Genomic DNA, 60,780 nt, shown 5'->3' on the forward strand with positions numbered 1-60,780 from the left:
GAACCCACAATCATAGGTTTCTGGCGTACCCAAGGGCTGCAACCCTGCACAGCGAATCGCGGCGCCTTAGACGACTGGGCCACCCGTGCCCCATCATCGAAGGAGACGCTGCAATTCACTTTGCAGAGTTGTTTCCCTTGGGCGTACAGAAACGGGATCACGTGGGGTTCAACCCCGGTTGGCCCAGATTATGTTTCTAGATTTGTCAGTACCAATCCCATGTTGTTGTTTTCAGTAAAGTGGTAAACGTCTGAGACCTGCATCTCTTTATGCTTTCCTCCCTCATCAAGCTGACACGCCATGATATAACTGGAGTACACGCCATGATATAACTGGAGTACATGCCATGATATAACTGGAGTACTGTTCAAAGCCGCGTTAAACCCAAATTATTTCACTCTCTATTCACCTCCTTTTACCCATATAACTGGGGACTGGGTTTGGGACGAGTCCAAATCTACTACCAGAGTATCCGACCCCTACTATTACCCGACCCTACCCGGGTACCCACTGCTTGTCTCAAGAGTTGGGAACAAGATGTCTGATTGGGAATTGTTTCACCGCAGCCCAGGCAGTAACTATTTAGATTCACGTATCAAACGATCTGATCATGCGTACACGGAAATTGACTGAAGCGTTATCTTTACTCAAACATAAACAAGTCAAAGGAATGGAGTGAGTTAGGTTTAACGCCGCTTTTAACAATATTGCAGTTATAACACGGCGTATTAGCTTAATGTGGGAGGAAAGCCCCAAGTGATGCAGGTCTCAGACGTTTACCACTTCGGTGAAACCCACTAGCACGGGTTTGGTGCTGACAAACCTAGAAACATAATCGGGGCGAACCGGGATTCGAACGCACAATCATAGGTTTCTGGCGTGCCGAAGATGTTAACAGCAGGGACTGCGGATGAGTTTTAATCCTATCAACCGCAAATCACATGAACATTTCCCCCCATCGTAACATGACTGTAGCGACAGTGGCCCAGTGGGATCAAACCGCATCCGTGGTCGGGGGGGTAGAGTGTCCGCTCTGAGCGGCGAAGGTCGGGGTTCGATCCCAGGGCGCGTCATAGCAAACGACGTTGCTATATAAGTGCAATAATATTGGACGCGACGTTAAACCATTCACCTCACCTCCAGTGAGATCAGACGAGTTGGTCATCGTGAAGGTCAAAGGTTACATCACCAGCTAATAATGATATGACACTAGTTCTCAAAAGTTAACTTTGGTGGATTTTTATCAATTTGTTTTTTAGTGACTATCTCTCCTGAAATAAATTACACTCATTAGACGCATCATTATTAAGCACAGTTAATATCCTTTAGCCATCTAAGGTCAGGCTTTTTTTTATGGGAGGGATAACAGGTCGGTAGGTAAGTCAAAATATTTTATTTAATTTCAAATTATCAAATTAATGGCGACGATCATAGGGTCCCGAGTGAGTGTGAGAGCATGTCGGCATAATGTGGAGGAACGACCAACATAATCTTTGTTTCATGTGTGTGAAAACCAAGAATAATGATGAGGGCAGATCTGGGATTCGATAAAAGGATCCTGACACACTCAAGGGATGCAACTCTGACACCCTGCTCAGACTAAGAGGGAAACAGAATACTAATGATGCTACAATAAACAATAGTCCATCTATGTCATGGCATCAGTCGGCCATTATTAAATGCATGGAATACTGGATCCTATAGTCTTCCGAATTCCAAATGTTGATCTGTGAGAGGTCTTTTACAGCAATATATATGATAGCTACGCGATAAATCGCAAAGAACAATGAAGAACGAAACATGGTTTATTTCACGATGAAACATTGTTCTATCATGACGACATTTCTGAAGATTAAAAAATGCGCTCGCAACTTAATGACGTCGTACATTGGACAACGTCACTTTGAGAGGGAATTGTCAGGTTAGTTGCCTCATAGATGTTGGTTGGTTGGTTTGTTGTTTTACGCCGCACTCAGCAATATTCCAGCTATATGACGGCGGTATGTAAATAATCGAGTCTGGACCAGACAATCCAGCGATTAATATCATATGAGCATCGATCAACGCAATTGGGACCAATGACATGCATCAACCAAGTCAGCGAGCCTGACCACCCGTTCCCGTTAGTCGCCTTTTACAACAAGCATAGTCGCCTTTTACAGCAAGCATGGGTTGCTGAAGACCTATTCTAACCCGGATCTTCACGGGTCTCCTCATAGATGTAGCTGGCCAATGCAGATAAACGCAAAGGTCAAACGATCGCTTCCAAAACTGAGAGAGATATGACAATCGGTATTGGGAGAAAAGGTACAGATTATCGACGTGAAAATTGTAAGAATATGCGGGAAAGGCGAAACCCTGTTCATAAAATGGACTTCTATTCAGGGAGTCATCATTATTTAAATACGGGTAAATATTTTGAAAGCGTGAACTTTTTACTAACATCCTTAAAGAGGCTGTATATAATGTTGATATCTAATATCTCCTACTCGTCGTTTATTTCTAAATATCAACCGAGTACACTCAAAATGCTTATATTGTACCAATGTAAGAAACTGACCCAGTGCCATCTCTTGAACCACTGGACCACACACATACTCAAATACCTGTAGTGTCTAAAAGGCGACTAACGGGATCGGGTGGTCAGGCTTGCTGACTTGTTTGTAGTGTGTCATCGATCCCAATTACGTGGATCGATGCTCATGATATCAATCACTGGATTGTCTGTTCCAGACTCGATTATTTACAGACCGCCGTCATATAGCTGGAATATTGCTGAGTGCAGCGTAAAACAACCAACCAACCAATCTATAAGAAGAAACAGGATACAGATTTTTGGAAAAGGGGGTGCCAAGCTTTTAAATTAACATGTTCACTGATAAATGTACAAAAAATGACACGAATTCAATAATTTATTCAGGAATCAGTTTATGTTTGTAATCCAAACAATTGTGAAATGGTTGTTATTTTTTCAGAAAACGTTTCCACTGACCCAGTTACAAGTTGTTTTTTTATATGTTATCATGATAAGTATGCTTCAAAAAGGGGGTTTAAAACACCCAGACCCCACCCCTAGATTCGCATACAATCTTCTTTCCGGTTGTTACTTCAATACCATCCTCTAGTGGTAGAGTGTGTCCTCCTGGCCGCGTCATACCGAAAGACGTTAAAAGATGGTACTTGTTGTTACCCTGCCTGGCGCTCGCCATTTAGGGGCTAAAACAAGGACTGGTTGGCTAGGAGTCAGTATACTGTGTCTGAGTGGGGTATTCATGTTAAACTGCAGCATGGTATCTCAGTGAGCTAGCACTATAAATCGGCATCAGTTCGGACTAGTACAAGCAGCCACGCACGCACGCACGCACGCACGCACGCACGCACACACACACACTTGCCACGTAACAGTTGCTATTGATTTAAATGAAAACACAGCTGACAATTTGTGACAATTATCAATTTTAAAGGATGATAATTTCATTTCGGAGAATATGTTAGTTTGAAACAGGGCCAACAGACAGATGATGGCACGCAAGTAACAGCGAGTTGGGTTTATGCAGCTTTGTGCGGTATTCCAGTTATATCGCGGTGTGTCAACTTCATGTGGGAGGAAAGCCCGAAGCGAATCATGTTTCAGACGTCTACCACCCACAAACAAGGTGCTGACAAATCAAGAAACATTAGCGGGGAGAACCTACGATCATAGGTTTCTGGCGTGCCCCAGATATGCAACTCTGCATAGTAAATTGTGGCATCTCAGACGACCAGGACACCCGTGCCGCCAGTGAGTGTGTGTTACATTCAACAGTAAACTACCTGTCTCATGTACACTTGTGATTGATCTATAGAGATTATTAAACGAGCATGTGTGTCATACTGATTTATTTGAGTGTCAGAATTCTTGTATTTCCCGAGTGAGTGAGTTGGGTTTAACGCCGCTTTTAACAGTATTCCAGTTATATCGCAGTGTGTCAGCTTAATGTGGGAGGAAAGCCCGAAGTGATGCAGGTCTCAGACGTTTACCACTTCGGTGTACCCCACGAGCACGGGTATGGTGCTGACAAACCTAGAAACATAATCGGGGCGAACAAGGATTCGAACCCACAATCATAGGTTTCTTGCATGCCCAGGGGACGCAACTCTGCACAGCGAATCGCTGCGCCTTAGACGACTGGGCCACAAGTGCCCCCATATTGCCAGAGCCAGAGAAAGTGTAATAAATGAATTCTTACATGAGTTCGTAAATTAGTATGACAACTTGTGAATGTAATAATTACTACCCTTAATTAGTAATAATCCTTTTGAGCTACCCTTAAGAAAAATGCACTGATCACCACCGAAAAACACAGTTGGTCGAATTACGTGAACAATCTTCAGTTATCACGTTGTTTCTAGTATGACGTCATTCCGACCTGACGTCACATTAAGATTCGAATGAAGTCAACAATACCGTCCAGGTGACGGAAACAATAACTGGTGCGCAAGAAGTGAAATTTGCACTAATACAAGCATGATTTTTATGAATTTGGTTATGTCTGACCCTATGGTTATAACATGAGCATGATCAATGCCTCTAGTAAATGATGGACCCATGAAGATCCGGGGTAGAATAGGTCTTCAGCAACCCATGCTTGCCATAAAAGTCAACCCATGCTTGTTGTAAGAGGAGACTAACGGGATCAGGTGGTCCGGGTCGCTGACTTGGTTGTAGACTAAAATCTAGTCTCTGAAATGAACATATCGTACATAAAAACAGTTGTTCAGTTATCTTAATAAAAATATAATAAAAAGGAGCCCAGTGACTCTCTTCATTTTCAGAAGATACTGCAGTGATCTAGACTTGCCAAACATTATAGTGAGGTGAGGTGAAATTGGGTTTAACGTCGCGTCCAAGATTATTGCACTTATATAGCGACGTGCATGCACGTGTATGTGTGTGTGGCTGCTTGTACTAGTCCGGACTGATGCCGATTTATAGTGCTAGCTCACTGAGATACCATGCCGCAGTTTAACATGAATACCCCACTCAGACACAGTATACTGACTCCGAGCCGACCAGTCCTTGTTTTAGCCCCTTAATGCCGAGCGCCAGACAGGGTAACAACAAGTACAATCTTTTAACGTCTTTTTGTATGACGCGGCCCGGGATCGAACCCTGGACCTTCCGCTCTCCGGGCGGACGCTCTACCACAAGACCACGGAGGCGGTCCCAAACATTATAGACTTGCATGGGCTGTATTTGATATATATTTGTATCAGGGTCTGTAAGACAGACTAACTTGGTTGATGCATGTCATCGATCCCAATTGCCTGGATCGATGTTCATGATGTCAGTCACTGGATTGTCTGGTCCAGCGGTGGTGGAGGTGGTGGGGCAGCCTGTGGTTAAAGTGTTTGCTTGAGTAGATGGCCTGAGTTGGATTTCCCACACGGGAACAACATGTGAATCCCATTTCTGTGACGTGCCAAAAAATGAAACAAACGTTGGGTACTGATGATGGTGCCTTCAGTATCATCCAAACAGTTTACCTCCATCACTCATTCTCATCAACATCAGGTAAGATTCTCATCTACCACTCAAAGAATATTTGTGTTCTGCAGGGGCAGATCCAGAGGGGATAGCCCCCCTCACTTCTTTTTTCATATCTGATGAGGGGGCACGGGTGGCCCAGTCGTCTAAGACGCCGCGATTCGCTGTGCAGAGTTGCGTCTCTTGGGCACGCCAGAAACCTATGATTGTGGGTTCGAATCCCGGTTCGCCCCGATTATGTTTCTAGGTTTGTTAGCACCATACCCGTGCTCCTGTGGGTTTCATCAAAGTGGTAAACGTCTGAGGCCTGCATCACTTCGGGCTTTCCTCCCACATTAAGCTGACACGCCGTGTTATAACTGTAATACTGTTAAAAGCGGCGTTAAACTAAACTCACTCACTCACTCATATCTGATGACATTTAATATGCACATTTCGTATCATAACATGTTGATTTGGTTGTTAAGGTACATTATTAATAATGCTTTACATGCAGTTTGTACAACTATGCTTGTCGTAAGAGGCGACTAATGGGATCGGGTGGTCAGGCTCACTGACTTGGTTGATGCATGTTGGGTGGATCGATGCTCATGTCAAACACTGGATTGTCTGGTCCAGGCTTGATTATTTTACAGACCGCTGTAATATGGCTGGAATATTGCTGAGTGTGGCGTTAAACAACAAACAAACAAAACATACAGTTTGTGATGGGTGGGGACCCTCTCCCTCTCCTTTTTATGTTCAAATACCTGGATCTGCCCCTGTTGTGTGGGGCTTTGGTTAATATTGAAAAGTGTGAATCATATCAAATCAGATGTGGTTAAAGCGTTGGCTTGTCACACGGAACACCTGGGTTTGAATCCCAACATGGGCAAGAAGCTAGGGCTGGGACGGGTAACTCGGGTACTCGGGGTCGGGTGGGTCATGAGTAGGACTACCCAGACCTGTGGTTAGTCACATGACATACTGTTTAATGACATTAACAATAAAACTCAATGGTTACACTACAAGCATAGCTGATGTTCACATTTCTTTCACACTATGCAGGCATTCGTTCTGACTTTTATATGTTCAAGTAAGGATAAAGCGTCTATCAGCTGCAGATTATACATGATCAGATTGTTTTATACATGTATCGTAATAGTTTTTGCCAGGGCTGTGGTTAAACAATTCCCATTCGGACATTTTGTACCCAACTCTTGAGACCTATATTGGGTATCCGGGTAGGGCCGGGTAATAGGGTGGCGGGTATCCGGGTAGTAAATTTGGCCTTGTCCCAGCCCTACAAAAAGCCCATTTCGTAATGTTGCTGGAATATTGCTAAAAGCGGCATGAAAGTGTAGCGGGGCGTGGAGTCATCCTACGGATGACATCCTTACCTTGTCAGCTTGCTGACGGGGTTAACCTCTTTGGTCATGTGGACAAGGCGTCCGACCTCTGAGGTCTGAGGTTCGAATCCCATCACGGGACTCGGAAATTTTATGGCCGCTACATTGGCGCCCAACGTAGGGCTGAGCACGTTCTTATTAAATTTGAGCAAAATAAGCCTCAGTACCCTACTATGCGGCCCGGGACGTGCCTTCTGTTGACTGGGGAGTATGTAGCAGGGCGTGGAGTCATCCTACGGATGACATCCTTACCTTGTCAGCTTGCTGAAGGAGTTAACCTCTTTGGTCATGTAGACAAGGCGTACGACCTCTGATCAGAAGGTCCGTGGTTTGAATCCCATCACGGGACTCGGAAATTTTATGGCTGCTACAAAAGCACACTCATTCATCCCGATGAAGACTTGTAAAGACAACAGAGAGAGGCTGTGATTGTGGTACTGGTGTTATTTCAAACAATATAGAGACATAACAGCACCTCCAACACAAAGGCTGTCAGATTCATATAGTCAGATGCAGTAAAGATAAAATTCAGTTCCTGAGCAAATAAATCTGGCAATCTGATGAGAAAGCAAATAACTAAAATGTAACACAGACAAGGAATAAGAATGTATAAAATAAAATGAGATAAAATAGATTCATTTAAATATGCTATTTACAAATAGGAAGTATTTACAATGTGTAAAATTAGACACATATGACATGAGAAAACTCAATCAACACACAAAACAACTATACCAGAAAACATAGACTTCTCCATGGCTGTTGAATATTGCCCCTACAGGGGCATGGAATGCTCACTTGGGTTTTCACAAACGGATAGAGTTACTTCCCTTCCTTTAAGAAATTTCTTTCTTAGGCTTAAACAAATACAAGATTTGGTTCTCAGGTAATGGGTTTTGAAAAATTATGATATTTTTTTGTTATTTGTTTAAACTAGTATGTAACCAAATAAACACTTGTGTACAATCAACCCGGGAAAGGGCCCCTCCCTACAAAAATGTATTCCTCGATGAGTAAAATACTGGAAAAGCGTGTTTTTTTTTTTTAAAACTTCATCAAACTTTATGATGATGTGGGCGGAGCCTGGGAACCAAGACTATTATTTTTTTAGCTTTGTCTTTTCAACAGTCTCAGTGGCACAATAAATTCCTTAATTTCAACTTGCATCCTGTGATTGTGAATTTTTGATTGGCAGATCCGTGAACTAAATATTAGAAAACCCACAACTGAGTATTGTTGTATTAACTAGTTGTCTTGTAATTTAATGGTATTATGACGTCAGTGCCAATTAAAACATTTAAATTATTATGTGTGATGAAATGATAGTTTTGGTGAACATCGTTCTTGCCCGTCAGCAATATCCCAGCTATATCATGGCAGCATAACGATTGACAGTGTTCAAGTGTTCGTCATAAGCCGCATACAAACTGATCAGGTCAAACACGACATAACATCCTCACAAGCATACTCCACACAAATATATCCATGTTAAATATCTCCAATCATTAAATGTACATGTACATGTAAGAATTGCGCCATTTAATTACAGTATTTGCCATAATAAATGACCTGGGAGCTTTGAAAATTGACAAAACACAAGTAAAATTTGTTTGCGAAGACCAAGCGTTAAGAAATAAACTTAATTCAAACTTTGAAGGAAAGGAGGAAAAATCAAAAATAGTTACTAGGCAGTTATATACCCTTTTCCTGACAAGATTTTTTCAACAAAAAATGTGTAAAATACACAAGACAATATGGCCTGTCATGTAAATTTTTCGCCTTACATGGGGGGGGGGGGGGGGGGGGGTAAGATTACTTACATATTTGATTATAAGGCGGTCAGGGGGCGCTTACTGGAGCAGGTCACTTAATACAGTGAATTCGGTATTTCATTTAAAAGGACAAGTTATTGACATCAAACATACACACAATCTTATCAATATTAAAATCTATAGGTTTTTCTGGTATTAAAATATTCCGATCTGTTACCATCAATGCTTCAAACACTTAAAGAGACAAAAGACTGAAAACTGATTCTGGAATCTTTAAAAAGAGATTTTGAAAATAAAACTGATACAATCTTGCAACAAATGTTATGCTTGGGATAACACTTTCTTAGTAAAGTACAGATTCTCATACGTTTTGTTTTTATTGGTGGAAAAAAAGGATAAAAAGGATGAAAACCAAACAAACAAACAAAAAAAAAAAAAAAAGGTACGAGAATCTGTACTTTACTAAGAAAGTGTTATCCCAAATATAACATTTGTTGCATTTGACCACTTTCTAAATGGCATTGAGTGTTCATTGATACAACCTTGTATCATGATTTGTTGAAAATGAAAACAGAAACATAATTTGGAATTTCAACATTTTGTATAAGAATAAAGGGGATAAAACCTGGGCCCACTTGCACTAAGCAATCTTAGCGCTAAGATGATCTGAACTCCCATACTTTTACATAGGCTTACAATAGTTGTAGCGCTAAGATTGCTTTGTGCAAGTGGGCCAGGACTGGTCATCACCCAATGTCAACATTGTGTATAAGAAGGCTATATATCCTGATAATTCTACCATGTATGGCGCTGAGCATTAAGGGGATAAAACAAGGACTGGTCAGCTTGGAGTCAATATACTGTGTCTGAGTGGGGTACCCATGCTAAACGGCGGTATGATAATACAGTGGTAGCACTAAAAAACGGCATTCGTCGGACTCGTACAAGCAGCCACACACACACACACACCTGCATGCAAGTCACCATTTAAGTGCAGTAACACTATTTCACCTCCCAGATACTGATTATTCCATAGAAATTACCGTATGACATAATAAGCGCCCACGGCGACATTTGCTAAGATATTGATTTGTGAACAATCCCAATTAGCACCCCTTCCGATCGATCAATGTACACAAGACTGATTTATTCGCGTATAATACGCACTCGTGTGTTATATGCACCCTTAATTATGGGCATTTAATTCTGGAAAAATATATCTGTCGTACATAAACATTTCAGGCTGTCAGCATAAACCACGAAATGTATCTTTCAACTCTGTTTTTTTCAACAAAATAACATTCTAATAAGAGCCCCCTATTTCTAATTTTGAGAGCGCCCTGGGCGCTTATTACGTCGAATACGGTATATATACACCCTGAACAAAGTGTTTATGAAACATGTATCGTGTTGCATCCCCGTGTTACACAAGCAGAACTGTTTAAATGAACGATACGTGAGCCGATGACCGCAAGGCCATGGAACAGGCTGCATGAGAAATATGGCACATGTAGGCTGGTTCCCTTAGAGGGGGACATCAATGTCACATTTTACTGATTCTGTTTGGTTTGAGATTTATATCTATCACCACACTCAGCAATATTCCAGCTATATGACGGCTGTCTGTAAATAATCGAGTCTGGACCAGACAAACCAATGATTGACATCATGAGCATCGATCCACGCAATTGAGATCGATGACATGCATCAACCATGTCAGCGAGCCTGACCACCCGATCCCATCAGACTCCTCTTACGACATGCATAGTCGCCTTTTACAGCAAACAAGGGTTGCTGAAGACCTATTCTAACCCAGATCTTCACGGGTCTATTACACACGTGAAACATTACTGTTTGTGACATGTGATCTGGAATATAACTGGTCAGAGAACAAGCTTCTTTCCCTGGCAAAGGCCGTGGTTTGATTCACTGGTTAAATATTGGACTACACTGCTAAGCAGATGTATGTACAGGTGGATGTGTGTGTTAATTTGTGAGATACTGACAAGGAACAATAGGATACAACCAAATTATTAATTCAATAATTATTGTACAACATGGACAAGGTACTTCAGTCAGGTGGAAACACTACTTTCTTTCAGGGGCAAACTAGACATTTTTTCTTTTAAATAAATACAAATCCATATTGATGCTTTTCATCAATAAACACAAATTTGATGTTGCTATTTCTTCATAAATACAATCTATTGTGATGTTTTTCCTCAATAAACACAACTTAATGGTGATGTTTTCATCAATAAATATCAATCTATCGTGATGTTCTTCCTCAGTGAACACAACTTAACGTTGAAGTTTCCATCAATAAACACAACTTAATGTTGAAGTTTTCATCAATAAACACAACTTAAATGTTGAAGTTTTCATCAATAAACACAACTTACTGCTGATGTTTTCCCCATTACACACAAGTTTTCATCAATAAACATCGCTTAATGTTTTCATCCATAATAATCACTAAACCTTTATGTTTTTTCATCAATAAACATCCCTTAATGTTTTCATCCATAATAATCACTAAACCTTGATGTTTTTCATCAATAAACATCCCTTAATGTTTTCATCCATAATAATCACTAAACCTTGATGTTTTTCATCAATAAACATCACTGAATGTTTTCATCCATAATAATCACTAAACCTTGATGTTTTTCATCAATAAACATCCCTTAATGTTTTCATCCATAATAATCACTAAACCTTGATGTTTTTCATCAATAAACATCACTGAATGTTTTCATCCATAATAATCACTAAACCTTGATGTTTTTCATCAATAAACATCCCTTAATGTTTTCATCCATAATAATCACTAAACCTTGATGTTTTTCATCAATAAACATCCCTTAATGTTTTCATCCATAATAATCACTAAACCTTGATGTTTTTCATCAATAAACAGCTGTACATTCATGTAAAAGGCCAGACCAACTTAAGTACTTGTCTTACAGATCATTTTCTCAAAAACAAAATTCTTTGTTAGGAAACATCTGTGTCCTGTAAAGACTCCAGGAAATATTAGCACTTGAAGCGAAAGAATTATTAAAAAAAACAAACCCAATGAACGAGATCTACGTATTATGCACAATAAAACACAATAATAGGCACAATACAGTAAAAAAATAAATCATCGGGTTTATACTCTTTAGAGCTGTTTATTGTATTTTCGCCTTCATGCATGTATTTCCTGGATAGAAATCTGTACAACAATAAAAAAAATTGGTCTGGCGTAAAACTTAATATTGAGGTTAAATAAATATTAGTCAACCATATCACACAGACATCAATGGAGCAATTATGGAATTGGTTCAATCACAAAAGATACAGGGGGAAAAGCACTGTTACATAAATGCCTTCCATGAAAGACAAAAAGGCATTCAAATAAGTCACACAACCTGTTGCTAAGCAACCATCGAGGGAATGCATTGTTACCGTGGAAACAAAGGATTGCCTCCAGGTCCAGGTATATCGACAACCGTCCTTGAAATGATAAAAAGAATCAGCGTCAAAATGGCAATAACAACTGACATTATTCCAAGGGCAATCCCGGACGATTTGATAGAGCTCTTAAACTGGGCTGGTCCGATGGCTGTCAGCAGAGCTCCACACAGCAGCAGAGTGAAGATGATTGATACAGTGGTGTTGATGAGGACGATGTCTCCAAACTTTGAAAATGGCTGGATCGTGGTTTGTGTGAGGGGTATAGCTGCGATGATGGTGGTGATTGCAGAGCTGATGATGGCAACGCCGATGTGTCGAAGTGCGAAGCTTGTCCTCCAAGCTCGTTTCTCAGCATTTTTCTGTAAAAAACAAAATGGATTTCATCACACGTTGTACTGTTAAAACCCAAGTCTGAATGAGGTTGAATCACTATTATCTGTTTTTCAGTTTTATCACGCTGTGTCAGCTTAGTGAGAACGAAAACCCTAAAGGTTTTTTGTTTTTAATTATTACTTTTTTCTTGTTGTTTGTTTAACGGCGCACTCAGCAATATTCCAACTATATGACGGCGGTCTGTAAATAATCGAGTCTGGACCAGACAATCCAGTGATTAATATCATGAGCATCGATTGTGGCAATTGGGATCGATGACATGCATCAACCAAGTCAGCGAGTCTGACCACCCTATCCCGTTAGTCGCCTTCTTACAAGAAGCATAGTCACCTTTTACGGCAAGCATGGTTTGCTGAAGTTCTATTCTACCCCGTTTCTTCACGGCCCACCACTTTGGTAAACAGGTTAACTTGAACACACTAACCATGCTTATTACCCATGCAATTGGGATCGATGACATGCATCAACCAAGTCAGCGAGTCTGACCACCCTATCCCGTTAGTCGCCTTCTTACAAGAAGCATAGTCACCTTTTACGGCAAGCATGGTTTGCTGAAGATCTATTCTACACCGTTTCTTCACGGCCCACCACTTTGGTAAACAGGTTAACTTGAACACACTAACCATGCTTATTACCGGTAACAGCAAGTTAGCAGACAATAATCTCAATGATTAACACATCGACTCTACAACACTACGCCCATAACATGATTATAAAATGTGGAATGTAGGTGAAACATTGTTTGAAACACACAAATTAAGTCCATATGTCTAAAAAGGTATTCATAAAATCAAAACAATTCATCAGCCATAATCTATCAAAATGAATGACTATATGTTAAAGATAACTCAACACGTTTACTTAAAGGGGAAGTGTACACGCAAAAATCACTTTCTTTCTTTTTCTAAACAAAACGCAATTTTAGAATTAGTAAGTATCTGTGTTTGAAAATATTCACTCATTTTTTTTCACAGTGAAAGTAGGAAGCTCACAATAGTGTGAAAGTGATATGCCGTTATGAGGCCTTCGTTTTACGAGCGAAATAGGCCTGAGTTATCCCCCTTAGATTATGACGTAATTGGTGCCAATTCAACTGGGTCCCTGTCTATTCTCAACGCAAAAGATATCAAGGACCAGTTTGCGGTAAAACAACATGGTCTACGACACACTCAGGCGCAGTGGTGACTCAGCATAACACAATTCTGGCTGGCATCTGAGATGCTAGAATCACAAAACTGTACCTACACCACGTGAAGCGGTTCTAACAAAGCATGATGACGTCATAATGTTTATCAATTGGCACCAATGACGTCATATTTCAAGGGACATAAGCCATGGTGTTTTTGTTATGGAAATAGAACACTTGGTAAATGTGAAAAATATAAATCGTTTTAGTGCAAAAAATATGTTAATTAGATATGATGTTTTTATATTTTTGTCTATGACACTTCTATGTTAACACTTTTAATGTGGAAAAAGTACAAGAAAAAAAGGTTCATTTCCGTGTGAACTTGCCCTTTAACTAGGAGCAAACATTCAAAATGTAAACATGACTCCGGAGCTGAGAACAGATAACTCTGTTCATCAAATTAAGTTACCTCCCTTTGACCTACACAGCCATGTTCCTGTCCCGCTTGAGGCAACCTTCTCGTGCTGGCAGCCATTACTAGAATCTTAAAATTTGCCCTCTAACCGCAAATGTTGTGACATTGGTTTCTGCGTGAGGGTATTTGGGAATGGCGTAAGAGTGAATTTTGAAAAGGTTTACGAATAAGTTACTATTTCCCATATGAATTATGTCTTGTTTGTTAAATCAGATTTAACTAAATAGAAATTCAACTTGACAAACAATAGAAATAAAATATGCATCACGACTTCTTTGTAAACAGTTGGTTGACGGAACAACTTCAGCATGGCAGTGGCCGCCTAGCACAGTGGGGAGTTTTGACTAGCAGCAGACCCATGAAGATCCGGGGTAGAATAGGTCTTCAGCAACCCATGCTTACTGTAAAAGGCGACTATGCTTATCGTAAGAGGCGACTAATGGGATGGGGTGGTCAGGCTCGCTGACTTGGTTGATGCATGTCATCGTGTCCCAATTGCCTGGGTCGATGCTCATGATGTCAATCACTGGATTGTCTGTTCCAGACTTGATTATTTACAGACCTCCATCATATAGCTGGAATATTGCTGAGTGCGGCGTTAACAAACAAACAAACATAAAACTAGCAGCAGTAACAGTAATGAGAGCTCTGCCACAGGGCTATTGCTGTGAGGAGCCTGGCATATGAGTGAGTGAGTGAGTGAATATGGTTTTATGCCGCTTTTAGCAATATTCCAGCAATATCAAGGCGGGGGACACCAGAAATGGGCTTCACACATTGTACCCATGTCGGGAATCGAACCCGGCTCTTCGCATGACGAGAGCCTGGCATATGACTGGCTATGAGGCCTCATTTGTCCTGTGTGAAGACATCTAGCTTACCATTTGAGCTGCTTGTGGAATATATTTGATGGCGATGATGTAACCTTCCACCAGATGGATGCAGTAGTCGACGGACGACCCCACCAGTATCGACAGAGAGATGGCTTCCACCGCACCCATCTCCCATCCAGCCAGGTAGAAGATGGCCACAACGAGGCATATCATGGCTGAAACATGGACACCGTATGTCAGACAGTTGTTCGATGTGGTCACATTCAGCACTAGCAGATATTCATTAATGATAATTAAAATATCAGACATAATAAAAAACAGTAGAAACAGACAATAAATGTAAGTTCAACAGAACGCCACTTTTAGCAATATTCCAATTATCACGGCGGAGGACACCAGAAATGGGCTTCACACATTGTTCCCATGTGGGGAATCAAACTGGGTCTTTGGCGTGACGGGCAAACGCTTTAACCACTAGGCTACCCAACCGACCCTTCATTAGTAAGAACATTTCACAGTGGTAAAGGATATATCATGAAGTTTCCATATTATCGATGTCCATGTGAAAAAGTTTGACACCATATCACAACATATTTGAATTATAGTTGAGGGAAATCAAACCAATCTTCAAACCTCATTTGCATGTATAGCCCCTAACCAAACAAAAATTTCATTAAATTATTAGAAAATGTAACTGACTGAGAATCAATAGATCTTCACACGAGTCATAATGAAACTATGTTCATACAGATTGTATGTTGCGTTGTAATTTTGTCCAAAACGTACTAGAAAACGCACTTTAATGTAGAAATAACATCTCATACCTGGTTGAGTTTCAAATTCTCATGTTGGTATTAGGAATATTTCAAATTGGAATTTGAAGCCTGGAAATAGTGTGCGAGTTGGGTTTAGCTTACAGCAATATCTCCGCAATATGTCGAGGAAATGGTTTCCTTGGAAACAGTGAAACCCTGCTAATCTGTACGGTAACATTCCCACTGATATCGTCCAGATTAACAAGGGTCTACATTATCACATCAGGGTACAGAGTAATATCCCTTTATTTGTACATAAACATTCCCATAGTTAATAGATTGGATTATGGTTTTAAAATACAGGATCTGCGCTAATAAGGTTGCACTGTATATGATTTTTGTTTTTTTGGTTTATGATATGGTTTTTGCAAAGTTCCTGCCTTCTCCCACTCTCTATGTGACCCACCTGTGATTGTGATGACCACAATAAACAGTAGCCCAAGGTGTCCTGTAAATATCGCTATGGCGATGATACATACAACCATTGACAGCGCCAGGCCATAGATGGCGCTACTGACAGCAACCACCTCCATCATCACCTGAAAAAAAGTAGCAGACATAGTACGCTTAAATAAAACATCACAAACGTTATCAAAGATTATTCAATTATCTCTGCTACCTTACGCCACCCAACGTAATTTCTTGAATTAAGGATTGTCTTAATCAACATGCCATGAAAGACAGGAAGAGAATACTCTAAAAAATATGTTATCAGGGTTGATGTGAAGTTCATTTCTAAAAACTCTTTTTCACAATATATCAACAAAAACATAAATAACCTGTAAATCATATTTGAAATCAAAAGCTTTTTTTTCTTTTACACCTTAACATTTTCCACTGAACATTGAATCATGTGAATTAAACAGAAAAAAATTAAACTTTTGTTATTCCATTAATTGGTATCTATATATAGAATCCTGAGATTGAATGCTCAAAAATTAAACAATTCAATACAAAAATCCATGATCAATCACTAGTCCTTTGTAATCATCATTTGTTGTGATTTGTGGCAAATCTGCCAGATTGTATGCGTGCTTCACTATAATTGAGATCTGTATGCTATGTAGAGTTATCTCCCTGCACTAAATGCCATGTGTTCCAAGATGGAGGATTAAACTAGATTGCTCCCGGTCAGTGAGTCTAGTTTCTATAGATACAAGAGTTACCTGTGTTTCAAGATAACCCACTTAACATGACATCATTAATTGGTGCTTTTCACAGATCCCTTGAACAGTTTGTTTAAAGAGACTCAATAAATAAAAGATATAACTCTGCACAGAAAATTGCATCCCCTTAGACGACAGGCCCCACCAAGACGGAAACAAGACAAGGACTACGTTCTCCCACCCCAGAGAGATTCCAGAAGAGTGTACCGACCTTCTTCCAGAACTCGGAGGCCTGGAACATGTCCTTGAGAGGTGAGTTGGGACTGAGCTTCGTCTCCTTGATGTCCTTTATGAAAGCCTCCCACTTCTGGTACTGCTTGTAGGCCGTGAAGTAGGACATGCCCTTGGACGTTGTCTGCAGGAGGGACAAACAGAGTCTCGTACAGAATACTCAGACACTATGCAGTATGCCACTCTTGTCTATTGTGTTGGAGGTATCTTCCTATCTCGTAATAACCTCTTGGGAGATTTTACTTTCTCTTTGTAAGACCTGATTCCGGGAATGGGGTTTCACTTTTTCCTAGTAAGACCTGGTACAAGGTTTTACTTTTTCCTATTAAGACCTGGTATGAGGTTTTACTTTTTCCTAGTCAGACCTGGTATGAGGTTTTACTTTTTCCTAGTAAGACCTGGAACGAGGTTTTACTTTTTCCTAGAAAGACCTGATAAGTCGAGTAGCAGATGAGATTTGGACCTGGTGTTTCAAACATCCAACATTCTAAAATCGAAGACAAGAAATGAAAGCTTTCATTACAGTTGATTGGAATTGAACCTGCAGCCTCACATTTCACGTTTAGTTTTGTAACCCACTGGTTTCCCTTTGAGCCACCGGGGCAGGTGGTGAAAAGTTGTTCAATTTTATGTCATAAATACAGTTGGTCCATGCTGCACGTGGTTTCCTCTAGCAAGCTTTGATCAATCCCTTTTAAACCGCGTCATACTGTATTGCTTCACTATAAGGTATCTCAATGTTTTGTTATTTTCTTGTGGTATTTCTTGCATTTTGATGCTTCATAAGTGAGATATATCACTCCTCCTCGGGTATGGTCAAGAACGTATGGTCAACGAGCTTCACTCCTTGGCCGATACCCTCTTGCCTCGGTCTTACTTCTTCGACCTTAACCGCAGAGTCGTGCTTTATCCTCCACATATTACCCACAAGGAGAATGAGCGTGTATAATAACTTCCCAGTACATTCTAGCAATTCTTAATGATGATTGGTCTTTTGAAGTCACATGACATCAAAGTTCAAATCAATTATCAAACTTGTATAGTATCAATCTCATTAATCGCTGAACAAAGATCTGAGGACATCCCAGTAGAGGTCACGTCAGAATGACCTTTTGTCTGACGAATCAGAGCGTCGCTTACCAGATCATGAAAGTGACAGTCGGAATGTGATTTCTTATCACGCATCCTCGAAAACTTTAACACAGGGTATTCCGAACGATAGTTACGGGTTGAACGACTGAATCCATACAATCTAGACCATCTATTAGCGATTCCAGAATGTTCTTTTGTTCCACGTTTCAAATTTTTAATCGAGAATTGGTCAAAATATGTTTTGAAGTGTTGTCGCTAATTTGAAAATAGTGCCATAATGCACGAGAAAGCTGCCTTCTGATTGGTCATTCCATTGGTCGGTCAAAGTTCGCGCAAGGTCGGTCTGACGTGACCCATAATGGGATGTCCTTTGTTTAGCGTTAGCGAGAACTAAGATCGGATTTTAACGAGATTGGTATAGTATGGTATAATTCAAAACACAAATGAACAGAGACATCATAGAATCGATGAAAACCGCCGACTACTTACAGACTCAAACGCGAAGGCCAGCCAGAGCAGGGTGTTGTTGGGCGTCATGCCTCCTACAGCTTCGATTGGGGCTTGGAACTTGCTGATGGAGCTTGACTTGGGCAGATCCTTACACTCAGGAACCATGTGTAGCATCATGATGTAAGACTGTGGTATGACTGTCCAACACAATGTTATTGTTGTAGTTTATGTAGTGCTATGGGCATGCTGCTGTGTGATGTGCAATACATAGGTCCTCAAAATTATTATTATTAGTACCGTATTTGACGTAATAAGCGCCCAACTCTATTATGCGCCCACAGCGATATTTGCTAATATATTGGCTAGTGAACAATCCCAATTAGCACCCCTTCCGATTGATCAATGTACACAAGACTTATTTATTCACGTATAATACGAGTGTTATTTGCATTCTTAATTATGGGAAATTAAATTCTGGAAAAATATATAAACATTTCCGGCTGTCAGCATAAACCACAAAATGTTATAACCATCTTTAAACTCTGTTGTTTTTCACCAAAAATAATATTCTAATAAGAGCCCCTTTATTTCTAATTTTGAGAGCGCTCTGGGCGCTTATTATGTCGAATACGGTATAAGAGTAATATCATGCCAGGTGAGCTAAATGAGTCAGGTGAGTGCCGGTCAAATGAAAGTGACTACTCATGTTTCATGATGGCCAAAGATGGTACAAACAAGAAATAGTTATTCGATGGTGATGTATTTGATACGGGTATCATAGTAGTGTTTTTGATCTCAAGCTTGCAGTGTTTCGGGGACTGTTTTCACCCTAGTAACGTGTCCATTTGGTTTCTAATTATTTTTGTCAAATCAAATTTCGAAGTGAATACTTTCATTTCCCGGTAGTCTGTGCACATTTTATAGATGTCCATAGAAGTTATCCTTTTGGGGTGAGTGATTGAGTATGGTTTTATGCCGTTTTACGCTGTTTTTAGCAATATTCCAGCAATATTCTGGGGACACCAGAAATGGGCTTCACACATTGTACCCATGTCGGGAATCGAACCCGGGTCTTCGGTGTGACGAGTGAATGCTTTAACCACTAGGCTACTTGACCGCCCCTATCCTTTTGGAACTAAGAGAAGCAATCAGTGAAAGTGTTGACAGTGCCAGACTAAATACAAACTCAACACCATGTTGGTGCTACAATCAGTTGCCATAGTTACTTGGAGGGAGGCAGTGGGCGCTGCCTTTCTTCACGAGCTCTGTGTTGGCTGCAATCATCTTGCACACCGAACAGAGCTCCTTCAGGACAGGGAGGGTCATCGACTTCTGGCTGAACCCACGGTCAAACGTTGTACGACCCTGAAAGAAGAAATACACCAACTGTTGATTCTAATGTCACATTTTTTCTCAAATTCATTTGGTTGAGTTCTAAAGAAATAGTTTGTGATGATTCGGGGAATAAGACGACCCCAGTACCTCGTGTTTATATCTAAGGTCCGCAGTACGCAACTCTAAATATTACCAGTCCCCACTAATTTTTGTTAGTCACAACATTCAACAATAAAACAATGTTTGAAAATTAGTTGTTTTAATTCTTTCAACATCATGTTCAATGCAATGACGTCATCTCTTACTTTCTTCGAAAAAAATTGATTGGTCAGTAGGAGGGACATACAAGGGACATAACTCACAATAGCCACTGGTGGTGCTACAATCGAGCCTGGAAATTCCAGCCTAGTTCGGTTTATAGTTTATAGTCAGTGAACTCCCTTGCCTCCGTAAGATGGACTACACTGAACATATGGATTCTTACTCACGTTATTAGCCAGCGGTTGTTGCAAGCCCAGATGTGACTGTTAATAGACCGCGTGATATGGCTGTTATATTGCCGACTGTTGCGAAATGTAACATTCACTGACTCACGCACATCCCCACCCAAATTCACTCACTTACCATCCAGCGATTTCACTTACCCTAGCAGTGACAAGATCGAAGCTACTCTCTCACTCGTCACTCCCTCACTCAGTGACAAGACTGAAGCTACTCACCCATCTATCCACTCAGTGACAAGACTGAAGCTACTCTCTCACTCGTCACTCAGTGACAAGACCGTAGCTACTCTCTCACTCGTCACTCCCTCACTCAGTGACAAGACTGAAGCTACTAACCCATCTATCCACTCAGTGACAAGACCGTAGCTACTCTCTCACTCGTCACTCCCTCACTCAGTGACAAGACTGAAGCTACTAACCCATCTATCCACTCAGTGACAAGATCGAAGCTACTCTTCCACCCACCTGCCCGCCCGCCCGCCCGCCCGCCTGCCCGACCACCCATTCACCCACTCATTCACCGAGTGAAAAGATCACAGCAACTCACCGAGTATTCACTCAACACATGGCCTTTCTGCACATTGCTCCGATCCAGTCCTTTAATCCCGAAAACCACATACACTTTAGTCCCTGTGCGGATATTGGGCCGTTCCTTCAGGTTGTTGCACTTGTTCCCACCGCAGGCATTGAAGTTCTCGGACACAGACCCGGGCTTGACCGTCGTCGAGGAGCGGTCTGCAAACACAAATGTGTGATAATAACTACCTAATGACAGGGAAACATGGTCACTCCAACCTCCGGATACCTCGCCCCCTGGACAATTCTTCCAAAATGTCTAAAACATTCATAATCCCTCTCACACCATTACTGCTGGTGCTTCGGCCTGTAGCAAGCAAAAATGGTGAAGGGCAAGCTACTATTAATAGCAATCCAGTTCATGACGCCTATGTGTAAATTTTTTCTTCATTAATATGTAGACTTACACATACCGTATTTGTTAATTTGTTTCAAAATGCTAATTATAAAGGCTTAAAAAAATAAAAGATCTGGTTCTCAGGCAATGACTTTTGAATTATTTTTTTTCATTTTCAAAATAGAATGTTCCCAAAAAAAACCCAGTTGTGAACCATCAACCTGGGAAGGGCCTCCCTACATAAACAAGCATACAAACTCCTATTGCCGCCATGACCACAACAAGAGGCGCACAGTAAAGAAATGTGCATGTAAAGGGAAGTAACTGCGTGCGACATTGGATCTCTTTGTAATTAAGCATTAGGTAGTTTTTAATTTGAAAAAAAAATGGAAATAAAAACGAAACGTGCGGCAGACTTTATGATGATGCAGGTGGTGCCTGAGAACCAATATTATTATTTTTTAGCCTAACCATATTTAGTATTTAATAGCAGAACAAACATCTCGAGACCCATGACCCCTTTTCAGAAGTAAACGGCTCACCCTTATTTATGCAGGGTACTACTTCTCTATACTTGTAATAAACTATAGCATCGTTTTGAGTACAGGTTCGAAAGACATGATGCTAATAATAGCTATCCAATCAAATTACATTGATTTGACATGACTGTAGTCTGTTTCACAGTCTCGGAACCATATTATTTTCCCTTCGTAATGAAAAATCCCTAAATGAAGCAAGTCTAGATTTTTCTCAGGTTCTGAATCTCCCATCTCACTGAGGCTCCTTTTCATTATAAACAGAGTTATTTGTTAATCAAAATTATATATTTTCATAGATTAAGCATTAGTCTAAAATGATTAAAACAAGTGGTGAAATCTCCAGTACTAGACTCGCCTTGTGAGATATGAAGGTTGCATGTTCAATCCTTGAGAATATAAAGAAAACATTTGTCATTTGATTTTACATTTCAAAATATTGTGTTATAAGGTAAAATAAATTTCTAGCGAGAAACATATGTTACAATTTAAATGGAAGTTGTATAAATAAAATCCCAGTGTATTATATAGAATTGCAAGGGTTATTATAACATTCAATAGGACGATGTCACTGGAGGTTTATCCTGCCGACGAAGACACTCACCACTGTATGGATGGTGTGGTTGAATGTGTGGATGGTAAGCTGGCCTAAGTGTAGTAGTCGTTGTTGTTGTTGTTGTTGTAGTTGTAGTTGGTTTAGTTGATGTTGTTGACGATTTTATACCTTTTGTTGGGGGGGGGAAGGTTGTAGCTCCCGGTCTGGGGGTGGCATGCCCGATATGCATGGGGGTGTCAGGGAGCCGGGGGGGTTGGGCTGGGGGGCGGGATGTCGGTTGGACTGCTTTGGTTGGCTTTACCTGAAAAATCAAATTTCATATTTCATCCAAATAATCAACCAAGATACAATGTCAAGCAAACAGGCAAATCTCAGAGCTCGACTCCCAATCCATTTAAGTTGAGTGAGTGAGTGATGATGATGATGATGATGATGATGATGATGATGATGATGATAGAGATGCTGATAATATATTACAAATATACTGAACAAAAATAATTAGGGTCCATAAATATTTTTTTAGATATATTTTTTCTAGTGGAGACTGCATAAAATTATTCATGATCCCTAGCTTTTTTTGTTCAGAATAATAATATTAATATTAATATTAATGATAATCGGGAAGATTATGACGATGACAGGGAAGATGATAATAATAATAATAATGATTACAATATCCTTATGAGACGTTGAACAGTATGAGTTTGTTCGTACATTGTAAAGCGCGGAACACTTGTAGCAGCTGAGAGACTCCAGCATACTGAAGTTGGCTTTCAGGTCCAGCAGCTGTTGTAGGTTGGTCTCGGGACGGAACAGCTGTGGTGGGTGTGTCGCTGGGCGCAGCTGTACCATCAGACACACAGAGCCAATGAGCATCACTGTGAACGCACCTGGAAGATGAGGAATAACACATGAGGGAGATACGGAGACTTATACCACATGGGTGTGGCATTATTTCGCATCATCTTCGTAGCCCAGGAGGTTTAAGTACATTTGTGCAGCTGTTGCAAGTTGTTTGGCGTAGTCTGTTTGAAGGAAAAAATTAAATGCTTATATTGTTTAAAGTGCAGATTGTTTTGTACTTTTCAGATACATGTGTACTGAACAAAAAATGTTTTGGATCTTTTATACTTTCTAGGATAATGTTTTTGTAGTGAAGACTGCACACACAACTTCATAATCCCTATACAGTATTCGGCTAAATACAATAAATTTTATTTTCATATTGTGTTTGACACTGGTGTTATGATAGGTATACTACTCCCCATTTGCTAAGGACAACTTTTGGGGGCCAAGATACAGTTGCAAGTTGTAATGGTATCACGATGACGAGTAGTTAATGTCGCTATCAACTGTTACCCATGACATGATGAAGTTAAATGATTAATGTCACTACTAATAGTCATCTTTAGTCAAAGGTGTCGTCCTTAGCAAACATTGAGTAGTTGACAGTAGACCAGGCCTCAAAGTTTAAATTTTTACCAAGTACAAGTATTTTTTTCCAGGTAGCCAGTGGTAAAATCAAGAAGTCAAGCCAATATTGTAGGTAGCAAAAAGCATTTGAAATTATCTTTTATCAAATAACTATTATAATATGTACAAGTTATAGCACTAGTCTTGGAATAGTATTTTAGTGGAAACTGTACTTGAGATTTCTTACTTGTCACTCAAACAATGATACAATTTATGTTACAAGATATTATAGGTACATCCTTGCTTATCCATTGAGCATTGTCAACTAAAATAAAGTACTAATTACATTAATATTTATGTATTTCGGTTCATTGTCAACTTTAGGAGGAATTATTTTTGAGTACAATTATTAGCAGACATGTTTTCCAAGATCAGCTGTTATTTTTTTGTGTGTCCACAGATGTGAAGCAATAGAATTTAGTCGCCACAAGATATTGTAATAATACCTCTGAATTTTAGACAGAAAACAAACTCAAATTTAGGTCACACTGGCGACCGTTTAGTCGCAACTTTGAGGCCTGTTGGACTCAACTTACTGAGCCTAAACCTGTTATTTATTGAGGAGCAACAACCCAAGTTTGGGATCCGAACACACTAGCTGTGCCCGTATTGGAAATATATAGTTATAATCGGTAGTCGTTACATCCACTCACCGATGATGACGTATCTCCCCTTAAGTATGACCTTGGCCAAATACTTCCCGCTGAGAGTCTGGAGGGCCTTCCCGATGTAGAAGGTGTCGCTGGAGTCTGCCGCTGATGCTGCTGACTCGTTGCCGATGTTGTAGGGGTCAGGGATCAACATGGGGACATCTCCATCGTCGTCAGCTATAGTGTTGATTGGCGCTGGAATGCACATGTCTATTTTAATACAGTGAGCTTGTAGGATTTGGTTGGTTGGTTTGTTGTTTAACGCCACACTATATTCCAGCTTTATGACTGCGGTCTGTAAATAATCGAGTCTGGACCAGACAATCCAGTTATTAATATCATGAGCATCGAGCAACATTCACTGCTGGATTAACAGAGGTACATTTCGAACAAAGTCACTTGCCTAAGGAGACACCACATGTGTTACATGTGCTTCAGTGTGGGGCAGGACCGAAGCCCTCGAAACTCTTAGGAGTCAAGCAGCCGAAACCTGGTCACCTATACAAGGGTTCTCCGCGACCGACGTTGCTTAACTTTGCCTGATTTGTGACATGTGCACTGTGCACAGGACCATATCACCACTTGCAGCTGCACATACCTGGCACAACAGCATTGTCGATGTGCAGCATGGGAACATCGTCGTCGAGGCCGGGGTTGAGGACTGTGGGGTTAGGTGCCTGCTGCAGTTGCTGGGCGTCGAGGGGGTTGACCACACGCCTTCTTTGTCTACAACGGCACCTGCAACAACGTCAGAGAAAGAGTTTTATCATCAGAAACTGGCTTCCATAGGATAAATCTCTTGGGTGAGATCAAGCAATAACACCTAGGTGATACAGCTTCAATAAAATTGCATCACAATGCTTTGCAGACCATTGACATAAGATCGGTTACCATGACATCACAATCAAAAGACATCACTAATCTCTCTGTCACAAAGGTGGTTAGCTGTACCTATACACCCATAACACTAGTTTTTACTTTTTTTCAACCTGAAAAAGTTGGAAGAAAGATAAATAGAACCTCACCCCCATGTCATTTGATAAAAAATCAACACTTGTTGATAAAAGATTAAACTCCTTGGTAAGTCTTGAATGTTTAAACTTTTACCAACTTGTGTTAATACATTTATCATCAAAAGATACTTGGGTGAGATTCTCTATACAAGCAGATAATGTAATGTGAAATAAGAAGTGATGACTCCTTATAGGTATTCATTTATTCACGGAATTGCCCATATTTATTAAAACACTAAATACTCATATCCCCCGCCAATATGACATGTTCAGTTGTGTGCAAGGCAAGATATATTGTCCAGTTTTCAAGATCTGATCCGGGAAGGAGCAGTACTGCCATTTTCAGTCGAAATAAAAGTCGCTGCCATGGAAACTGAAAAATTATTTTTTTTAAATCCCCAAGTATCAAAAGTCACCAGTTCATCATTAGACCTATCTATGTGCCAAGTTTGGTTAAGATATCTTGAATGGATTTTGAGTCCTGCTGCTGAAACGAAATGTGACAGATGGAAAGATGGGCGGACAGAACCCATTCCTATATTCCCCTTCCACTTTGTGGCGGGGTATAAAAACATTGCCTCTTGAAGGCTGCTCACACTGGAACGTTGAGTGTTACTTACAGTGAGAACGTGAGCCTCTCACTGGAACGTTGAGTGTTACTTACAGTGAGAACGTGAGCCTCTCACTGGAACGTTGAGTGTTACTTACAGCGAGAACGTGAGCCTCCCACTGGAACGTTGAGTGTTACTTACAGCGAGAACGTGAGCCTCTCACTGGAACGTTGAGTGTTACTTACAGCGAGAACGTGAGCCTCTCACACTTGGAGAAGCAGATGACCCAGAGGTACAGAGCCGCGGGCATGATGAGGATGACGGTCGCCCAGCAGGAGCTGACGATCAGGGACATGAACAACCCAAACTCGTATACGGCCGGGATCTGGAAACAAGACATCAGAGTTAATCTCAGTCTGTTTGTTGTCTGAACCCAGCTGTATTCCAGGGACCCGTTCAACAAAGCGATCTTAGCACTATGACTATCGTAAGCCAGTGTTAAAGTATGGGAGTTACGATCACCTTAGTGCTAAGATGGCTTTGTGGAACGGGGCCCAGCTACATGCCTTTAAATAATCAAGCCTGGACCAGACAGAGGTTTTGTGAATCATATTTGGATAAATAGTTACCAATAAATAATTGTGTTAGCTTGTTTGTTGTTAACACAGCAGTATTCCAGCTATGTGATGGTAGCCTGTTGATAATCCAGTCTGGACCAGAAAAACCAGTATAATAATACAAGCAAGGATCCATGCTATTGGTGTACAATGATATGCAATCAACCAAGTCATTAAGCCTGACCACCAGATCCATTTGGTCGCCTCTTGCGACTATCATAGGTTGCTGGGGACCTATTCAAACCTGGAATCCCCACAGGGAGACAAGCATAGGTTTCTGGGGACCTATTTTAACACAGAATGTCCACAGGGGAGACAAGCATAGGTTTCTGAGGACCTATTTTAACACAGAATGCCCACAGGGGAGACAAGCATAGGTTTCTGAGGACCTATTTTAACACAGAATGCCCACAGGGGAGACAAGCATAGGTTTCTGGGGACATATTTTAACACAGAATGACCACAGGGAAGAAAAACATAGGTTTCTGGGGACCTATTTTAACACAGAATGCCCACAGGGGAGACAAGCATAGGTTTCTGGGGACATATTTTAACACAGAATGCCCACAGGGGAGACAAACATAGGTTACTGGGGGCCTATTCTAACCTGGAATCCCCACAGGGAGACAAGCATAGGTTTCTTGGGACCTATTTTAACACAGAATGCCCACAGGGGAGACAAACATAGGTTGCTGAGGACCTATTCTAACCTGGAATACCTACAGGGGAGACAAGCATAGGTTGCTGAGGACCTATTCTAACCCGGAATCCCTACAGGGGAAACAAGCATAGGTTGCTGGGGACCTATTCTAACCTGGGTTCCCTACAGGGGAGACAAGCATAGGTTGCTGGGGACCTATTCTAACCTGGAATCCCTACAGGGGAGACAAGCATAGGTTGCTGGGGACCTATTCTAACCTGGAATCCCCATGTGGAGATACTCTACAAACAATCATATCTTATCTTGAAAAACAGAAAGAAAACAAACTGGTCATGAATTATGCAGATCTGTTGTTGGTGGAATATGTCTGACAAAGTTCTAATTTCCTAACAACCAGAAACAAGAGATATACTAGCTTCCACACAACTATATATACTTTCAACCTTGTTAATTAACGCTGATAAAGATGCATTATATAAAGGCAAAAAGGTTCTGGTTGAGAGCTGTTCAAGCGTCACCAGGGACTCACTGAGGATGCAATGTTGGCTGCAAACGCTGCTGCGGTTGTGGCAGATGTGAAGAACGTTGCCTTCCCTGCCGTCTTGACAGTGTACCATATCCGATCCGAGTTCAACGTGAAATGACTGGCCTGCCGAAATATGTTCACAAACACGAACACATCGTCCACTCCTGCAACAGGAAAATAGCCACATGGTAACATAAAAACGTCCAGAGATCATATACGGACACAGCTTTATTTTTAAAGATGGCTTGGCAAACCAGTGGTGGATGTATGAGCGAGTCACCCAAAACATTACTAGTTGTGACTTTATGAAAAGCCTGGGGTACAGGGGATGTAGTCTGTCCTGGAATCATCACAGGGAGAAAATCAAGGTGTACTGGGGATGTATTCTTCCTGGAATGACCACAGGGAGACAAGCACGGGGTACTGGGGACCTATTCTTCCTGGAATCCCCACAGGGAGACAAGCACGGGGTACTGGGGATCTATTCTGTCCTGGAGTCCCCACAGGGAGACAAGCAAGGTGTACTGGGGATCTATTCTTCCTGGAATCCCCACAGGGAGACAAGCAAGGTGTACTGGGGATCTATTCTGTCCTGGAGTCCCCACAGGGAGACAAGCAAGGTGTACTGGGGATCTATTCTGTCCTGGAGTCCCCACAGGGAGACAAGCAAGGTGTACTGGGGATCTATTCTGTCCTGGAGTCCCCACAGGGAGACAAGCAAGGTGTACTGGGGATCTATTCTTCCTGGAATCCCCACAGGGAGACAAGCAAGGTGTACTGGGGATCTATTCTTCCTGGAATCCCCACAGGGAGACAAGCAAGGTGTACTGGGGATCTATTCTGTCCTGGAGTCCCCACAGGGAGACAAGCAAGGTGCACTGGGGATCTATTCTTCCTGGAATCCCCACAGGGAGACAAGCAAGGTGTACTGGGGATCTATTCTCTCCTGGAGTCCCCACAGGGAGACAAGCAAGGTGTACTGGGGATCTATTCTGTCCTGGAGTCCCCACAGGGAGACAAGCAAGGTGTACTGGGGATCTATTCTGTCCTTGAGTCCCCACAGGGAGACAAGCAAGGTGCACTGGGGATCTATTCTTCCTGGAATCCCCACAGGGAGACAAGCAAGGTGTACTGGGGATCTATTCTGTCCTGGAGTCCCCACAGGGAGACAAGCAAGGTGTACTGGGGATCTATTCTTCCTGGAATCCCCACAGGGAGACAAGCATGGTGTACTGGGGACCTATTCTTCCTGGAATCCCCACAGGGAGACAAGCAAGGTGTACTGGGGACCTGCCCTGGTGTTCTGACATGATTCTGTCCCTACTTACCGATACCAATGATGACGAAGGCTGCCGCTCCGTTGAGGATGCCAAGTGCGTCGATGTGGAAGATGCGTCTGTAGAAGAAGAGGGCGAGGGGGAAGCTGAGGCAGATGCTGAGCATCCCCCAGAAGGTGAGCCAGATGGAGAAGGAGGTCAGGATGAACATGAGCAGGATGATGAAGCCCAGCGTGTAGTACGCCATCTTGATGTCGCTCCAGAACGTCATGTCCACCTCGTAGTCGAACAGCTCATTACCCCCATACAGCACCTGAACTTTACTGTTGAGGAGAGAAATCAGGATATCTAAGACATATGTTGGATGAGTGAGTCAGTCAATTAATTGTAGACCCATGAAGATCAGGGTTAGAATAGGTCTTCAGCAACCCATGCTTGCCACTAAAAGGCAACTATGCTTGCTGTAAGAGGTGACTTACGAGATCAGGTGGTAAGTATCGCTGACTTGGTTGATGCATGTCATCGTATCCCAATAACATGGATTGATGCTCATGGTGTGAATCACTGGACTGTCTGGCCCAGACTCGATTATTTACAGACCGCCGTCACATAGCTGGAATATTTCTGAGTGCGGCGTTAACAAACAAAGAAAACATATACTTTTCTTGAATTTTCTGTCACCAATGCATGGGACATTATTTTCTGTTGCTTGTTCATAAGGCCAGCAATAGAGACTACTTAACACCATGAAGTAGAACAGAAATATCAAATCTTAGTTGATATTTTCTTAACAGAACTCTGATAAATCAAATCAATTCTTAAAAAATAATAATAATGATAATAATGTTTAATCAAACCATGGCTAAATAGTTACATCTAGAATACATTCATATTATTTGCTATCCATTTCTAAACCAAACAACCTGCCCAAACAAATTTGTTTGAAAATATCTGAAACAGAAAATAAAATAGTAGGGTCTGATATTGATTTTCTACACCGACAAGTCAGTCAATGACAGCCACACTAACACAGATGCAGCGTTCCCAGGGGAACAACGCGCGAACAGTAGCTAGGAATATATGGCCGATCAAGAAAAAATTATAGTCCTTGTCAAAGTATCTCGTGTTGAGAGCAAACAATGGTCCATACCTCTTATAACGCAAGCCTCCCATTAAGTTACTTATGTGGGATATCTACCTTAATCCCACTGTGTGTCAAAATGTTCATCAATACTCATGCATATGGTCACGCCTCATTGACTCTAACACTAACATAGGAGCCAGGTTGGTGATCCGGTAAGATTTATACACCTGACTTCGACATGGTTATTGTTAAACAATGAGAAACATATTCATATGTTACATATCAGACTTTTAAATTTTGTAAGTTTTCTCAATTGTATATCAAAGGGGTAGGATTAAAATAAAATGATATTTCAAGTCCTCAATTCCCACATAACCCAAAAACGAAATGTTTATAAAGAAAACTTTTGTTGCTAAATGCCGAACTCATCAATATTTCAGCTATATGACGGCGGTCTGTAAATAATCGAGCCTGGACCAGACGATCCAGTGATGGACATCATGAGCATATTGGGATACGATGACATGCATCAACCATGTCAGCAAGCCTGGCCACCCGATCCCTTTAGTCGCCTCTTACAACAAGCATGGGTTTCTGAAGACCTATATTAACCCGGATCTTAACAGGTACTGAAACATGTGTTGGAGTGTGTCTATGTGACTGGAAATCCTTGTATTCACCTCGGTCTGTATATTTGTGAATTTGGGATCTTTCGGTAATATATTTTGAAGGACAAGGCATTATATTGGTTTCCCAGCTTGACCACAAGCTTGACCACTAACCAACAGGAAACAAAATATGCAGTACAAGTGATGCCTCATGTTTAATATAAATGGGGATATCTTTCTTGAATCAAATCTTTCTGATTGAGTGAAGAGGATCTGAAATGGATTGTCCGAACATAGTTTCTTATCAGAAAAGAAATATCAACTTAATTAGGGCCAAACATTCCAAAATAATATTTGGGGGGGATTTTGTAGGGGATCCTACTTGTATCTATCCTCTATCCTCTATTTCTATGTAAACAGGACGTGATGGTTTGTGTTTGGGATAACCATGAGTATTAATCAACAAATTACTGGATACCTGTTTCTGTCTTAAATGATAGATCCAACACATAAAGTAACATTTTTAAATAACCCCAGGCTGAATAAGATGACCTTAAACACTGAAATACAAGATGACAAAAGAAACGATTTTCTTTACTTTTTTAAATTTGCTCAACTTTTTGTACTGGGTGCAACTTTAAAGACATACTTCCTAGTTGTAACTTCTTCAAGGAGTACCACAAAGATCTATTTTGGAAGACATGGCATGCCATTTCAGAGGAAACTAGTGTGAACATCTAAGGAAGTTGACAAGGGAGTGACTGTTTTGCTGTCAATAACCTAAAAAACACGGATGTCAAAGGTCAAAGTTCAGCATGTGATCGGTGTCCGACCTGATGACCCTATTCATCAAATGTCAGACATTCTCGGCACACCAGGAAGAGCAGTGACACAATTTGTCAGGTCAAGGCGTGTATGCTAATATTTTCGAGACCTGTCCTACACGGGGCGCAGAGCAATGGGAGTTTTGTTAACTGATGCTGGTTCCCCCCTAGGGAATAGCACTGTTAAGAATATTGTTGACGTAACAAACAGTTTCTAGACATGACACACCTGGTTACAGGCAAATGAAAACTTTTCAGTCTGACATATCTCAAGACTTTGAAATGATCTTAGACTAACATTTAGCCCCAGTAATATAATTACCTTTATATTTAAAAACAAATCTACCAAATAAAAAATAAAATCCAAATGGAACCCAAAACAGTGCTTAATTCCAGACTTAATCTAGACTTGCCAAATTGTTTTTCTCGACTTATGTGGGATTTTTTAATATATTCTCTGTGGTCTGGGAGACAGACTACAACGACCTCTGCTGCATAGTACTAGCACACATAAATAGATATTTCTTATTCAGAAAATGTCTCAATAACTTTCTGACAACGATTATGGAAGGCATCCATGCTACATGCCTTGCAACTGCTATTGGTGATACAGACATTTTTCATTCAGACTTATCCAGACTTTTATGTCTGAAATGACCTGTGCTGCAGGGCGTTGAGGTCTACACTATGATACATAACTAGATATTCCTCATTCATAAAATGTCGCAATAACTTTCTGTCAACTCCAGAACGAAGTCCATATTGAATGCTGTACAATGGTTATTGTCTACACATATACTGAGTGAGTGAGTGAGTTGTGTTTAATGCCGCTTTTAACAATTTTCCAGTTATATCACAGCGTGTCAGCTTAATGTGGGAGGAAAGCCCAAATTGATGCAGGTCCCAGACGTTTACCACTTCGGTGAAACCCGCAAGCACGGGTATGGTGCTGACAAACCTAGAAACATAATTGTGGCGAACCGGGATTCGAACCTACAATACGAGGTTTCTGGCGTGCCCAAGGGACGCAACTCTGAACAGCGAATTGCGGGGCCTGTTGACTGGGCCACCAATGCCCCCTACCCATGTACTGATGTTAGACTGTATTATTCCCTACCCTTGATACGTGTTTTGATGTAAGTCTCTTCTTAAACCATACTGACCCAGCCTATTAAATGTAAGTAGAGCCACAAGGCTCTGTTGTTTTGTTTGGGCAGTCGGGCCTAGTGGTTAAAGCGTTTGCTCATCACACCAAAGACCCGGGTTCGATTCCCGACATGGGTACAATGTGTGAAGCCCATTTCTGGTGTCCCCCGCCGTGATATTGCTGGAACGTTGCTAAAAGCGGCGTAAAACCTTACACACTAACTGTTGTTTTGTTGTTTAATACTTCAATATTCCAGGGATGTGATCGCCATAGTACAAAAGATTTTAGCTTTTTATTTCAGTGCATTGAAACGAAATGTCCAGTAAGGGAAGCAGTTTAAGTGCAACCATCCAGAACTCAACGACAGCGACACGCAAACAACGTGCCAGTTTCTCACGTGACCCTCAATACAACAAGAAGACTATGACAGATGATGGCCCTTTGAGCTCTGCACACAGGCATGCACACACATGATAGAACAAGACTCCTGACAACCAGCACCCCTACAGGGGATATAGTCTGACCCAGAAATCGTATACTTGTTATTTGCTAGTCATGCAACTTGTATTTGATACCAGCCCCGAAACGTATATCATCACTGAAACTGTGGAACCATTTTCACAACCTGATCCCTGCTGGAGTCCCATTGTACCAGAGACTTTTCTTGACCTAGAGTGAGTGAGTTGGTTTTAATATCATCACGAGAAACACCAGAAATAGGCTTCACACATGTTGGGAATTGTGACTTTTCGGTGACGATTGTTTCAATCACTAAGCTACCCCACCTAACTCCTGCCCCAGAAATAAAAAAATAAAAAGTTTGGAGAAACACAAAAAAGAGAGAATTTGTTTGTTGTTTGATACCACACTCAGAAATATTCCAGCTATATGACGGTGGTCTGTAAATAACCAAATCTGGACCAGACAATCTAGTGATTGACATCATGAGCATCAATCGATGTGACTGAGTTGCAATGACATGCATCGACCAGCTCAGGGAGTCGGACCACCCGATCCTGTAGTTGATGAAGACCAAATTCTAACCCTGATCTGCACAGGAGAGATTGGTCAGGAAGTCGATCAGGGAGCACTTATTGGATCAGAGGGCTTCTTATGGTTAATAGGACATCTGTACTACCTTGCTGACAGTGACTAGGCTCCAGTCAGTCGAATCAGTCAATGACACATGTTAGAAAGTGCATGTCATCTACTAAACTTTCTGCTGACACTTGAGACAGACCACCCATTGAGGTGTTTGCTAAGCTTGTTACCTCACTCTAGTCACTGTCTCATTTCCATGAACAAAACACCAAATTGTCACTGACAGCTTCACTGAAATCGTCACTATCGAGGCTTTCTTTCTACCACCAACCACAAACTACTCAGTAACAATGAACCTGAAGAAGTACAGGTACTTAATTACTGTATTGAAACTGAGACAAAATCTTACCAATTGAAGCAAATTGGTGAGTTACTGCATATGTATATTGGCATTGTCATCATGAGTTCAAAACGAAAAAAGACGTGTTTTTATTTGTTGGTATATTTTCTCACGGGTTTATAATTCTATATACACCGATTCACAAAATGGCACTTCGTTGTTGATGGCAACAAAAAACGATCATAATGAGATTAAAAAAAGACAAGAGAAACAGATTCCCACATTATGAAAGTGCATGACTGTTTGTTTTTTTATTAGACATAATGATGACTTTTTCAATATAATTACAAAGTTTTTCATCTTATATTATTGAATATCTGTGAGTACCGGCACATGTCTTGCAGTCCGACTTCGCAGTGTTTTTTTCACTTCCTGGTTCGGCTTATCTGCGTCATATCATTTTCTTTCGTATTTCAATGGTCAAGTTAACACCTCGGCTTATCTACGGGGTCGGCTTATCTGCGGTCATATACGGTAGATGTCTGGTACTGGTTGTTGAGTATTGACGTGGAGTCAGCAGTAAATTATTCAGATGTAAAATATATTTCATAATTCACTTTGTATTGATTCAACAATCAGCTCCATGTTAGTCAGACTGAATAATTCACAATAAGTGATTGAAAATAATGAATGTATATCATGGTCAAAAACATAATTTCTTTGAATGTCTTATTTCTCAGGCACTATGAATGTATTAAAACAAATTTCCTTAATCTAGACACAGCATTATAAGTGAATGAGCAGAGTCAGAACCATCAACTCATCTGACAACCATGTACCATGGCCTAACAGGTTGTACATACACAGACACATTGTAACTGTCAACTTCCCTTGAATAAGGTAACAACTGTTAGAAGTCTAGGGTGTAATAACAGTTCTTTCAACACAGTTCATAAATTACACAATGTCAGGCTTACAACAAAGTGTCACACTGACCTTGTGGGACAACATGACTCAGTGAGGGCTGATAACATATATTTACCTCATGTAACCATCACGACAAGTCAACAGCCAATAATTTCAGGGCGTGCAACAAAGTTATTCTGTTTGACAGTATTTACCCCTTTCGATTTTATTATCAGCTGATCAATGGTATCAAGCTGACCTATAATTCTGCATCCTTTGATTCCCATCATTACTCAAACAGCTGTGAGATGCATCACATCTGTCTGGAATACTATCATACATAGATGATGTGATTTGCTACCATCATGACTGAATCCGCCTTGTTCGCAGAATGTAGAAAAAAACGACATAATTGATTTTTGTTTCTGATCAGTACTCTAAATCGTTTTACATTTAATAATGACCTATGAAACTGTTTGTTGATGGGCTAATGCTGCAGTTGGCAATACTAATGCAATATGTCACCATGGCAGCAAAAGAATATTTACAAAAATTTCAAAATGGCCGCCACTGTGGCCATTTCTGAATCAGATAAAAATCATTTTAAAATGTTTAAAAGCTACTGCTGGAATCATGCAAGCAAGGTTCCGCTTTCTTAAGCATTTGTCATCCTTGTCATTTAACTCGTTTTAGAAAACCTTAAAGTGATGCTGATTTCATGACCTTAGTTTCAAGATACATATTGGGTTCGGACTTTTAACTGGGACAATCCATTAAAAGTTTTACTCTTATGATTTCAGAAAATGTAAGTGGACAATATATCATGAGCTATGACTAAGCACAAACCTTTAGTTCATGTGATCTATAATGGTGCTAACTACCAACTACGAGTGCTATTACTATTGATGTAGAGGTATAAATGAACAAAGCCAGATCACGGTCAGCTATTCCCTTGTCAGATGAACAAAGAAATTCCCATAACGCCTGCTTCAATATTCTGATCCTGTAAAACAACAGGTGCTTGCGGTCCAGAACGAGTCTGTTTCACATGCTCTCTGCAATTGATGGCATTTCACTCAACAAAACTGGCAAATGTCCAACAGATTGGCGTTTAGCAACATCGCTTGATATTTGAGGAGAAGACTACATATCAATGTCAGACAGATTGGGCATGGATTAAATTCAACTGTTACAAATCTAAATATCATCCTTTTGGTTTTGAGATCAATCCAAAATGGCAAGTGGAAGAAAATGAAATCTTAAAAGCAGTCATTTGTTGACGGTAAACGTAACCGTTGAAAACCATCCCACCCTCACCAACCCAAAAAGGCGTAAATAATAAAAGTGCTTGTAAAGCGTTGCTTGTTTGTCCATAAAGAAAGGGAGATAACTCTCCAATAATCAAAACTTTAATTATCAATCATTCTACCAAAGCAGCTGACCGGAAACATAAAGAAGTAGGATTAGCATTTTTTGGCACAAGGCTAGGAGAATTCATGACTATTTTTAGAGCGAAAGGCCTTGTAGTATCCGATGAGACCTATGAATTGATCTTCAGCAACGCATGCTTGTCGTAAGAGGCGACGAACAGGATCGCTGACTTGGTTCATGTATGTCATCGTGTCCCAATTGCAAGGATCCATGCTCATAATATCAATCACTGGATTGTCTGGTTGATACGATTATTTACAGACCACTGTCATAAAGCTGGAATTTTTCTGAGTGTGCGTGAAACAACAAACAAACAAAGTATCTGTTGAGATGACGAAATTGCACTTATGCATGTGCAGGTCATATTTCACAGCTTCATGAAAAATCAAACATGCCAAAATATGTTTAATACGTTATACCACATACAGTTTAATAATAGTGCCAATTTAAATTAGAATGCTGTGAAGTTCTCGCTGCAGCTAAACAAAGATCTGAGGACATCCCATTATGGGACATGTCAGAACGAACTTTTGCTAACTTTAACCGAACACTGAAATGAAAAACAAAAAGTTGACATCAGCCAATTAGAAAGCAGCTTTCTCGAGCTTTACGGCACTCATTTCAACCTGGTGACTTCCATTTCAGACTACGCTTAAAAAATATGTTGACACAGTTCTCGATTAAAATTTTGAAAACTGAACAAACGAACATTCCGGAATGTCTAATATATGGTTGAGATTGTATGGCAGTGCTTCCCACATATTGTGAAACGCCTCCTCCGTTCAAATGTTTATCCCACAGAAGCGAGAGACAGGTGATAATTTTGACGTAATAAGTTGTACGGGCTGTAACTATCGCTCGGAATACCCTGTGTTGACGTTTTCGAGGTTGCATGATTAGAAAAACACATTCCGACTGTCACTTTCATGATCTGGTAAGCCGCGCTTTCACTGGTTGGATGAAAGGTTGTTCTGACGTGACCCGAAATGGGATGTCCTCAGATCTTTGTTTAGCGATAGCGAGAACTAACATCTGATTTTAATGAGATTGCCATAGCTGGGATCAATCATGGGAAGTTTCAGTTTCATAGACTTTGTAGTTTTAGAGTAGATGTTAAAAATGTAAACGTCAATGATGGATTAACAACTGGAAAAAACGACAGACAATGCACCACAAAATAAGCTCACTTGACTTTTAGTCAGGTGAGCTAAATACCTTTTAACCAAGAAATAATTATAAGCAAATAAAGCGTGTAACAAGTTCACTTACTCGGTGGACGCCTTGGACAGTATGTCGATATACGTGATGACGAATTCCTTAAACATCTTTTCTTGTGCCCCTCGAGTCGATCCAATACAGTAACCTGAACGGATAATTCAAAGGAATAGAAAAATAATGACAAAAACAATTTATTGCAGTCTAATGGAAAACAAAGTCTTGAAAAGACTGCGGCCTTACATATTTTTATTTGTGGATTGATAGCGGTGTTGTTTTACTTTGAACTGGCACTGGCTTGAGTTGGGATCAAGCAATCCCATCATATAACCATTAGCCTATCAACAGCCTCACTGAGAGTCTTTGAGCCTCCTGTCGTTACATCATGCTCTATTGATCGCAGAATGAAAAATGAGTTCTGGTAAGATGGTCCGGGTTACCGCTTGCGGAACCATGAGACAGCATGCAATCGTAGAGATGATATTCTCCTCACAACTGTAACCTACTTTCCTAAAAACTAATCCAGAGAATCACAACATACGGATGAAGGTCATCTTGACTTTAATTTGAAGGTCATCTTGACTTTACAACCTACTTAAGAGAAATTAATTTAAACCAAACTTGGAGAAATAACTGTAACTCTCCAACTGTAACCTACTTCCCTAAAAACTAATCCACAGATTCACAACATACGAATGAAGGTCATCTTGACTTTACAACCTACTTAACAGAAATTAATTTAAACCAAACTTGGTGAAATAAGGATTTTTACTTCTGTGTAAAAGTATATCATACTCCCTTTATTGTTGGTTTGCTACACTAGAATGTCTGGACATCTTTGAGCAGTTGCCAACTGACAGTATTATCTGACACTGCTTCCAAACATGCAACAATGTGAAAATTTAAAATGATTCATAAACATATGCTTATGATACAGTCCCTTTTGTCCAAAGCTACATGACGACAATGTGATACAACAATTTGACAATTTAATGATACAACATGACAATACTAGAATACAAAAGAACAATATTGTAATACTATCTGAAAATAGCTACAAAATTTCTGACTCTCCAAAAAGCAATAGCCACTCACTCACTCACTCACTAAATAAATAATGAAATAAATCCCAGAGGCTTGTGGTTGTTTAAGTGGAGATTTAGAAGTATTCTAATCTTGCAGCTGACTGTTAACTTTTGGCAGGGTCTAAATCAAATATCAAAATTATCATCCGAAAACTAGTCTTCATATGAGTATCATCCTTACATAGCCAATCATTTCTTTTTTTAAATTCGTTATTTACTAAATGATACAATTCCTATAGAATAAATGATCGTAATTACCTTCAAGAGGAGCTCCGAACACGACCTCGGTCCGCAACAACTTGCTGTGATGATAAGTACTGTTAATTTTCTCATCCACGTAATAATAAAACGTTTCTTGATTCATAGCTAGTTTCAAAGCACTGTCGACTTGATCTAAGTTGTTTCCAAGGCCATCATAATGAATACTGCCATGCGCGTCCTTCGTGGGGTAGAAGTACGTCAGTAACGAGTTGAGAGGGGCACAGTTGCTCTGTGCTCTGACTGCAGGGTCGATCTCACCAAGTTTATAATCTTTAAAGCAGAAATCCTTAAATTGAGGATGTGCCAAAACCATTTTTTCCACTTTGTGCACAGTCTCTATCCGCTCCTTGGTAAACATATTATGGTTTTCATCCCCCTGAGCTAGGAATATAACCTGCATCTTCCAACGAGGATACACCTGGTTTCCAAATATACATCCAGTATGGGCACTGCGTTTGGACCTGGACTTTTCGTCAACTTCATTTACCATTTTGGCGGCAATGGTTTCGACTTCGTTTCTTAGTCCTTCAAATGGTCTGTACTGTAATCTTTCCTCATGTTCGAAACTCTTGAAGTCTTGAATTCCTGCATCAATATCATGTCTCTCACCAGTGCCAGTTAACACGCTGGAGGTATCTCTACGAGAACGTCTTGGCATGGACACATTATGCTTTAAGGCAAGAGCAAAGGAATTGTATCGCATATATGCAATGTGATTTGGAATGTTGAACGCCTCTATGGAAATGTCAATGACTGGCAATGGAATCATACTGGTAACTCCAATTCCAAGACAAACTCCAGTCGTAGCGACCAGCAAAAACACAGAAAAAATAATCCCACAAATTTTAGTGTTGCATTTCTGTTTAAATCCGCCAGCACATCGACACATCATACTGAAATGGCAACAGAGTTTTGATCGCCAACTTTGGGAGTCAGAGGTATCTTCCGTGTCATTTTCGGCAATGAATCGCGCCAGCTCATCAAGTCCCATTTCATTATCCTCTTCGTCTGATGGCAATGCTGCCCATCCCTCGCCACGATCATGACTCCACATGCTAGGCATTGTGGGAATCTGAAAAAATATACCAAACATTTGAACAATGCTTACATGTCATAACATTATCAGGAAACTTTCAACATCGGCTAAACAGGTCGGTGCTCATTGGTGTAGCTGGTACAATGCGTAAAGTCAATCTCTGATATTGCTGGAATATTCGTGGAAGCGGCATAAAAAAATATTCACTCACTCACTCGTAGTGAGTCGTTTTCATTTTTTTATATTGCTGGAATATTGGTAAAAGTGGCATAGAATCATATTTGCTCACTCATTCACTCACTGTGAATCATTTTTCATTTCATTTTTAGTGATTCATTTTAGGACAACTTTTGTAAGACGACCTACACACAAAATAAATTAATAATGTTCAGCTTCTTTAGGATAAGCTTGATTTCAAATTTTGAGTAAATATAAAAATTATTTTTTTTGAAAGAAGTACCAATTACTATCTCTTCGAAGTCAATTTTTCTTCATTAAACAAATCTCACCCAACAACAAATTCTCGCCCAAACGATATCCTCAAGCTTTGAGTAGCGTGAACTACTTATCACATGAGGCAACAAACATGTACCCCAGATAGAGACATTCTACCATCTAATTCCCACGGTAATGACAGTGGCAATATGTTCAAGGGAAGTAATGACGGCAGTATGTGGAAGAGTTGATTACAAAGGATATCACATATTCCACAGTGACCTAAGGAAGGCCAAACACTTTTTATTTTTCGTTTCAGGGGCCCGCCCCTAGTGAAAAACAGCTGGAAAAGAAATTTATTAAACATAAACATATTTTTATTGTGTCTCCCACAAGTATTATAGATCCTGTTATACAATATAAAATGTTATACATAAATTCCATGTCTGCATCACCATCAATGATTCAAGAAGCCAGCTGCAGTTTTAACTCCACGGCAGAATGACTTTCATATTAACAAATAAATGATTGACATAGCCAGTGATTGATATCATGAGCATCGATCCACGCAATTGGGATCGATGCCATGCATCAACCAAGTCAGCAAGCCTGACCACCCGATCCCGTTAGTCGCCTCTTACGACAAGCATAGTCGCCTTTTACGGCAAGCATGGGTTGCCGAAGACCTATTCTACCCGGGAATCTTCACGGGTCTGGCCATTAAGTAATCGAGTTTGGAACAGACAATGCTGTTGGGGTATGACCTTGTGTGAAAAAGCTAATAAAACTGTGAAACAAAAAATTTGAAAATTGTGGCCTAACCAGTCACAAAGCATTGCCTGTTTCATCATCGATGATGGTGAGAGTGGGCGTCATTTCCTCGCATTGAGTGGCCTGATGGAGGACTGAAAGATCACTACAGATGAGAGGCACAACCGGTATATTCCTCCTTCCCCTTCCTCATCAGCTGTTTCATTACGCCGATGGAGCATAGATACTTCCTTGTTCATCAACAATTAAATCTAATGCCTTTAAAGTCTGCCTGACGATGTTTTCACCGTGAAGTATCACTGAGCACGAACCAAAAGTCTTAATTCAAATTCAGTCTTTGATTTAGAAGTTCCTGTAACACATTCATTAACGTTTGTTTGTTATTAAATGCCGCACTCAGCATTTGGCCAGCTATATAATGTTGGCCATTAAGTTGTTGGTTTGTTGTTTAAAGACCGCACTCAGCAATATTCCAGCTATATGACGGCGGTCTGTAAATAATCGAATCTGGACCAGACAATCCAGTGATTGATATCATGAGCATCGATCCACGCAATTGGGATCGATGCTCATGCATCAACAAAGTCAGCAAGCCTGACCACCCGATCCCGTTAGTCGCCTTTTACGACAAGTATAGTCACCTTTTACGGCAAGCATGGGTTGCTGAAGACCTATTCTACCCCGGAATCTTCACGGGTCTGGCCATTAAGTAATCGAGTTTGGAACAGACAATGCTGTTGGGGTACGACGCCACATTATCTACGAAGTCTGACCACCGGATCAATTCTATTGCTTTTAATGGCCAATATAAGTTGCTGGCGAAATTCTTACCTGGAATCCCTATTGTCGTTGAGTATAAGGACATATATTTATTATTCAAATCATAAAAACAGACTAGGCAATGAACCCCTCCAAGCTGCCATGAGTTGTCTAACTTAGCTGCATCAGGATGCTGGCCATAGGATGAAAACCCAAATTGGCCTGGTTTGGAAACGTCAATATTTTGAGGGATCCCTATATTTTGATATAACTTTGAAAATGACAGAAAATGCATTCAAACAAGAATTTATCGTAGGATTATAATTGTTTTCAGACATTGTATGTTTTTGGATGGCCATTTTATTATTCAAACTCGCCCATGGGTTTCTGGCTCAGCAAATTGTCACGGCTTTGCTGATTGGGCACAGGGAAACCTTCAAGTCAAGGTCACAGAGAGGAGGTGCTGTTACCAGGACGATAATCAGATTATCAATATTTGAAACCCGTGGACCTTGCAGCTAAGGGACACAACTCTGTACAGCAAATTGAAAGTTTGAAAAGAACATACCCAAAATCGGATTTCCCATATTTCAGGAACTTCATGAAGAGGTCTGTTCAAAATATACTCAAACAGAATATAGGAATAAAGCATTTTTTAACCGTTCCCTTATTTATTGCCTTCAGTATACATGTCATGTGGGAAAAAAACGGCAGTTGGATAGTCTAGTGGTTAAAGTGTTCACTCGTAACGCTGAGGACCCAGGTTCGTTTCCCCACATGGGAACAATGTGTGAAGCCCATTTCTGGGGTCGTAAGCTACGTAAAACCATCCTTACTCACTCACTCACTCACTCAAGTAAAACACATTACTGAAATACAAATGAAATACATACATTTAACATACCAGTACAAAGAGAAATTGGAACCTGTTTCTTCTTGGACTAAGCTGACGAAACGACCCTCACCATGTGAAGACTGAGTTTGTGCTGTGCATAGTGCATACTGTTTGCTTTTGTGACAAGATCCTCGCTCTATTCAACACCCTATAGATGTTTACACAAACCTACATCCACACGGCAGGGGCTCAAACCTATACGCCTTTCAAGTAGCCACAATCCAACCATGCATTTTTCAATGACAAGGAAGCAAGTTAGGGTTTTCACGACATGTATTCCAATACTTGACTCACTGGTACGCTTAATGACTAAACGTCAATGTAATATGGCTAAAACATATAACAGCCTTAAGGTGTTAACGAAACAGATTGATTTTCACAGGTCTTATTACCGTATTCTACATAATAAGCGCCCAGGGCACTGTCAAAATTAGGGGGGCTCTTATTAGAATATTATTTTGGTAAAAAAAACAACAGAGTTGAAAGATTGTTAATTTCATGGTTTTAATGACAGATGTTTAAGTATGACAGATATATTTTCCAGAATTGAATTTGCCTATAAATAAGGGTGCACACAAGTGCGTATTATACACAAATAAAATTAAGTCTTGTGTACATTGATCAATCGGAAAGGGTGCTAATTTCGATTGTTCACTTGCCGAAATATTAGCAAATATCGCCGTGGGCGCTTATTAGAGCGGGGCGCTTATTACATCGAATTGGGTATTCATATTCAGGTTTTCATACATCTTGTTTACCCGCTCTGCATTCAAAGCAATCTACCGTGACTAATTGAAATGCGTATGCACTATTATCAAGAGGTTGCATGAGGTGCTTGTGTGAGGGGCAGATTCAGGAAGTTAGTCTGTAATGGAGACTGTATGAACATCTGTTCAATCCGGATGTAGTATCAACAGAATCGAGTGATTGCTCTGACTTAAACCAGGTTATTGTAGCAGGGCGTGGAGTCATCCCACAGATGACATCCTAACCTTGTCAGCTTGCTGACGGAGTTAACCTCTTTGGTCATATGGACAAGGCGTCCGACCTCTGATCAGAAGGTCCATGGTTCGAATCCAATCACGGGACTCGGAAATTGTATGGCCGCTACATTATGGTTGATATATATATAATGTCTCCATAATTATACAAAATGACCTATAGATGTGTCAGTTATACTTGTTTAAAATGCACGTGAAGTGAATTTCTGGCTCAGATTCCACTTCAACAACCATAGCGTGAATCATTTTAATGGTTTAATTACTGTTATGTACCTGTAATATCATTAAAAATGAACACGGAGAGAAACCTTGAAATTCTAATAAATTTGATATCACAAAACAGAACATTTGAAAAAATAATAACAAAAATGGCCCAAATTCTGGCAAACCCGATAATACCTGAAACGTATCATCCATCATATCATCATAATGAGAGTAAATTTTCCCCAGTGTGAAGCATTTGCAGGGTTTTACCTGGACTTACGAAATATATATTTAAGGGCCCTTGCAGGCAATATGTGTGGTGTGGTGTGGTGTGGTGTGTTGTGTGTGTGGTGTGGTGTGTGTGTGTGTGTGTGTGTGTGGTGTGTGGTGTGGTGTGGTGTGGTGTGGTGTGGTGTGGTGTGGTGTGGTGTGTGTGTGTGGTGTGTGTGTGTGGTGTGGTGTGGTGTGGTGTGGTGTGGTGTGGTGTGGTGTGGTGTGGTGTGGTGTGGGTGTGGTGTGGTGTGGTGTGGTGTGGTGTGTGTGTGGTGTGGTGTGTGTGTTGTGGTGTGGTGTGGTGTGGTGTGGTGTGGTGTGGTGTGGGTGTGGTGTGGTGTGGTTGGGTGTGGTGTGGTGTGTGTGTGTGTGTGTGTGTGTGGTGTGGTGTGGTGTGTGTGTGGTGTGGTGTGTGTGTGTGGTGTGGTGTGGTGTGGTGTGGTGTGGTGTGTGTGTGGTGTGGTGTGGTGTGTGGTGTGGTGTGTGTGTGTGTGTGTGTGTGTGTGTGTGTGTGTGTGTTGGGGTCTGTAAAGTCATGAAATGGTGTAGTGTACAGTATGTTTAGATAATTACTTCAGGGCCTGGAACGAATCAATGATCATGTAAACATTGGTCATGATTGATGAAATAACAGACATCCATCACTGCTATTAATACACTGTAGGTACAGGTACAATAAATGTTATTGTGCATCCTCAAGATGCAGTTTATATTTGTTCTGTGTCAATTCTCTACATCGCGTAAAACCCTGTATTTGTGGACCATATATACTTGTTTACCATATCCATATACGAAAACACATAACTCAAAAACAAACCCATGTCAGTGATACAATACAGAGATTTTAGAAACATAATTTTAAAATGATTTACCTGAGCACCTACTCCTGCACGTAACAGCTCACAAGATGTCAGGTGTTACATTCAGCCACCGTACAACAGGATATGGATTATGCAACCTGCTTGAGCCCACACATGCCAGCCGACAATATCCTCTTCAAACTGTTATGACAAAGACTGTGGTTTACCACAGTCACGAAGTGGTCTCGCATCAAGTGTCTCAGTCTCATCAAATCATGAACTCCCATATCAACGGGACATGTTATACATGACTTCAGTTTACAACTTCACAATCTCCATTTTCTATTTGGGTTCAATTTTACAGCATATCCCATACCATATCAGTATTCACAAAATATTACCAAAGAGGCCTTTGAAACATGTAACTGATTTAACACAGAGATTTATCCAAGATTTCAAACTAAGTGCCCTAGGCAGACAATTTGGGAAACAATAATTATTTTTCTTAAATTGATCTGAGAAAAAATAAAGTCTTATGTACAAACCATAATATTAGTTAAAAATATATATTACTCAAAAGAAGTTAAGGACTATCTGATTCATTCATTTTACCATATTGTACTATAGTTTATCATGGCATGACATATTAACTACAGTAATATGAAAGAATCGGGTGGTCCTTAACTTCTTTTGAGTAGTATGTGAAATGAACTGGGAAATTTGTAATCCTAATTTGGAAAACTGACGGCCTCTGATCTGAATTTGACTTATGTTTTCATATTATCATATTCAACTGACATTTGCAAACATCCTAATTATCTACACATTTATTCCAACATGAACGCATTGTGATTTTAATTCATATTTTATAACTTCAAAGACGCCAGTGCTATCTGGTTTTCTAATTGATTTGAAAGGGAAGTTGAGAATGATGGTGGTCGAGCGGTAGGGATAATAAACCCTTCTGCTCTGCCGTTGTCTGTAATACCGTATTCAAAGTAAAAAGCGCCCAGGGTGCTTTTAAAATTAGAAATAGGGGGCTCTGATTAGAATATTACTTTGGTGGAAAAAACAGAGTTGAAAGATAAATTTGGTGGTTTATGCTGACAGCCTGAAATGTTTATATACGACAGATATATTTTTCCAGAATTTAATTGCCCATAATTAATGGTGCATATAACACACGAGTGTGTATTATACACAAATAAATAAGTCTTGTGTACATTGATAAATCGGAAGGGGTGCTAATTGGGATTGTTCTCTTGCCAATATATTAGCAAATATCGCAGTGAGCGCTTATTATGTCGAATGCGGTAAATTTGTAATATTCACAAGAAATATGGACAGTCATAATTACTTCAGGGGGCATGTATTGAAGCAAGACACTTAATATGGCAAATACAGTATGGATTCCAAACAAAGTGAGCCTGGCAAGGAAACTGAACAAAAAAATGGATAATCTGTTAATAGTCTGATGTTAACAAAAGTGATATGTTTACAACTCTGGTCAAACATATGAACATGGTTGGTTGGTTGTTTGTTGTTTAAAGCCGCACTTAGCAATATTCCAGCTATGTGATGGCGGTCTGTAAATAATCGAGTCTGGATCAGACAATCCAGTGATTGACATCATGAGCATCGATCCACACATTTGGGATACAATGACATGCGTCAACCAGGTCAGCGAGCCTGGCCACCCGATCCCATTAGTTGCCTCTTACGACAAGCATAGTCGCCTTTAACAGCCAGCATGGGTTGCAGAAGACCTATTCTACCCCGGATCTTCACTGGTCTATGAGCATGGCAATGGTGCTGACAAACCAAGAAACATAATCAGTGTAAATCTGGGATTCGAACCCATGATCACTGCTTGCGGGCATGCCTAAGGGACATAACTCTGCACAGTGAATTAGGACACCACAACCAGCTATGCCCCAGTGACTCTCATAAATGACAACATTGTGGACAAGCCTAACAGCTACTGCATCAATACATGTTGCTATGGAGATGATAGCCTACAGATGACTTGCAGATGCTATAACCAGTTATCACACAAGGGTGGGGCATCATAATGGAATGTCTATTCATACAGATTAGAAACAGGTTTCAACCATAGCTACAAGTAGAAACATGAAAAGAAAAAAATCAATAATTGTTCAGCAATACACTGTTGCAGGCATAACAAAAGTAACCAGTAGATACACGGATATATTCCCTACCCAAGGTGGTGCTGCTCCACTTGACACAGAGCAGTAAACACGGGCTGAGAGAGCATGTAAAGGATGGGGTGACTGAGTTCAAAGAAGACAATCAGATAGGTTGGTTGGTTGGTTTGTTGTTTAACGCCGCACTCAGCAATATTCCAGCTATATGACGGCGGTCTGTAAATAATCGAGTCTGGACCAGACAATCCAGTGATTAATATCATGAGCATCGATCCACGCAATTGGGATCGATGACATGCATCAACCAAGTCAGAGAGCCTGACCACCCGATCCCGTTTGTTGCCTTTTAGGGCAAGCATGGGTTTGCTGAAGACCTATTCTACCCCGGAATCTTCATGGGTCACAATCAGATAGGAATGATAGAGGGTAATGATGAATATGTATTTCAATAACTAAAAGGTACCTGTATAATTTCTTCTTCATGTCACTGGGAACCATATTTGTGATTTTAACAATGCAGGGAACAACCATTTGACAGAAGATGAGCGTTGAGACATAAATTGTAAAATTTAAAAGAATTATTGACAGATATTTATTTAGGATTCAAAACTAAGAGGCACCTCCCTTGCAGGCAAATTTGAAAAAAAAAGTTTTTTTTATTCAAACTGGGATTTTTTAAAAGTTCTTTTTTTCTAAAATTCAGAGGTATTTTAAATTGTATTATGAACTTGCATTCGATGTTATGATATAAACAGTAAACATTTATACCTTTTTGTCTTTACTGGTCCTGTTATCCGTGAAATACGGACTACATCTGGTAAGCCATACAATTAGCTTTTAGTTATTACACTTAAAATTCCAAACTGGGCCATTTGTCGTCCTTGGAGCTGAGGTCTAGATAAATAGATGCGGTACATCCCACAGCACCAGCTTGTATACATAGATATGTAGCAGTCAGCGCAGGAGTTTGTATTAGTCTGGATTACAGACCCTGATACAAATATATCAAATACAGCCCATGCAAGTCTATAATGTTTGGCAAGTCTAGATTACTGCAGTATCTGAAAATGAAGAGAGTCTCTGGGCTCCTTTTTATTAATTTTTTTAAAGATAATTTAACAACTGTTTTTTTCTGTACGATATGTTCATTTCAGAGACTAGATGTTAGTCTAGAATTTTATCATAAGTACACTGGCCAGGATGTTGCAAGCCCCCATCATAATTTACTAGCCCAAACACTCCCCAAACACTTCTGACAAAGTATGAAAGGAAAAGAAAATGACAGCAGACGTTGACATTAAAAGACACCATAACTGACTTGATGATTCGTAGAAATAGATATTCACTGACTACTGTTTTCAACTAGACATAGACTAACATCTAGTCTCTGAAATGAACATATCGTAGAGAAAAAAACAGCTGTTAAATTATCTTTAAAAAAAATAATAAAAAGGAGCCCATAGACTCTTCATTTTCAGATACTGCAGTAATCTAGACTTGCCAATCATTATAGACTTGCATGGGCTGTATTTGATATACAGTATATCTGTATCAGGGTCTGTAAGACAGACTAAACCAGACAGTCAGACCAGATTTACTTAATGTCACTAGCCCAGTTTAAAAGTCACCGGCATTTGGCTAGGGGGCAGGCAGCTATTTCAAACACTGCCATCTGTATTGACATTTAGTATGGTATTTAACCCTATAATCTAGTGGTTATGTCATGGGTGCATACCGTCTTGTTTACACTGACACTGATGTCCCCCCATCCCCCAACAACAACAACCCCACCCCCCCACCCCACCCCACCCCAAACTCCCAGACAAGGCAGGGCAATAAATGTGTCAATCCTATTCTAAGGGTCCTCGTGCACCCTTTGACCTTAGGCTATCTTGACTGGCCAACCACGAACCGGCCAGCTGCCATTCAGGAAGTGTGTGTTCATGTCTTGGTGAGAAATATTCAGAATCATCTCCCACAGGGCCGTGTAAAAATTCCAAAGACTTTTTGAAGAATGAAAGTTATGTCAAAATTCGGACAATGTTTTAAGATGGACAAATAGCAGATGTTCATTTTATTCTGTAACTCCCCAAAATAACAACAAATTGATCTATTTCGTCCTAAAATATTACCTACAAGATGCAAGAATGCCATTCTTATTTTCATTGAAAATTTCCCTGTTTTAGAAACATTAATTATAAAAATGTTAACCATCATCCAACATAATCTGTCTTTACTATACATCAAACATGGTAGTGTAACTCATTAACTTTTTGATATTTTGAAATGTGTATAAAATGATTTTTCATAAATAATTGGTCAGTTAAAATCACATAACAGCATAATACTACATTGTTGAGAACAATGAGAAATATTATCCATTGTTAATGATATCACTGTAACTTTAGCTTACTGGTAATAATAATGTTTATTCGTGGAGCAACATTTTAATTATTTTAACATTGTTACCAATATGCCTTATTGTCTAGGAAGGCAACACACAAGATATAGAATTACCTTCACCAAACCTTGAAACAAAGAAAAGCTCTTGGGAAAGAATGGGGACAATCCCTGCGAAAAAGGCTCAGAACTTGTCACCCCGACAAATAATTCATTATGGTTTAATAAATATTTTATAATATCATTTTTATCATAATTTATATATAAATAATATAAATATTTATAATATCAACAAATTAAGTGTAGACCCATGAAGATCCGGGTAGAATATGTCTTAAGCAACCCATGCTTGCCGAAAAAGGCGACTATGCTTGTCGTAAGGGGCGACTAACGCGATCAGGTGGTAAGGATCGCAGACTTGGTTGATGCATGTCATTGTATCACAATTGCGTGGGTCGATGCTCATGATATCAATCACTGGATTGTCTGGAGATAATGTCTTTACAGACCACCATCATATAGCTGGAATATTACTGAGAGCAGCATTAAACAACAAACAAACATATAAAATAATTATAACAAAAAACCTAAGTAATTGCTCTCGAGTAAACATGATAGATAGTCTTTCTCCAAATAAGGAAGGGGTTTTAAAGCGTGTCACGGAGATATACATTTGACATTGTATACATGCAGGAGACAGATCGCTGCAGCTTGTAAGTGATACTCAGAGTGGCAGCCTACACACAACTGTTACAGCCGGCAGGGTCATTCTTGAGTGGTTTATGAGAGCGTATCAAGTGTAGAGGAAATAGTTCATTCAGTGTGTTTCAAGTGAGCGGGGCTTTGGTTTCTCCGAGGGACACCATGGCTGGTGCATGGTGCATTCATTGTACACGTGAAGATTTGAACCCTGATCTTCTCCGGTAGAACGCCAGAGCACATACCTTTACACCACTGACCGAATCCACAACTGACACAGTACAAATACTCCTGATATCACTTTTGTGATTTAACAAAGGCCTTATGTACCTTGTTTTCATTTGTGAATTTGTTGTTTTTTTCTACTTGTTTTAGTCTGGACCACACAATCCAGTGATTGAAATCATGAGCATTGATCAACTGGGATACGATGCATCAACCAAGTCAGCGAGCCTGACCACCTGATCAAGTTAGTCGTCTCTTACAACAAACATAGTCCCCTCTTACCGCAATCATGGGTTGCTGAAGACGTATTCTCTTTTTTTCCAGGTGAACCTCATATTACCAAAACAAGTAATAATCTACAATAACACTTGCAATTACTTTACTAGGAGCATAAAAAATTGTTTCAGGCACATATTTTAAATCCAATGAGGAGAGATTACTTTCTTATTTGTATGGTGAAGCATCTTTCTACATTTCTTAACTTAAATCGTACATTTCAGTCTTCTTTATTAGCCTTGGTAGTGACGGAAACACTAATGTCTAGGTGACACGTACAAATGTCAAATAGGATTTGAAAACCTGTAATTCTGCCAATTAACAGGTACTTTCTTTACTTTTTTGTTTCATACCAGTCAGCAATATTCTGATTATTTTTGATAATTTTATTTGTATTTTTGTACAGGGTTGCACAGGGTTATATTTTACATGTAAATTGAAAAAATAATATATTTCAATTATATCATAGGCTGTAAATTATTCAGTCTGGATTAGACCAACAGGAGCTGAGCAATATCCTATGACATTGGTGACAATCAGTCAAGTCACAGAGCATGACAACACAATCACTTTAGTCACCTCCTACAACTAACAATAGAGTCCTGGGGACCTTAGTCTCTTATACAGACCCCAGAGCATATAGTTAATATAACATTAACCCTTTCCACTCTCATCTCCTTCTAAACTCAGCAGGCTGTAGTCCCCCTCCCCCCCCCCCCCCTTTCAGCCTGAGGCTTGAGGGTTCCTAAAAATGCTTATGTAAGATGTAGTACAGTAACCATGGAAACAGTTAACCTCTCGGCGTCATTTTAATCAAAAGTCCTATGTTATGCATCATATTGCTAGGCTAGGTCAACTAAAAAAGGTACCTGTACATTAAGGTTGACTTCATGACTTCTGTCTAAAAAGAAACTCTCAAGAAAGTTTAAACATACACTTAACGGACATATTTAGAAAATACAAGGAAATTACTTGAATACCTCATCTTACATTTCACATCACTTATGAATTCTACATTATGGCAACAAAGATCATTCCAGGAACCAGAGTGAGTGAGTGAGTGAGTGAGTGAGTGAGTGAGTGAGTGAAGTATGGTTTTACACCGCCTGTAGCAATATTCCAGCAATATCACGGCGGGGGACACCAGAAATGGGCATCACACATAGCACCCATGTCGGGAATCGAACCCGGGCTTCAGCGCTGATGAGCGAAGGCTTTAACCACTAGGCTACCCACCAGCCCCTTCAGAACCTGGACATAATCAGACAATGACATCACCTATTCACTGGGAACATTCATTCTTAGCCATGAATAATATGAAAGTAAAATGTGATTTCCTTTCCTTCATATTTACATCATTACAAAGCTATCTAATCACCATTTTAGTGACGTAGTAAGTTAGGTTTAACTCTGCTTTGAACAGTATTCCACTCATATCACAGCGTGTCAGCTAATTTTGGAGGAAACCTGAAGTGACGCAAATGACCATTTGAAAAGTAGTGGAATAGATTACCAACTTATTCAATATTAACAAAAGTAGAATCTGGATTAAGCTATTCAATAATCATTCAATAACTAGTTGACTAGATTAACAAGTTTTCAACAACAAAATTAGAATCTGGATTAAATTATTCAATTATCATATTATCAAACCTATATAATTTTATAGCGCAATTAAATATTCCCTGAAGACAGACATCTTGGACGATCTGAGGCAGGGTTGGTGTTGTGCCTGCAGCCACTTCACACCTACTGGTATACCGGGATGGGGCAGAGAGAAGCTGCCATCAATCACACATGACAAGTCCACAACAAGGAAGAGAACCAGGGGAGTGAGACCAGTGACCTCAGGCTGCAGTCAATGGCCATGAACAGTAGGAATTGGTCTAATTGGACTTACATCTTCATCTCTGTCATATTCAATATGAGTTGCATCCCTATTCATTCATTCATTTCTGGATTCTGCAATACCCTGGCTGCGGAGCATCCATCCATCCATCCATCCATCCTCCATCCATCCGTCCATCCGTCCACCCATCCATCCTCCATCCATCCATCCGTCCGTCCATCCATCCACCCACCCATCCTCCATCCGTCCGTCCGTCCATAAACCAACCCACCCACCCATCCGTCTGTCCGTCCATCCATCCATCCATCCATGGATTCTGCAATACCCTGAGTTTCATTTGTAATGGAATATAGAAACATAATTCTAAAATAAAAATATTCTTTTCAAACAATATTATTGTATATCATTATCATCATCATCATCATCCCTTAAAATGACTGTTTAAAATTAACCATGGACATCAAATGCAGACATGGGTTAGTATTGGTCTTCAGCAACCTATGCTTGTCGCAAAAAGCAACTAACGTTATGGGGTTGTCAGTGTTTGACGCATGTCATCGTATCCCAAATGTGTCGATAGATGCTCATGATGTCAATCACTGGATTGTCTGGTCCAGATTTGAATATTTACAGACCACCGTCATATAGCTGGAATATTGCTGAGTGTGGCATAGACAACAAACAAACAAAAGTAATGGTCCTAGGTAACCTCTGCTTGTTGAAGGAGCATTAACGTGGATCACAAGAAGTACAGATCAAGTTTTACACAGAAATCCATAAACGTTTTGAGTAAGAGTGACCACACACGATTTTGCGATTTTAGTGAGTCTAGTGACTCTCATCATGGGAAAAAGGCCATTTGGAGGAATAATTTCTAATGTGAATAATCTTCGTGTAATAGACAATCGGTAAAAACAGCTGTCGAAATTAAAAAAAACCTTAAAGGTCCCATTTCACAAGGCCACTAAAGACATTCACATCAAAAACCGGACCTAAGAGCACACACACACCACCCCAAATAAAATTAATATTTTATCATGATCCCTTCCTACTAATATACGACCAGTCACTAAATAATATCCAAATTAATAATTGTGTTATTTAAAAGAAATGTTTTTCATAAGTTTTGGTGACAGGAACATCCGTAAAGTGAAACATTCGCAAAGTGAAGCTTCCGTTTCTATTCCCAGAAACATATTATCTTGGTCGTCGCTTAATCGATCCAAATTAAGATGTTTTTCTCAGGATTATGCATTAAATACTTAGATCTACCGCCGCGACAAGGAACGCAAAACAAAAAATAGGAACGGTACCTTCTGACAGAAATTATCCAACAAACTGGCGTGCGTTACTGTTATAAATATTAAGATATCTTAATATTCATGTCCCGTTTTATCACCATGCGTGAGGAATCAAAACAACCATTGAGGTGAATAACAGCGGGCGGATAAACAATCTGTATACCCTACCGTGGCGATATAATTCAACAAACACATTCATATAGCCCCGTTTCCGAGTGTGCGATATGCAGCCGTTATGTACGCTAACACTTAGAGCGAAACCCTCACAGCTGATCAAAGACAATGAAGCTCAATGAAAGAGATCTCTAAATTTAGACACAAAGACTGAAAAGCAAAATTGAAAATGGTACTCGCTTAACGAGAAAACGACCAGCCTATGGCATTAACTGCTTTTTAGGATAAACATATATAAAAACAGCGTTAGAAAGATGACTTACTTGATTTCGTCCTTATCACGCTCGACGTTGTGATTTTGCTGCGAGCGACACATCTAACAGTAAACACTCCAATGTGCTGCTGGCCTACAACTACTTATATATGGTAGGAATACTTGCTTGGGTCGTTCCGCTTTAGTGCACTACCCGGGAAGTGAATAAGCAATTAGCGCCGGGTTTATTTAGTGGGATAATTAAAAACACAGATAAGGACGTCTCTCTTTTATTCTATGGATAATTAGCGATAAAAGGGCTTAATTTCAACAGACAATGTGTGTGATTTAGTCAGTAATTAACACCCGTTTTCTCACAGAAAGTTAACGACAACCAAAAAAACGACAATATGATGCAATAACTAATATTTGCAATAATATCGTACATATTAAAACTGTATGAAAAACGTTATATATTATCAGTTGTATTGTAAATAGCTTGCAGATATTTATAGCCCAAACCATGACGTAATGACAACACTGCGATGCCCAAACCACGTGGTTTACAACCGTTTACTGTTTACAGTGAACAAAGCGAGCCACATATATATGAACCTACATCTTCATAATAACATTTATAATATTCAAGAAGTAAAACTATACTCAATCAGATATTTCCAGTGGCTTTCCTCATTCTGCCATGGAATACAAAAACGAAGTCATATCTTAACACATAATGTATGTTGATTTACGGCTAGACATGAATTAAATACGACAACACAGGTTTGAAACATCCAATTACAACAACATTCAGAGAGGAAGCAGTAGACGGTTCACAAGTTAAACGTAATCGGTTGACTAAGTTCAGGTAGGATTTTGTTGCTCTCACATTTTAAAATGTAATACTGTATTTTAATGAGTCATGTGTCTTGTTATTATTATATAATATACGTTTTCACATGAGAACAATTCGTGTCAAGTGATTATTTCGCGAATTTCTTCATATAAAAGCTACTGTACAATAGTCAGTCTCCAACTTGATTCAAATAAAACTGTTCTATAAAAAAATCGGGGGGGGGGGGGGGGGGGGGGCGGCAATTGCTACAGTATAAATGTAGTCTTGAAAATCCCATTCGTGAAACCGGTTGAGTAAATTATACACCTCTATCTATCTATCTATCTATCGAGAGAGAGAGAGAGAGAGAGAGAGAGAGAGCAGTATATCACGCACGCACGCTCACCCCAACCCATCCATTATGAAATGGCAAAACAAAAACACACATAATGAATGTGATTAACATGAGACAGCAATAAATGATTTATTCTGAAATATTTTAACGCTGACCCATTTCGAAAATCATGTTACTTTTATAATGATGATAGAATTCGTTGACCAACTGATCTACTTAATGTCGCAGTCTATAAGCACCTGTAAACTAAGTCAAGCAAGGCGGGCATATTGGGCAGTACAAAGGCGGGCAGGAGACTGGGCTTGTGGGTCGGCCGACACAGATAGCTGTTAAGAGTTACTGGACTGCAACATTTAGGGGAATCTCTTTGTGGTAGAGATGATACGTCATTGCTTTAGTATCACTCGACATTTTTATATCATCTTGAATACAGACTGTGAATGATGCTATTATTATACGAAGTCGATGAGAGTGATATTTCAGTTTAGGACAGGCTTTTTTGGAGTTGTTGTTGTTTTTTTTTATTATTGCTTGTTTTGTTTTGTTTTTTTTGTTATTTGTCTGTTTTGTTTGGTGTTTCTTTTGCGTTTGTTGTTGTATTCTTGTGTTTTGTGTGTGTGTGTACGGACCTTTGGCTAAAATATCAGGGTGCCGTTTTTCAAAACAACCTTAGCTCTACTACTGTCGTAAGTCTATGTTAAGGTATGGGAGTTACGATCACCTTAGCGCTAAGATCGCTTTGTACAGCGGTACCCAGGTCGTTAGTTCTATCAGCCCTGTACACTAAATATATTTATACTGGTGGGATGCCACATGTTCTCTCTCTCTCTCTCTCTCTCTCTCTCTCTCTCTCTCTCTCTCTCTCTCTCGAGAGAGAGAGAGAGAGAGAGAGAGAGAGAGAGAGAGAATTGAATTGAATTGAACCTGCAATGTTGTGTGGTGCCCGTCTCTGGGGCACGAGTAGGTGTAGGGGCTTGGAGGTAGTACAGATACAGCTTGTAGGATGATTGTTTGTTTGTTGTTTAACGCCGCACTCAGCAATATTCCAGCTATATGACGACGGTCTGTAAATAATCGGGTCTGGACCAGACAATCCCGTGATTGACATTATGAGCATCGATCCACGGAATTGGAATACGATGACATGCATCAGCCAAGTCAGTGAGTCTGACCACCCGATCCGTTAGTCGCATCTTACGACAAGCATAGTCGCCTTTTACGGCAAGCATAGGTTACTGAAGAACTATTCCACCCCGGATCGTCACGGGTCATGAAGGATGCGTCTGGGTTTAAGTACGAATGTACCCGGTGTAGCAGTTCGCGGGGATATTGGATGCTGTTCTGTTAACGTGGATGAGAAAACCGAGTGTTTTAGATATCTATATGCTGGAACAATTTTGGAAGGAGACTTTCGATTTTATACCTATTTAAATTCTTATTGTTATAAGTTATTAAAACCAACGAACGTGGTTGAAACATACATGTGATCAAAGTGCATCAAAGCAATTTATCAGCAAAAATATTAATAACTATTTGAAAATACCAGACTGTGTTTCCCAAAGGGAAATTAATCATTTTTAACTCCCTTTTCAACTTGAAGTTTAATGTTCTGAAAATTAATACGTGTCGCCAAATATGTTCACTTGAAAAATGAACGTATCCTTTTTTATCTTAATTCGGTTGTAATTAACTGTGAGTCGTCGAATCTTCCCGAATGAGTTGTCGAATCTTCCCGAAGCTTTTCGAATGGCAGTTTGACGCTACGGGTCTGCAATCAGTGTCAGATATGACAATTAAAACGCTTGTCACCAATTAATCTGAGGCTAATTAACACCAACTTGATTCCTCGTTACATTTCCAGTCTCGCATGAAATTAAAGATAATATAGGTGTAACTGGCAGCTGATCGGATAATCCTTTGAATTACAATTAGTGAGTTACTTTGTGCCAAATGAACTTACATCAAAGGACGGCATGACCACAATGTTTGGGCCCCAAATAAAAACATACAGAAGAGAAATATTAGAGTCTGATTTAAAAACAACAACAACAACAACAACAACAATAATGATAATAATAAGAAGAAATAGAAGAAGAAGAAGAAGAAGAAGAAGAAGAGGAGGAGTGCATTTATAATGCGCCGGATTCCATTCACCAAGTGGATGCTCATAGCACTACACTATTATCACCCCGGTCAATGGATCAGTGAGCACTCGATTTTCCTTCTCATCTCCCTGGGGAGTACACAACCCAAGCTGCCTTGATTCGGCTTGACAACGATATAGCATCTATACCGAAATGTTGATATTACAGTATAATATGGAAGTTGTTATCAACTTTGGCAGTGTGATTCTGATATTTTCCTGATGTGTTTTGATGGTATATTTTAACATGGCCGCCAGGAGCCTATGATTGTGGGTTCAAATCCTGGTTCGCCCTGATTATAATTCTAGGTTTGTCAGCACACGTGCTCGTGGGTTTCACCTAAGTGGTAAACCTCTGAGACCTGCATCACTTCGGGCTTTCCTCCCACATTAAACTGGCATTCCGTGATATAACTGCAATGCTGTTTATGGCGACGTTAAACCCATCTCACTCACTTACTAACCAATGATTCGACCCGTGAAGATCCGGGGTAGAATAGGTCTTCAGCATCCCATGCTTGCCGTAAAAGGTGACTATGCTTGTCGTAGGAGGCGACTAACGGGAACGGGTGGTCAGGCTCGCTGACTTTGTTGATGCATGTCATCGATTCCACATTGCGAGGATCGATGCTCATATCAATCACTGGATTGTCTGGTCCAGACTCGATTATTTACAGACTGCCGTCATATAGCTGGAATATTGTTGAGTGCGGCGTTAAACAACAAACAAACAAAACCACTTTTCTCCCACATTAACGTCACAGGCCGTACCAGTAACTGAAGAATATCTTGCTACAAAACCAGAGCGGTTTCAACTTGAACTCTCAAAACACAAGGGGCCACAGGTGGCCCAGTCGTCTAAGGCGCCGCGATTCGCTGTGCAGAGTTGTGTCCCTTGGGCACGCCAGAAACCTATGATTGTGGGTTCGAATCCCGGTTCGCCCCGATTATGTGTCTAGGTTTGTCAGCACCATACCTGTGCTCGTGGGTTTCACTGAAGTGGTAAACGTCTGAGACCTGCATCACTTCGGGCTTTCCTCCCACATTAAGCTGACACGCCGCGATATATAACTTGAATGCTGTTAAAAGCGGCGTTAAACCCAACTCATTCACTCACTCACTCAAAACACAAACAGCAGGTCCCACATTTACCGATTATGAATTATGCCTATCAGATGGCAGCATAACAATCATCCCATACAAAACATTTTGCTAATATATGAATATTAATCTGCCTGTTTATTTCAGCTGAAGCACAAGCAGCATGTTTGCCAGCTATCGCAATGACCGTGACCTTTTCTCGTCAAGAGCAGTTTATTTATATAGAGAATGAGAGTGGTCTCCCTTTGATTGCGAGTACGCCGTGTGAAATATAACGTCTAATGGAGCGAGTACCTCGTCTTTTATGTATAGCACGCTAGTCCATTAATGAATGTTCCATAACTAATGAGACGAGAAAACGATTCAAGTGTATTCTGTCAGTGTAAAAAATACTCAATGTCATTTGCGAACAGAAATCTTTTTGTAGATTGAAGACCGACTTCATTTTCAGGTTGTAATACATGTATTCATTTGACGTCTACTGCACGTGCTGAACTATTTTCCGCCCATGCCACACATGCACCCGGGTTAGAATCGGCAGTGATGTGACTGTGAGCGGTTATATTTAGCAGTGAACATGGTCAATAGCGCTTTCAGAACTGCATTTGCACGTGTTTTTCTTTCAGTTCTTGCTTGTAATGAACGTATACGCAGCACACGTGATTGCCTTAGCTTACCCGCATTGTAAGCACGTGATCAAGACTCAAGTTTAGTTGGTTGGTATGTTGTTTAACGCCGCACTCAGCAATATTCCACCTATATGACGGCGGTCTGTAAATAATCGAGTCTGGACCAGACTATCCAGTGATTGACATTATGAGCATCAATCCACGCAATTGGGATCGATGACATGCATCAACCAAGTCAGCGAGCCTGACCACCCGATCCCGTTAGTCGCCTCTTACGACAATCATAGTCACCTTTTACGGCAAGCATGGGTTGCTGAAGACCTATTCTACCCCGGATCTTCACAAGACTCAAGGATGAAGCGCACTGTGCAAGTTTGTCATTACTGTAGGTAATATTCGTTATTGGCGGAATGGCTTGGTTTTACTTAATAAGTATTTCACAAATGTAGAAATCGTCGTTAATAAATCATCGCGATATCTGTAATTCTATTTCAAGAGACGATGATTACATAGTGACAATCCAGGGTAAAAGGCGACTAACGGGATCGGGTGGTCAGGCTCACTGAATAGGTTGATGCTTGTCATCGTATCCCAAATGCGTGGATCGATGCTCATGATGTCAATGACTGGATTGTCTGGTCCAGACTCGATTATTTACAGACCGCCGTCATATAGTTGGAATGTTGCCGAGCGTGGCGTTAAACAAACAAACAAACAAACACAAACATAAGCCACAATTCCGAAATGAGGTGATGTCTAGTTGGATTTGACCCACGGTGTCTACCCCCGCTATACCGTGACAGTTTACAGAAGATGGCTTTCAAGATATAACACGGAAATCATGAAATTGAACAAGGAAACAGGGACTTCCCGGAACGGCTGCTTCCATTGGTTGAGGTAGATAAACCATTGAAGCGTGTTGATTGGTGAAACAATAGAGGGTCCGTCTCACACGCAAATAATCTAGTGAACAGCGAA

The 60,780-nt window shown here is 40.2% G+C and overlaps 1 protein-coding gene across 2 annotated transcripts; it reads right to left on the reverse strand.

Moving 5' to 3' along the window:
- Positions 1 to 9,137: 9,137 nt before the first annotated feature.
- Positions 9,138 to 54,887, reverse strand: LOC139471170 (protein dispatched homolog 3-like). 2 transcript variants are annotated; one of them, XM_071253443.1, is made up of 17 exons: positions 54,810 to 54,887; positions 39,281 to 40,355; positions 37,992 to 38,085; positions 29,393 to 29,664; positions 28,068 to 28,228; positions 26,506 to 26,645; positions 25,295 to 25,434; positions 24,700 to 24,891; positions 23,288 to 23,463; positions 22,622 to 22,874; positions 21,116 to 21,303; positions 19,957 to 20,095; positions 18,770 to 18,927; positions 17,169 to 17,312; positions 16,198 to 16,330; positions 15,025 to 15,191; positions 9,138 to 12,505 (listed from the first exon to the last, which is right to left on the reverse strand). In XM_071253443.1, the coding sequence occupies exons 2-17, from the start codon at positions 40,344 to 40,346 to the stop codon at positions 12,134 to 12,136; spliced, it is 3,795 nt and encodes a 1,264-aa protein (XP_071109544.1). In that variant the 5' UTR covers positions 40,347 to 40,355; positions 54,810 to 54,887; the 3' UTR covers positions 9,138 to 12,133. The 2 variants fall into 2 exon arrangements, with proteins under 2 accessions (XP_071109544.1, XP_071109545.1); XM_071253444.1 differs by lacking the exon at positions 54,810 to 54,887 and adding an exon at positions 45,530 to 45,644.
- Between the last annotated feature and the right edge of the window lie 5,893 nt (positions 54,888 to 60,780).

This window comes from Haliotis cracherodii, unplaced genomic scaffold, assembly GCF_022045235.1.
Source record: "Haliotis cracherodii isolate W230 unplaced genomic scaffold, xgHalCrac1.p SCAF_22, whole genome shotgun sequence".
Lineage (NCBI taxonomy): Eukaryota > Metazoa > Mollusca > Gastropoda > Lepetellida > Haliotidae > Haliotis > Haliotis cracherodii.

Excerpts from the sequence above, each read along its gene's own strand:
- LOC139471170 (XM_071253443.1), bottom strand. The coding sequence starts at position 40,346 with ATGCCTAGCATGTGGAGTCATGATCGTGGCGAGGGATGGGCAGCATTG. Across the intron at positions 28,229-29,392 it reads CTTCGTCATCATTGGTATCG|GAGTGGACGATGTGTTCGTG; the intron begins GTAAGTAGGGAC and ends TTCCTGTTGCAG. Across the intron at positions 26,646-28,067 it reads CAGCCAACATTGCATCCTCA|ATCCCGGCCGTATACGAGTT; the intron begins GTGAGTCCCTGG and ends TCTTGTTTCCAG.